Source organism: Macaca nemestrina, chromosome 7 (genome assembly GCF_043159975.1).
Source record: "Macaca nemestrina isolate mMacNem1 chromosome 7, mMacNem.hap1, whole genome shotgun sequence".
NCBI lineage: Eukaryota > Metazoa > Chordata > Mammalia > Primates > Cercopithecidae > Macaca > Macaca nemestrina.
In genome coordinates, this window is record NC_092131.1 from 61,735,674 (window position 1) to 61,807,762 (window position 72,089).

The 72,089-nt window shown below is 34.9% G+C and overlaps 1 long non-coding RNA gene across 1 annotated transcript; it reads right to left on the bottom strand.

Moving 5' to 3' along the window:
- Positions 1-24,721: 24,721 nt before the first annotated feature.
- Positions 24,722-59,699, bottom strand: LOC105481884 (uncharacterized). The gene is made up of 3 exons (XR_987241.2): positions 59,626-59,699; positions 37,311-37,410; positions 24,722-24,817 (listed from the first exon to the last, which is right to left on the bottom strand). It is a non-coding gene; the product is annotated as an uncharacterized lncRNA (long non-coding RNA).
- Positions 59,700-72,089: the final 12,390 nt, after the last annotated feature.

The window sequence follows — 72,089 nt, forward strand, 5'->3', positions numbered from 1 at the left end:
ATGTCAAGAGAAAAAAGTGAAACAAATAATAAAAATATATTATTTTGTATTTTTTAAAAAGGAATAATAAAAATATTTTAGAATAAAATATGTTTAATATTATTAAAATAACCCTAAAAATTGGAAATGAAGGAAAACTGAATACATAATAAACTTAAATAAAACTTTAGCAAAAAACAACATAAAGCCTAGCAACATTATGGAATCCCTGGAATAAACACAAAATTTTATGTTGAACTAGCCAGCAAAAACAGTCCATTTATAGACGTTCCAAATCCAAAAATCCTAGTGGCCTTAACCTTTTTTACGTTAGTAGATATCATGTGTTAATATGATTGTCCGTATCTGAAGTTAAAAGTAAGGAATTCCAAAGTTCACAATCTCAAAAAATGTATCAAAACCTTCTGAAGATGTTATTCAACTAAAATTATTTTGGTTAAGAAAAATGAAGATTTTGTCAATGAGAAAGGAGGTCTTGATTTAAAAGTTCTTGCAATGAGCATTGATTGAAGTGAAACATAGTTAAATAGAAATAATTGTCCCTCTTTCTAAGCTCTTTAATATGTATATTGACTTAGCTTTTTGGTCTCCTCTGCCTTTCTTCATCATTGCCTATTACTTCTAGACTGCATGGAGCAGACCCTGTGATAGGTCCCCCTTTTTAGTAGAAGTTGAGTTGGGTACATACATGGTAAAAGAAGAGTAGATTTTTGAATGTCAACATTAATAATTTTATCCCTATTAGCCTTATGACCATTTATTTAACATGTTACAGGAAGGCATTTTCATTTTAACAGGAGATTGATTACTGACCATGACTATTTCAGCTCTAGAATTACCCAAATACCGAAATACTGAGGAACACCATTGTGAATGACCCACCTGTGGAAATAACCCTCTTTGTAGATGTAGACACAAAAGTGATCCTAGGAAAATATAGATTTCCTTTAAAAAATGCTTTCCAAATTTTAAGTTGTTAGCTGCTGTCTGTCATTGTGGTGTATATGTCTGTATATGTGCATTTTCTGAAAAACACACTACCAACTGTTGGATGCTTTCCCTTCCTCAACACAGTAATTATATTTGTACTTAATTTTTAGCTTGTTACATATAATATTTTGCCAAATATGATCATTTAGAGTCATTTTGACACAAGCTTAGCATCATAAATATTGACTGTGTAAGAACATTGACCATATTTGCCTAAAATATGAGGATTTTGATCCAAGTACATGACAATTTAAAATTGAAAATATGCAAAAGTCTCTTTCAGTCCAGAATCTTCAGAGGCAGTTGATGGGTGTGATTTGTCATCATTGCCAATGCACTCAGTTTAGGCTTTGATTTCAATAATTACTCTTTACGTTGTATCAAAGGCCAGTCACTGCTGTAGGCAATCAAATAATAATAATCAATCTATAACCAAAACCAAAACGATGATACTCCTACACCATCAAATCCTCTTTCTGCCTCATGGGATTTGTTTTCTGGAAACAAACAAACAAAAAACAAAACCAAAATAATCAAATATAGCCAAACTCTGACAATACAAATTCTCTGAAATCTTTTTCACACTCCTGTCGGTATTTATCTACTTATCTTCCAAGAATCCTGTATTTATAAAGATGAAAATGGCCTAGGAGATATTTGAGCAGATGGAAAGCCTTTTGCTTCACATACTTTATACTTTATTATAAAACCACGACCTTTTTGGCGTGATTATGGTTTTCAGCAACGATCAGTTAAATTTTGCTGTTGAAGAGCCGATATACTGAACACTCCCAATTGTATATGGGAAAGTGTCCTCACTCACACCTGTAAGACAAAAACTGGTATTCTCTGATCTTTTAAATAATGGTATAGCTCCCTTACTCTTTGCTTTCTCTCTTCCTTCCTGTATTTCTTTTATCCTCCTTCTTTCCTCCCTCCCACTCTTCTTCCTTCTTTCCTAGTACTCAGCCTAAACACTATTACATGGCTTGAGTAAATTAAGAGTCTATGGGGGAATGAGACTGCAGCACATTTCTGATTGTTGAAACCCAAATGGAGTGAAGGGCATCTGGAAGGAAGTGCATCAGAAACTTTGTATGTGTTATCAGAATCCCAGTGTGTGAGGAGAGCATAGGCAACAGCCCAGTATGGGATCTTAAAACTTGGGAAGAGTGAGCAAGTTTCCAAGGGGGGAGGAGGGAAGTGGTAAAAGAACATTCTGGTGGGTTATTGGAGCCCAAGTAGGGTAAAGAAGCAGCTGTGCAGAGAGAATTGTAGCAATGAAAATGGGAGACAGTATAAACAAAGAGGGCATCAATCCAATAGCAAATAGATTGTGGGTAAATGGGGGCTACATGTTACTTTTTACTTGAGGAAGGAGTTCCAAATAGAGAAAAGAAGATAGAAATACACCTTGTGGCGTTGGATTGGAAGAGAAATTTGATGTATTGGTGTGAACAGGAGGCACTAGTGGAAATTTGTGATTAGTAAAATACAGAGAAAGCTACTAGAGTAGAAATTTTGGTAAGTAGAGAGAACTATTATTCACGTGAAATAATAGTTTTCAATATATCAGGATATAGAAATCAACGTGGACATAAAAGGGTATGTGAGTGTGAGTATATGTGTGTGTGTGTGTGTGTGTGTATGTGCGTGCATTTCCTAGCTTTATTAACTGACTGATATGGCCTGAGAAAATCAACAGCTCAATTGAAATGACCATACCAAGATCACAGATCTGGTTCCTAAATAGCATTCTCCAGGAAAAGAAATTGGAACACTTTGCACAAATGGCTGACTCTTAAGACTGGAGCGGGAAAAGAACAAGAACATCTCACTCTGCCAGAAACTAACGCAGTGCTCAAAGAATGATGGGGGTGTATCAATAAATAAATAAATAAATAAATAAATAAAAACAAAATTAACTGGGAAGCCAGCATAAGGGGTTCAAACTGACCAAACAGGATATCTGAGCAACGAAATAAAGAAATTATAACTCATTGAAGAAAATAAAAACCTCATTAGTCCATACTAGTATAAATGAATAATTAAAGAAAAAAGCTCTTAATTACGGAAAAACGTCAATTAACATAGAAAAAACATTTAGAAATTCACCATTTGACAATTATCATAGCTAAAATAATTTCACTAAAAAACATCAATATATACTAAAACTACTTAGTGAAATGGGGAGAGGAAATAGAGTATTTACATCCTCTCAAAATACCTTCAAACAAAATACATACTAAAAAGGGGAAGCGAAAGAATTTCAAGTAGAAAAATCTTGCAATTACCACTTTAAACAAGTCATCTAGGTCATCATCATCAGTAATGAAAAACAAAATCACTTGCCACCTGATAGGACTAAATGAACAGAACACTGAATCAGGTCTGTGACACTTCCGCCAAAGATGCAGAACCTGAATCTAATTATGAGAATGTATCAGACAAACTCACACTGAGGGACATTCTTGAAAATAATTAACCTCTAGTCTTCAAAAGTTCCAAAGTCACGAAAATCAAGAGAAGACCAGAAAACCGTTCCGGATTGCAGGAGGCTAAAAGGAATCACAGCAAAATGCAATTCATGATCCTCGACTGGATTATTTGACCATGAAGGGCATTTTTGGGACAATTGGCAAAAGCTAACTGGGTCTGTGGTTGATACAGTAGAAATGTGCCAATATACATTTTCTGATTTTGATGGTTATATTGTGATAATTGGAAAATATCCCTCTTTTTGTAGAAAATACTAACCCAAGTACTGAAAGGTGATGAAGCATTATGTTGGCAATTTGCTGCAAAATGGTTAAGAAGAAAAAGTTCTTTGCAACAGTCTTGCAACTTTTTCTGTAAGTTTGAAATTTTTCCAAACTAAAAAGACAAAAATGATGTAACCCACACACTCCTCACTGTATTTTTCTCTTTCCCTTTGCAGGCCACAGAGTAGGTGGCCCCAATCCTGGATATCAAAGTACAGAGGTTATGTGTAGTTATTTTGCCAGTAGAATGTCAGGCACATATACATGCCTTGGTGGAGTTTTTTTTCATATCACTTTTAAAAACAGTTGATTAATGTAGATTAATAATCAGTTACCAATCCTGAGTTGTTTGGACTAGTTTACTTGTTGCTCATTTGTGAAATTTTGGTAAGTACAGAGAATTCCTCATTTCCAGCCAGTGGTCCCTCATAATCATATGGCATATGCACATTTGGCAAAAGGTTGGGAGGCCACTTTTTTTTTTAACCCATAAGGAATAATAAAGAGAGAATATCACATTAACTCAGAATAGATCCACTGTTTCCACAGTCCTAAGCATAATTTATTGAAAGGTTTTTAATTTAATTGACTGTATATATGCATAATTCAGAGGAGATGATAACCATAGGATAACAGAATTAGAGATGAAAAATCTCAACATGTTGCCAACCAGAGAGGACATCATTTATCTCATTGCATTTGAGTGTTCCTTACTAAGTTGGATGTGAAAATCCCCTACAAAAATAATTCAGAAGCAAAAGATATATGTTTTAAAATTATTCAAGCAGAAATACATTTTCAGGGAAGGCTGTCATGAAGATTTTATACTGATGACCTCTAAATTCTAAAAGAGGTTGTAACAGGTCTCATTAAATATTTAACTTTTTAGCTTCCTCTTTGCATAAGCTTTTGTCTAAATTGCATAATAGAACATTTTAGAATCTTCTATTTCTCTATTCAGTGCCCTCCTGAGTTATGCCTCTGTATCCTAAAATCTTGGAAGTCAGGTCAAGTCCCAAGTCCCTTTTATCATTAAAGTAGGTTTTGAATTAACCCTTTAATACAAAGAAATTGCAGATTAAAATGCATTACCCTTTCAGTAATATTTGTATTTTAGCAGTCACATGTGTGATGATTTCCTTGGTAGGGTGGAAATCCTCAAAAGCACAAATTAAGTATCTGGAATGGTCATTTTCAATCTCCATCAATTATTTCACGTGGATAAAATACTAAAATTTAACATAAATATGAAGATAATGTTTAACAGAATACAATGTACAGAACATGATAAATATTTGCGATCAATATGGCAAACTGTCTATGTTTTTTACAACCTGGACAAATTATTTATTTCGTTTTAATTATCCTGGTCTTAATTGCATAGTTGTTCCAATAACTTTTGTCAATATCTTTGTGCCTCAATATGTTATCAGTAGAAGCCAAAAAATTGAGAAATCGGACATTTTAGTACTTTTAAAAACATTCCAATTAGAATATCAATAATCTGTTAAAGCGCTTGGTTAATATTTTGTCATCAATTTAACATTTTTCATCAATTTAACTATAATAATGACATTGATTTAAACTGAATAATGTTAATATCTCCCCCCCCAAAAAAATGAATTAATTTGAAGAGACTTGTGGCAGATATTCTTGATGTGCTGGCCTTCTGTTTTCCTTAACAACCTTCCCCGAACTAGATCTGGTCAGACGACCCAGCTCTGCCAATAAGACATAAACAGAAATTAAGACATAGAGCTTCTAAATATAGTGTTTCTCTTCTTTCTTCAAGTTTAAATTTTTATAATGTTCTTTATGCTATGAGTATATATATTCCAATTTTTTAAAATTATACTTTAGGTTCTGGGATACCTGTACAGAACGTGCAGGTTTGTTACATAGGTATACGCGTGCCATGGTGGTTTGCTGCACCCATCAACCATCATCTACATTAGGTGTTTCTCCTAATGCTATCCCTCCCTTAGCCCCCCACCCCCTGACAGGCCCCAGTGTGTGATGTTCCCCTCCCTGTGTCCATGTGTTCTCATTGTTCAGCTCCCACTTACGAATAAGAACATGCAGTGTTTGGTTTTTTGTTCCTGTGTTAGTTTGCTGAGAATGATGGTTTCCAGCTTCATCCATGTCCCTTCAAACATGAAGGGTGACATGAGCTCACCCTTTTTTATGGCTGCATAGTATTCCATGGTGTATATGTGCCACATTTTCTTTATCCAGTCTATCATTGATGGGCATTTGAGTTGGTTCCAAGTCTTTGCTATTGTGAACAGTGCCACAATAAACATACATGTGCATGTGTCTTTACAGTAAAATAATATATAATCATTTGGGTATATAGCCAGTACTGGGATTTCTGGGTCAAATGGTATTTCTTGTTTTAGATCTTTGAGGAATTGCCACACTGTCTTCCACAATGGTTGAACTAATTTACACTCTCACCAACAGTATAAGCATTCCTATTTCTCTACATCCTCTCCAGTATCTGTTGTTTCCTGACTTTTTAATGATTGCCAACCTAACTGGTGTCAGATGGTATCTAATTGTGGTTTTGATTTGCATTTCTCTAATGACCAGTGATGATGAGCTTTTTTTCATATATTTGTTGGCTGCATTATGTCTCCTTTTGAGAAGTGTCGGTTCATATCCTTGCCCACTTTTGATGGGGTTGTTTTTTTCTTGCAAATTTGTTTAAGTTCCTTGTAGATTCTGGATATTAGCCCTTTGTCAGATTGATAGATTGCAAAATTTTTCTCCCATTCTCTCCCATTCTGTAGGTTGCCTGTTCACTCTGATGACAGTGTTTTTTTTTTTTTTTTTTTTTTTTTTTTTTTTTTTTTGCTGTGCAGAGGCTCTTTAGTTTAATTAGGTGCCATTTATCAATTTTGGCTTTTGTTGCCATTGCTTTTCCTGTTTTAGTCATGAAGTCTTTGCCCATGCATATGTCCTGAATTGTATTGCCTATGTTCTCTTTGAGGGTTGTTATGGTCTTAGGTCTTACATTTAAGTCTTTCATCCATCTTGAGTTAATTTTTGTATAAGGTGTAAGGTAGGGGTCCAGTTTCAGTTTTCTGCATATGGCTAGCCAGTTTCCCCTAACCATTTATTAAATAGGGAATCCTGTACCAATTGCTTGTTTTTGTCAGGTTTGTCAAAGATCAGATGGTTATAGATGTGTGGTGTTATTTCTGAGGCCTCTGTTCTGTTCCATTGCTCTATATATCTGTTTTGGTAACAGTACCATGCTGTTTTGGTTACTGTATCCTTGTAATATAGTTTGAAGTTAGGTAGCGTGATGCCTCCAGCTTTGTTCTTTTTGCTTAGGATTGTCTTGGCTATATGGGCTCTTTTTTGGTTCCATATGAAATTTAAAGTCTTTTTTTTCTAATTCTGTGAAGAAAGTCCATGGTAGCTTGATGGGGATAGCATTGAATGTATAAATTACTTTGGGCAGTGTGGACATTTTCATATTTGTTCTTCCTATCCATGAACATGGAATGTTTTTCCATTTGTTTGTGTCCTCTCTTATTTCCTTGAGCAGTGTTTTGTAGTTCTCCTTGTAGAGGTCCTTCACATCTCTTGTAAGTTGTATTCCTAGGTATTTTATTCTATTTGTCGCAGTTGTGAATGTGAGTTCACTCATGATTTGACTCTCTGTTTGTCTACTATTGGTGTATAGGAATGCTTGTGACTTTCGCACATTGATTTTGTATCCTGAAACTTTGCTGAAGTTGCTTATCAGCTTAAGGAGATTTTGGGCTGAGACGATGGGGTTTTCTAAACATACAATCATGTCATCTGCAAACAGAGACAATTTGACTTCCTCTCTTCCTATGTGAATACTCTTTATCTTTTTATCTTGCTTGATTGCCAGAACTTCCGATACTATGTTTAATAGGAGTGCTGAGAGAGGGCATCCTTGTCTTGTGCTGGTTTTCAAAGGGACTGCTTCCAGCTTTTGCTCATTCAGTATGATATTGGCTGTGGGTTTGTCATAAATAGCTCTTATTATTTTGAGATATGTTCCATGAATACCTAGTTTATTAAGAGTTTTTAGCATGAAGTGCTGTTGAATTTTATCAAAGGTCTTTTCTGCATCTATTGTGATAATCATATGGTTTTTGTCATTGGTTCTGTTTATGTGATGTATTACCTGTACTGATTTGTGTATGTTAAATTAGCCTTGCATCATAGAGATGAAGCCGACTTGATCATGGTGGATAAGCTTTTTGATTTGCTAGGGATTCGGTTTGGCCAGTATTTTATTGAGGATTTTTGCATCAGTGTTCATCAGGGATACTGGCCTGAAATTTCTTTTTTTGTTGTGTCTCTGCCAGGTTTTGGTATCAGGAGGATGCTGGCCTCATAAAATGAGTTAGAGAGGATTCCCTCTTTTTCTGTTGTTTGGAATAGTTTCAGAAGGAATGGTCCCAGTTCTTCTTTGTATCCCTGGTAGAATTCAGCTGTGAATCCTTCTGGTAGAGACCTACAAAGAGACTTAGACTCCCACACAATAACAGTGGGAGACTTCAACACCCCACTGTCAATATTAGACAGATCAAAAAGACAGAAAATTAACAAGGATATTCAGGACTTGAACTCAGCTCTGGACTAAGGGGCCCTAATAGACATGTACAGAACTCTCCACCACAAATCAACAGAATATACATTCTTCTCAGCACCACATCGCACTTATTCTAAAAATAAGCACATAATTGGAAGTAAAATACTTCTCAGCAAATGCAAAATAACCTAAATCATCAGAAACAGTCTCTCAGGCCACAGTGCAATCAAATTAGAACTCAGAATTAAGAAACTCACTCAAAAGCGCACAACTACATGGAAACTAAACAACCTGCTCCTGAATGACTACTGGGTAAATAATGAAATTAAGGCAGAAATAAATAAGTTCTTTGAAACCAATGAGAAAAAAGACACAACATACCAAATCTCTGGGACACAGCTAAAGCAGTGCTGAGAAGGAAATTTATAAGAGTAAATGCCCACATCAGAAAGCGGGGAAGATGTAAAATCAACACCCTAACATCACCATTAAAAGAACTAGAGAAGCAAGGGCAAACAAATTCAAAAGTTAGCAGAAAAAAAGAAATAACTAACATCAGGGCACAACTGAAGGAGATATTCGAGACATGAAAAACTCTAAAAAATTAATGAATCTAGGAGCTGTGTTTTTTTAAAAAAGATTAACAAAACAGATAGACCGCCAGCCAGATTAATAAAGAAGAAAAGAAAGAAGAATCAAATAGACATAATAAAAAATGATAAATGGGATCTCAGCACTGATCCCACAGAAATACAAACTACCATCAGAGAATACTATAAACACCTCTACACAAAGAAACTGGAAAATCTAGAAGAAATGGATAGAATCCTGGACACATACACTCGCCCAGTTGAATCACTGAATAGACCGATAACAAGTTCCGAAATTGAGGCAGTAATTAATAGCCTACCAACTAAATATAGCTTTTTAGAAGGTGATAAGCTTGGCTGCTGGCAAGTCTGTTTCCTCCTCCCCACCCACACCCCCCACCAGCATGTGGGCCTGATGCTTACAGGACTGGCAGCCATTTTGCAGTAGTGCTAACAAACATTAGAATAAGGACTACATGCCAAAGCTGGGATTGTGGGAAAGGAGTATGTGTCTGGGTTCCCTGATGATGTTTTTTGAGAGAGAGTTTGCTTTTCAAACTTCATATTGTTCTCTATATTGTTATATTGCTATAAGGTAAATAATTTTCTTGTTGAAAAATAGTTCCTTGGGTTTTATATTATTTATATCTAATCAGTGTAATCAATCTTAACTGTTGCAACAGCGAATGAGCTATTTTTATTACACAATCTAATATAAAATACGTAATCATCAGCAGCAGGAAAATAATGATAAAGATAATGAAGGTTCAACTCAGGATAACCAAAATTGCCACAGGGACCTCCATACCTCTCAGACATTGAAGGAAACTTAGAATTGCTCTATTGCCTCATAATTTTTGGTTCTTTAGATTTTATTTTTAATTAAAAACATTTAGGTATTCTGATGAGAATTTATATTCCATAGTATAAAATATTCTGACATTTCTTCTTTACCCTTCTCTTCTGCTTATTCACTACCCTTTGGATTCTCCTCTGGAGCTTCAGATTCTCTTTCAATTAATCAGAGTGACTTTCTTCTTGCTTTATAAAATTATTTCAAGCCAATAAACAGGCTCTGAGAACTCAGTTTCTGTAACAAGGAGTAAGCCTACTTTTCCAATACAAATGGCTCTTTACCTCAGATAATTTCTGTGTAAATGAAATGCATCCCGTATAAATGTTTATGCATCAGCAATGAGCTATTGGAATGTTCTTACCCTGCTACTATTCCTTCACATAGAAGGGGTTAGAGTAAATAGTTATTTTGGGAGATTGTTCTACCATATGCTTTTTATTTTTTATTTATTTATTTATTTTTTGAGACCGAGTCTCGCTCTGTCGCCCAGGCTGGAGTGCAGTGGCACTATCTCGGCTCACTGCAAGCTCCGCCTCCCGGGTTCACGCCATTCTCCTGCCTCAGCCTCCGAGTAGCTGGGACTATAGGCGCCTGCCACCTCGCCCGGCTGATTTTTTGTATTTTTAGTAGAGACAGGGTTTCACCGTTTTAGCCAGGATGGTCTCGATCTCCTGAACTCGTGATCCGCCCGCCTCGGCCTCCCAAAGTGCTGGGATTACAGGCGTGAGCCACCGCGCCCGGGCCATATGCTTTTTAAAAATTCCCTGCATGTCATCATCATTTTTGTGAAAGCACAAAAGCAAAGAAAATAAAATGTGTACATCACTGCCAAACCACAATGTCTTCTGAGGGAAGCAAAATGGCCATGCACTCTTAGGAAATATATGTATGCATCTCTTTTACTCATGAAAGCTCGAAATGATAATTACAATCCCAGTTTAATTAGATACAAGTAGATAAATAATTAATAGAAAAAAAATTATTCTTTCCCAACTTGAATAGTCTGCTATAGTCATGTGGCATAATCACTCAGTCCCCACCTTCTTCATGTGATTCAAATTGTGAAAGCATATTTGGCTTTCACTAGACATTTCAATAGACCAAATGATGGTTACTCTTTTCCATGTCCGTCTATGCATTAAATCAATTAATCAATGAGAGTATATGTAATGTTTTTATCAGAGGGAAGTACTTATATCTGCAGATATATATATATAGAATATGACTAAAATAAACTATGAACTAGATTATCAGATTTCTTTGCCTATACTCTGCACTAGATTTACAGTGTATTAGTTTATGAATTTCACAGACAAGTAAACATTTCAAAGGTTTTGGGGAGGAACATAATTTCAAAAGCTTTATTTTTGATATCTAAGAATAAAAATCTGTTCTTTAAATTGAGTGTTATTTCAGGAAAATATGTATAATCCTTATTTTTCTCAATTTGCAGCAAATTGATTAAAAAAAAAAATCTTTGCAAACAAGCACTGGCCTTAGCTTAGCACTGAGGCTTGGTATGCTAGATTCATAAACGTACATATTCATCATGCATCTAGAATGTATATTTTGATTAATAATATTAATAGGGTTGCTTTCTCATAAAGTTTAATTTATGGTTCTGAAGTTTACCCGTAGCCCATAATTTGTTTCTACCACTTACTCAATGCTTGGACTTGTCCCTTCTGGTAGTTATAGGCAATTAGGTTTCTCCTTATCATTCCATACAAAGTTACGTTTTTCCAAGGAGGAAGTGGTATGTATTGGTATTATTTACTCATCAAAGATATGAATAATATTTCCAACTTTAGTTTCAGATAGTGCTTACAGTCAAGATTTCCAAATTATATATTAAAATGTAAGAAAGGCAAAAGAAATGATAGAACCCCAAATTCCTAAAATGCATTTATAGTGTTATAAAATGCCTTTGTAAAGAGAATCTTGCTAGCACACTTAGGAATGAGACACACCTGCTTTACTTTCTGGTTCCGTTATTTTATGTACAATTTTGAGTTTTCTAGTGATCACATTTTAAGGAAAAAAAAAAGAGAGAGAGAGAAATAGTACATAATAGTGCTTGATAAAGTTGCTTTGCCTTGTCGTGTTTTGAATATCCCCACCATTCCTTCTGGAGGATGCCTGGCTTGCCCAGCTATGTATAAAAGCTGTTTAGGAAAACTAATTAAGCTTTTCATGTGTTGAAAAACAGCACCTAAATCCCATAAGATAAAATTGCAGTGGTTATCAACCTTCATGGATAAACTAATCTGGAGCTAGGAGCAAGGAAGGGTATTTGGCAGCACTTGGCAATTTTTGTGGAAATAATAATAATAAAAAAAGTTTTCATCTAAATTCTAAACATGCAGCTCCTATGGTCACAAAAGTAATCTGAAACTCTTCTAAAACTCCCTGAGCCATTTAGAAATAAAAGATGATAGACAGAATAATGAACCTCCACTCTAAAGATGCTCATGTCTTAATCTGAAAAACTGTGAATGTTACCATATACGGCAAAAAAGACTTTGCAGGTGTGATTGAAATAAGGCTGTTGAAATATGAAGATTGTCCTGGACTATCTGGGCGGGCTCAATGTAATCACAAGGTCCTCATAAGCAGGAGACAGAAGTGTCAGAGCCAGAGAGATGTGACATGGGAAGCAGAGGTTGGAGTGATGTACTGTGAAGATAGAGGAGGAGCCAAAAACCAAAGAATAAAGGCTGCCTCGGCAAGCTGGGAAAATAAAAAAGAAATGAATTCTCCTCTCGAGCCTCCAAAAGAAACACTGTTTTACTGGCATGTGGGTTTAGCCTGTAAGATTATTTTGGACTTCTGACCTCCAGAACCAAAAGATAGTATGTGTGTGTCATTTTAAGCCAATAAGTTTGTGGTAATTTGTTACAGCAACAATAGGAAACTAATGTTAGTGATATAATAAAGTAAATCATTGCACGAAAGGGCTACTATTTTCCAAAGAAAGAAAAGTCATTTCATTTAAAAATCATTAGCACCTGTAATAGAATTCTCAGTTGAACAAATGATTATGACCAAACCTTCTTTAATCCAAATCATTTTAACTGTCTTTGAAACATGTATTCATATTTACTGTGCTGTGTATCTTAATTTCAATGAATAAGTACATATAAGAATCCATCTAGGAATTCATCTAGGTAATATGAAAACCCCTTAGCATAATACAGGAATACACAATAAGTACTTAGTAAATGCTTGCGAATGTTGTCATTTTTATTATAACATTGTTAGCTTAAATTATGTCAGGTTTTATTTTCTCACAAGACCACATTTCTTATCAAGAACTCCTATTTAATTTTAAAAAGAAATAATTAGATATGTCATAGGCTAAAAAATATATGTTTGCCTGCTAATTTTTGAAGTTTATATGTTGCTAAAGCAGAAAAACACAAAACCCAGATCACATGCAACTTAGTATAATGTTATAACTATTTAATAATTATTTTCTTTTGACATATTAGTTTTATCAAAAGATAGTCTGGAGTACATTTTCACAAGCATCTTTTGGTCATCTGTGGGCATGCATATGATAAACTGAATTCTTTTTACCTATCTCCAGTGCCCCTCCCTGAAGGAGGCACTGCATGTCACCTCTTTTGTCCGGAGCTGCACGCCCCGGCCATAGCGAATAATAATTAAAGATTAAACGCCTGAGCTATATTCACTTCCACCCCACACCTTCTCCCTATCTTTGCCTTTTTTCCCTGTACTAATACCTCATTAAAGATGGCGCTCTTCCTGCTTCTTCTTCACTCACTTTTCCCGCGCCCGGGAAAATTGTTACTTAATAGTGCAAGCGCAACACGACCTCCGACCGGAGAAACCGAAACTAACCTGGCCACGCCCTCGGCAATGAGATCATTTCCGCCTTAGCCCAACCCCTTCCCTTCCAAGTATATATAAGGCAGTGCATTACCGCCATTAAACGAGACTTGATCAGAGCACTGTCTTGTCTCCATTTCTCGTGTCTCTTGTTCCCCAAATTCCCACCCCCTCCTCCAGGGCCTACACTGACTATCCCGCGGGCCGGGATACTCTTTGAAGTAGTTGCTCTGGCTAATGAAGTGTGAAACCAGTGAGGTGACTTCCCAGCAGAACCTTTTAGAACTAGCCCATGTGTCACTGTGATCCTTTTGCTCTTCTGCAGTGACTGGCAAGACCCAGACAGTGGCTGCTCAGGCAGCCTGTGTCACTGAGTGGGGGCACCATGGAGTAAAAACCCCAGCTGATCCACATGAAATGCAGTGAGAGCAAGATGCAAACAAACCTTTGTTGTAATAAGTCTCTAAGACTTAGGTGGTGTTTGTTGTAAACTATTGAGGGACTCTAGGATAGGCTTGCTCAGAAGTTCCCAAAGAGTGGTCTGAGAACCTCTTTGGTGTCTCCAAAACTTTTTTGGAAGCTCCATAAAATTTTCCCTTTACAAGTATAAATCTGTGTGAATTTGGATTTTCTTCTTGTTCATCAGCCAAAACAAAATGTTGCAGAAGATTGAAGGCAAAAGTAAAGGTAAGAGTCTAGTTGCCATCTATTAAGCCAGACATTAAAGATATTGCCCCCAAATTTTTTTCAATGCCATTCTTTTAAATATTTTTTGTTTTAGAAAATATGGTAATTGTCACTTAAACAGCTTATTTATGTTAACATAATGGATTTGTAACTGTTAATTTTAAGTAAACAAACACCTTAAAAATGTGTTTCAGTTTCTAACATGATAAATATCATGATGAAACACACACAAGCAACAGCTTTTTGAAGTCATTAATAAATTTCCAGAGTGTAAAAGTGTTCCGAAACCAAAAAGTTTGAGTTTCTGACGAAGGCTATCCTAAGAGATATGGAAGAAGTCTGCTGAGCTGCCTTCTTTTCTTATTGCAGCTTTCCCTGAAGTATCAGAATAGACATTAAAAACCAAACTTGCTTGTTCTGTTACACATGAAGCAGAAAGTTTTCCTCTCTTGAGCTTGGGCTATGAAATTTTTGATCTTGGGTATCAATGAAGTAGCTTTACTTACACTGTCAAAAAGCCTTAATGCATTGGTTTCTCTTATTTGTTTTTCCTTTTTTGGTCTTTATTCCTCGTTGATTTTCTTTTTTCTTATTTTCCTATTTTCATTTTACCTTAACACTACACTTTCTAACTTGAAAAAGAATTGGGGTAGATGGAATTCAAGGCTGAAATAAACCTTCTGTAACACTTCTGCTAAACATGATAAGATTGCATTTAACTAGGAAGCTTTGCCTAAAAAATAAATATTAATAGATTACCTGTATTTGAGCCTTACTGAGTTTGAACTAGAGAGTGGAAAATAAAAGTTGATTTAGAGTAAGTGTTATGAACTCATTCAATCAGATCCCCTTTCAAGGCTGAGGGAGTTATTCCCCCAGGAGTGGGGTTAGTTGTTGGAGGGTTGACAGCTGATCAGCTGATAGCTAACAGGTGTGTAGAAGCCTGACACCCTGACACCCTCACCTCAACTCAGCACAACTCTCAAGGTCCCACTGACCTTGTGACGGTAACATAGTCTCTCTCTTCTTCCCAATCTGGCACCCTTCCTTTCTCCTATAGCTGTTGATCCTAACAGCCTGCCTGAATAAACTTTCTGAGAAGAGAATTATGGTGACACATATTAAGTGAAGTAACTACAGAGATACATAAGGGAGCATCAGCCATGTCTTAGAGCTACGGGAAGGCTTCCTAATGGAAATGAGTTCTAAAGCTGAAAGCTAAAGCATGCATCAGGCTTAGCCAGCCAAATTGTGGGTGGGAGGAGGAGAATTTCAAGAAAAAAACATAAACAAAGGCCCAGAGGAGAAAGAAAGATTCATTTGTGCTACCATTTCTTAAAATGTTTTGGTAACTACCTCAGAAAAAAATCACTAGAGTCACAAAATAACCAATATCATTATTTATATTCAAAATTTGATCCAAACCTTTCTTGCCTCTTGTGCTTATAACATGATTTTCTCCCTTGTCATTGCTTAGCTCTGTTCTCTCTCACTGTCCCTTTCTCCTCCTCCCAAATCTGCTATGTGTGCTAACAGAGAACTCAAATCATAAGACAAGAGTCTTTTGCGGGCAAAAGCGGGGTCTAGCTGGCCATTCTTCAGCTGGGAAACAGAGAGTCCTTCTGCTTCTCGACTCTTGCCTGGCTTTAAAAATGGATTCCTTCACTATTACTTTTATCTTTTGTTTGACAGGCTAGACATCTCCCCACTTTGTCTGTATCTCTGTATTGTTGTAATTGAAATCTAGATTGGCAAACTACAGGCAGCTGGTAAAGATAAATCAGGAGCTGCTATCTCTTAACTAGTTCTTTGTATCCTCCTACATTCACCCGTGGCCACCATTTCTACATTAGGTAATAGATATTTTTAAACCAACTGAAAGTATGTAATAAATAAGTATTAGTTTTGTAGCGGTACTTTTATCCATTTACTATTGGTGTCTTAGAATAAAGATGTACAACAACATTTTTGTAATATATATAGTAATAATACTTTGGTATGAGTTGAGTGCTTTGATTCTCTCAGAATGTTCTTTCCCATGAACGGGCATAAAAGCAAAATCCCAGCACACATGGATTATTTGTAGCTCCAAACTGCACTTTGAATAACACATTTTCCACATCAAGGTATTTATATAAGTTTTAAACCTGCTATATTTCTAACTGAGCCATTTTTGATCTAAATGTAGCACTTATCCTAATAACTCATGTGTATATGGATACCCTAATTTCAAAATACATCCTCTTTTTTAACTGTCATTTAACCTCCCTCTTAAAATGTCCTCACTGGCTAATCAGTAGTAGGCTTTAAGCCAACCTCATTAGTTTCCAAATCATGACGTAGTAATTGATTACTCTTTTAATTTTATTTTTGAATACTTCTTCTGATGTAGACTGATTATTCTCAAATTGTCAAGACGTGTATAATGTTACATTCTTGTTCTCTAAATTTTTGCATGATTTTAATGTGTTCATTGTAGAATGTATCAATATATAATGCTGAGGGGAAAATAAAGAGGAAAAGTGATACTTCATATCACTATTCTAATGATATAAAAAACACCACCAATTATTGCCATATATGGAGTGCTAACTATGCCTTAGGTATTAAAAGAAAAGTTGCACTGGGACAGATAAGCAAATAGAAGTTGATATTATTCTAATACTATTGTTAGCAATAGGAGGGAGAGCACAGATGACGCCAGGAAACTCAGCTCTGCTGAAATAAAGGGGAAGGAGAGTTTTTAAGAGCAGGAGTGGGAAATCATAGACCATCTGTGTTATCTTGATCTGTGATGATCAAGACCATCATAGTTGGCGTGACCAAAAAAGAAAGTAAACTTTATCTTATCTTCATGACAGGGAAATAGTTTTACAACTACAAGATACACACTGAAGTAAGGCTACTACTTCCAACAGAAACTGGGAGATCTGAAGGCTATATTCCTTGGTGACTACATTTCAAAGGGGTTGGGTCTGGGTGGGGGTCTCTGAGAAACATAAGGGTTATATAACTGACAAGAGACATTTTTTAAAAAATTACATCACACAGGGGCAAATAAAGACATTAAAATTACAAGTTTTCTAAAGTAAATGCTCTAAGAAATGGTAAGTAAGGGGCCTAGAGTCAGGAAGAAGCCTGTCTATAGTTTAGTCAAGCTGAGGGCAATGTTAAAGTTGTTTCAGTCATAGGCAGTAGATTAAATAATTTTAACAATATAATAATAGCAATAGCTAACATTATTAAGAGATAATTGAATGCCAGGAATTACATTAAAGATGTTATATGTGTTTTTTCATCGAATCATATCAATACTATGCAATAAAGATCTCCCATTTAGAAATAATGAAACTATGGTTCAGGAGGACTAAAGGAATTTTCCAAGATCACTTGTCTTTTAAATGGCAGAGCTCAGAGTTTGTCACTGTTTGCTCTGATTCCAAAGATTGTGCCACATGCTTCTTGGTTATCAGCGACATTTCATCTGAGTCTATGTTGCTGTTAAAAAATTACATCATTTGCATAAAGACTTTTGATTTAGGGGAGTTGATGAGAAAAAATGTGGCTAATTAGAAAATAAATTTTCTTTGAGAAAAACATTAATGGGCCTTTATTACTAGAAAATTGTACCTGGATGCTAAAAGCAAATGTTATAAATACTATCTTCCCTTGGGAATGTTTGAGAAAGAGTTCTCATCAAACATTATTGCATGGTAGCAGGAAATATAAATAGGGATAAAATATATAAAATGAATTAGCATGTAAGAATAGGAAATTCATTTATTTCTGGTAAGGAAATGTAAAAATTCAATCTATGCATATTATACTTTACATATATTTTCTGGTGTTTTCTACTAGTATTGTCTGAGACTTCTTATCCAATCCTAGGTATTGGCATGTTTTCCTCTTACATAGGTAACATCACCCATATGCTAACATTTAATCCACAGATGTCAATACACATATGTTATGATTATATAATTGTTTTGTCTTCTAACTGACTAATCAGCAGTAGGCATTAATACAGTTTATGATATTTATATTTTCAATATCTTTTAATATATCCCCTTTTCTCTCATTTAAAAAAGGTAAAATGCTTTTTAAAATATTACCTTTGTTGGTGGTGCAGTTATTATTATTACTGTTAACATGTTGGTCTTTCTTAACAAAGATACTTTATAAAATATCAACACATAGTACACTATGAATCTTCAGTACCAGGAATAAAATACAGAAAGTTATAGGCTACACAAAAGACACACTTTTAAGAAAAGTTTCTATATGGAAAACTACATGCCTGGATTTTTTTCTTATGCTTATAATATGAATCTCTCATTTGACCAAAAATTCATTATAAATAAAAATTGATGAATGGGACTTGCTTAAACGTTTATGCATTCAGAATTGTACTTAATTATTAAAGCATAAAATTTTTCAGTTTTGTTAATAAACTCTTTTAGTCATTCTCAATACCTAATTGAGCCAAAATCTGCTATTCGTTACAAGTAATTTTTTTCTAGGTGATATGGTTTGGCTGTGTCCCCACCCAAATCTCATCTTGAATTGTAACTCCCACAACTCCCATGTGTTGTGGAAGGAGCCCGGTGGGAGGTGATTGAATTATGGGGGCAGGTCTTTCTTGTGCTGTTCTCATGAGTGAATGAGTCTCACAAGATCTGATGGTTTTAACAACGAGAGTTTCCCTGCACAAGCTCTCTTTTTGCCTGCCATCCATGTAAAATGTGAGTTGCCCCTCTTTGCCTTCTGCCATGATTGTGAGGCCTCCCCAGGCATGTGGAACTGTAAGTCCCATTAAACCTCTTTCTTTTTAAAATGGTCAGTCTTAGGTATGTCTTTATCAGCAACATGAAAATGGATTAATACACTAGATTTCTGTTTTTCTACCTGTCTAAGCTTGGAGCCATTCTCAGATGCTTTACAGTCCTTAGACTCAAGTAAAATGACATTTTTTTTTTTTTTTTGAGACGGAGTCTCACGCTGTTGCCCAGGCTGGAGTGCAGTGGCGCGATCTCGGCTCACTGCAAGCTCCGCCTCCTGGGTTCACGCCATTCTCCTGCCTCAGCCTCCTGAGTAGCTAGGACTACAGGCGCCCGCCACCGCGCCCGGCTAATTTTTTGTATTTTTAGTAGAGACGGGGTTTCACTGTGGTCTCGATCTCCTGACCTTGTGATCCGCCCGCCTCGGCCTCCCAAAGTGCTGGGATTACAGGCTTGAGCCACCGCGCCCGGCGTAAAATGACATTGAGCTAAGGCTAAATAAGGATTACATAACCAGGATAATATTGTCAATTTTTTTTTCCCTAAGAAGATAGACTGCCCCAAATACCAAAAGGTAAGCAGCATTTTAGTGCCCTGAATATTCTGGGTACCTGGACTCCTTTGTATAGCCAGTTGGTTGTAGAACATGTGTAATCATATTCTGCTTGTTCATCTTTCATTTCTACTTCTTTCCACTTGAAGAAAAACATGGTACTTTTTTTTCCTTTCACATACTTTTCCTCGTTTAGTAGTTTTAAACCACTGAAGTCTTGACACAAGCAGTTGAAACTTCACAAACTGAATTTAATTAATCCTTTTTTGCTGAAACAGAGTAGTGTTTAAACTTTGTTCATACCTTTTCAATTGGTCTTATCAAACCTATGGGGTTTTAAAAGACTTGGGTAGCAGATAGCTTAACAGGAAAGAAAAAATAAAAGCTACCACCACATCTTTAGGAAATATAACCTCAATATAATCCCTTCCACAATCACTTCGGTCACCATTTAGTAAGTGAAGTCTATTTTTGTCAAATAATGTAAGGTGCCATTTATTAATTAGTATCTATAATTTTTCTTCAGTGAAACAATATGTATGCAATATCTGAACAACTTGTGTTTAGAAAATATTTTTTTTCGCTCCTATTTTTAGAAATCTTCCAGCTACTGGTTAAAGAAAAAAGTCTGGTATGAATCCATAATAATCAGTTCTCGTTAGATTAGAATTTATATCTTCATAGGGCCTCATCAAATTTTGCCTGTAAACATGGTTGTGGTACAATTCTAAGCAGCAAGTAAAATGTCTAGTAATCATTCCCTTCCAAATAGCTGAGGCCAGCATGTTTAACCACCAGTGATTTGTAAACCTGTCACCCATTTTCTTCTTTATAATCAATAAGTACATATCTACTCAAGAGTTTGCTTTGGATTTATCTGAATTGACCAAGCACTCATCTTGTTAGTCAACAAGTATTGAGAATAATTTTGAGCATATTTATGATCTTCAGACTAGCACATAAACTCTGACATAGGGAATTTTAACCACATCCTTATAGCTTTTACTTTTACCAATAAATATCCACATGCACACAATAAAGTTACAATAAGTAGCTAAAGAATTACATTAATGTAAGTGATATGAAATGAAATACCCCTAAGCTAACTGATCCAAAATAATATTGAAAAGTGTTTTTACTCATCAATACCTGATGCAGAGAAAGACCAAAACACTGAGACCTAGAAATTATTAGAAAAAAAATAAATTCAAGATGTGGTTAAAGTTTTTAAATTTTAGCTAATATTAACAACGAGAGTCAATAATCTGAGGAGCTATGTAATAACTATCACAGTTACTTTTTTAAATTTTAAATGCTTACCCAACAAATAGTGTTTTCAGTCTCCAAATAATATACAACCACATGAATACCATTGAATTTAGTCCCTTTCTATGATAGAACAGTTATGGAAGATCTGGCTACCCATTTCTGATCAACCTCAGAAGTACCAAGTATTCTAAGCAGTGGTACTCAGAACTGGCTACTTCAGAATTATCAGAATTGCCTGTGAATGCCCAGATGTCTGTATGCATACACACACACACACACACACACACACACACACACACACACATTCCAGAGGGCCATTCTCAGTGATTCTGATCAGTACAGGTAGGGTGATGGAAAACTAAATATTTTTTATAAGGTCTCCAGATATGTTAGATATACATCCAAATCTAGAAATTACTAATCTGGAGCACATCGTATTTCTCAGACAATTTTGTATATTTTTATATTATATTACTCAGTGCAGAATTTACAATTTCAGTTCCAAAAGTAAGAAACAGAAGACATGGTATTTAGATATGTAATCACAGATGTTAGAATTAAAGTCTAGATGTGTTATGTTCAGAATAGTCTCATGTAATTAATTACCATTGATTAAGCACTTTTCATGTAGACACCTATATATTACTTAAATGCAATTATTCACAACAAGAAGAAATAGGCCCCATTTACCATAATTTCATACAGACACACAAAAAAATGATGCTACAAAATGATATACCACTTGGTGCTGGACCTACATATAGCAACCAGGACACATTCCAAAATAAATAGATATTTAAAAACAGAAAGAGAATGAGATTTATAGGATAAAGCCATTTATACTTATATTAAACAGAAACATGGAATAGCGATATATATTTTCAGTTCTGCACTTAAATGTACATATATTTGATAGATATTGACTAAATCCATACGAGTAGAAAAGGCATGAACAAAGGGATAGGAAACAAAGTAAAAATAAGAATTAAAAATGAATGTAAAAGGGTACTTATACAAATCAATATAATAGCATTTCATGAAATAGAGTAGAATAATTTAATTCTGTGAACCTGAGTTTAAAATGTTAGAAAACAGTATCCATGATATGAAAATGTGAAGGCTTTATTTCTCATACCATAAGACTTGTAGACACTGGGTCTACTGGTTTTATTGCTTTAGTGCAATAAGTACCATAGCATACACTATGTGAATTTAAAAAAGAATGGAATGTAACTTTTAAGCTGTCATCAAGAGTTCCAGTCAGAGTAGGAACCATCTTTATTTAGAAAATATCTTGATAGGCCACATTAAGTGAGAACTGTGTATCTCAACAACCTGATATGGAAACAGACAGTGAATCTAAAGATAGCTAATTGACTCTACCTAACAGCAAGAAATGTATAATTCTCCTAAGAGAATAAGAACCAAGGTTGGAAGTCTGAGATAGGAGCAGAGAAGTGAGAGAGGGAGAGTGGAACATGGCCAGATACAAAGGAATCTGCAGGGCTCCTGTGGTAAATGTGGTCAGGGAGAAATTGTCAGTGGTGGGGTACCCAAAAAACAATAAGGAACTTTAATATTTTAAGTTTGAGGTGCTTCACTATAAACTCTACCTCAGGAAAATTCTGTGGCAAATGAAACCTAATGGTGGTATTTCTAAAATAAAGAAATTTGGCTGACTTTTAGCACAGGGCAGAAAAGTTCTGCAAATGGAACTAATTCCAAAAGAGAAGGGCTAGGGAAAAAGGTAGTTAGGAGAAATATTAATATGTCCCCTGTCCTTCACTTCCTCACACATGCCTAATCCCCCACATCCAACAATCCCTGGAGAGATTCCAGGACTGTTCATGTGAAAATTACAAGAAGGGACAAAACTTTCTAAATCCATAATAATGTAAAATTTATAAAACTTTTAAATATATATTATCACATGTGATCCTTATGCAGTTACAGATTGGAATATTAAAATTCAGATGGGATAAATCGCCATGCAATTTATGGCATAACTCGGAAGGTAGAAATGACATCTAAACTATGTAACTAAAACAAGTTTTCTAGCTTTCAGACCAGTGTGCTTTTAGCTAATTTTCTCCAAATATTATTGGTGAAGAAATGTATACCAACTTCAAAATATAAGTTGAGATATCCCATTTTAAATGCAAGCATGCAAACTAGCTCTTTAAAATATTATTTTGGATACAAGCTAGATTTTTTTCTCTCATTTGTGAACATGTTTTATGCGTTTTTTGTTCCTTCTTATTTCAGTAATAATATTCTTAAGTAGAGTCCAAAATAGCCCTGCTTCTAAAATAGGCTCTGCTAAAGTCACAACACAGCACAGACCCAATAAGCATTGACTTTCTATGACACTAATATAAAAATACTCCTAAGAAGCCAAGTTGAATAAATACATGGAACGACAAGGACTATATCTGTGTGTTAAATCTATATTCAGTGGCAAAATTAGTGAAAACGCCTGGCAAGTATTTGTCAAAGCCATAAAACAGACTTATCACATTAATTAAATCTAAGTTTGGCTATATCACAGGCCAGTTTGATCAAAATAGTTGCTTAGTTCTCTAATAGATACAATCTTAGTGGTAGTTAGTCATGTCAAATGCTAACGTACCTAATATACCTCAATACCTTATTACCTATGTCCATCAAGAGCCTGAAATTTAAATTCTGAAAGACATCGTATTCTTCAACAAAATATACAGACTTTTTGTTAGGAGACAGCATGAGAACTGGATGACATCTAGTGGCAGCTTTTGAAACAACAGCTGTGAGTCCCAAAGAGTCAATTACTGCCTTGTTTTAAATGCAATTCTCTATAGGTGAGTTTGGGCTGCTTATTTACAACTCCTCCTCTTTTTTAAAAAATAACTATTACTTCAATTATAGATTTATGATATATGAGAGTCAAATTCTGTTTTTCTACAACTTTGGCCATATGGAAGGTCAGTTCCATATCTCAATATGTGTAGTTTGTTGTTTTTCCAAACACTTTCCTTTTGATCACTGTCTTTAAATACATCCCTTCTTTATACACAGCACAGAAAAATCGTATTTCTCATCTAGTAAAATCAGTTTTTTTAACATTCAAATGTGTTGAAAATTATTTTAAAGGTACAATATTAAAACAAATCTTTTGTTTCACTTTAGTACAAGCCATTGTATTTAAACAAAAAAGAATCTCACCTTTATTATTTTAGCTCTCATTAAGTCAGTCAACACATTTGTGAACAAAGTGAGATGCATGAAGAAAGACTAAGTGATAAACATAAAAAATAAGAAATATAAACAACAGCTGATGTTTATTGTGATCATGTCATTTATCAGGCAAGTGTGACAGGTGATTTACCTATATAATTTCATTTAATCCACACAGAATCTCTGTACTGTCCATATCTGCATCTCCTGATGAGAAAACTGAGGCTTAGAAAGTTAGGCACTTGTCTAGGGTTAGATGGCTCAGAAAAGGTAAAGAATTGTCTGACTCTAAAGCCTAATTTGTGACTACTATGTTATAACAGTGAACATGTAGTTTCAAATCCAATTTAACTCACTCATTATTTCCTTAATATAGTCAACAATATTTATCAAGTGCTTAGTATGTGACAATAACCCTTCTATACGCACAGATATCCTTTCATATGCTCATGTGATTTAAGTACCTTGCGACCAGTGACAAAATGACATATATTTTTTCAGAGCGACCTTGACACTATTTATTAAAAACCCTAATAAGTACTCCAAAAGTACTCCTACAATTCTAAAAATACTCGCTTTCACTTACCTGGTTCTTCTATGCAATATCTTCACAAGTGTCCATCATGCATTTGGTGTTTTGGCACTGCATATTTTTTTTTTCCACGGAGCTCTGTTCAAAGTAGGTTTTCTACAAGGAAAAGTTAATGATAATTCAAGTCAATGCATATGTATGTGTTTGAGCTGATGAAGATTAAAAGACAATCAGCAATCATAGAAGACAGACTTTTTAAACAAACTGATGACATCTTTATCATTCTTTGACAGTATATCTCATTACTTATTAGAAAAGGGGGTTTACAAGATTAATACATGCAAGAAAAAGACATATTGAAACTACTTTTTATGGGCACTTATTTCAACAACTAATTAGGTCTTGAATGAAAGTTATTTCTTTTAACTTGCTAAATATTTTTCCTTACTGGGGTTAAGAATTCCAGTTAACAACTCTATTTATAGCTGATAGAAAGTGTTCAAAGGGCTGTATCAGCTTGCCCCACACTCTATGTTATTCTGTGGGATAAATCACCATGAGTAAAGTCGTGCAATCTTAAAATGATCTATCACAACTGAAAATCAATATATCAAGCAGATAAAATAGTCTAGGATAATTCACTTGCCAAGCAATAAATTACACATGCATATCAATGCCACATGTAATGCAATGCCTCATAAAAAATAAGCTTAAAATTCTTAAAATATATGATTAATGAAACTAGCATAGCCTGAAAAATATATATTACACTGCTTACACTAACCAATATATTATACTCAGAGTTTTATGCTTCTGAGAAATGGCATTTACATACACAGTATCAACAGTGAAGATAAATCGGGATTTCTTGCACTGAAGTCCAATTATTTGGGTGGTGATTCATGTTTCACTTTTTTAAATGGTGATTTATACTAATGTATTTCTCATAAAATATTTAATACTGCCTACGATTGTTGCCAAAACTATGTTCTAACCACTTCTATCAGGATACCCACAGTAATGCTTCCCAATGCAATAGTAAATTTGTGAACGTGCATATTTTACAAAAAGGTGACAAAATTTCAAATATAGAAAATATTTGTGCTACAAATATTAACCTCCTCCTCGGCCTACCCATCTGCTGCAGATATCCACAATTCATTATGTATGGAATGCAGAGAATTCACTGGTTTAATGTTATCTGAGCTATGTTCCACTTGACAGTCTCAACTGATCACTGTATTCATGAATGTAACCAAAAACATTTTTTGGAAGAATTATTTTCATTAGAGAGTACAGACAACGTTGACCGTCACCTGAGGCCCATCCTCCTAGAAAACATATACGGTTAATAAATCCCCCAACTTGTTTGTGTTCCAGAGATCAGTTTTCTGCAAAGAATCAACCTTCCCCAGATGAGTTAGATAAAAGTCAAGCATGCCCCCTTGTTTACCTACACCAAGGCCAGATACAGACTCTCCAAGTTCTCATTATCTGTCTCATAAACAAACTGCTTGTCCTCACTCACCACTATGGACAAATGCTTGCTAATTTGAATTGACCAAACGTTAGTCACGCTTCTCTGCTTCCCTGAAATCCCTAAACTTTTATCTGTCCTTGAGTTTAAGCAAGCACTGGAGTGCCGAACAACCTCCTTTTAATGGCCCCTTTGGGGAATTAGCTACTGCCAAAGAAGACATTTATTTCTTTTGCTCCACTGTCCTATCATGCCACTTACTCACCCCACTTCCAACATCTGGTTATTTCCAGCCTTGTTTGTTTTTCCCTGTAAAAGAAGAGCCCCTTCTACCTGAACTTTGAAACACTTATAGATCTTTTGGAAAGAAGTGTTCTCCTCATGGCAATAGTCGCTTCCCACTATCTCAATAATCTTTTAGAAGAAAGTGTCTCCTTGCCTAAGTCTGAATTTTTTTTTATTTGATAGCATCAAAAATATTGAGAATAAACTATTGCGAGTTAGTGCTGAATATGTTTCTCTTTAAGCTCCGTTCCATGAGGACATTGCATTTTTAATAACAGTTCTATTGAGATACATTTCACATACTATAAAGTTCACCCTTTTAAAGTATACAATTCAAAGGTTTTTAGTATGTTCACAGCTTTATGCAACTATCACCACTAGGATATTGCATTTTGAACAATGAACCAGTACGGTAGTTAGTATTTTATTTGTCCTTAAAAATATTGAATGAAAAAATGTGTGTAAATACAATCTCTACATTTTCACTTTTCTTGACATTGAAATATATACCACAGACATATTTATGAATATAATATCAATGCTTCCTTTTTATTATTTTTGAACTTGCATTTAAGAAATAGTTTAATTTTATTAATTCACTGATATGGTTTGGCTATGTCCCCACCCAAATCTCATCTTGAATTGTAGTTCCCATAATCCCCACATGTCACAGGAGGGACCTGGTGGGAGGTAATTGAATCATGGAGGAAATTATCCCCATGCTGCTGTTCCTATGATAATGAGTGAGTTCTCACAAGATCTGATGATTTTATGAGGTGTTTTCTGCCTTTTGCTTGGCACTTCTCCTTCCTGCCATTATGTGAAAAAGGATGTGTTTGCTTCCCCTCCTGCCATGATTCTAAGTTTCCTGAGGCCCCTCCAGCCATGCAGAACCATGAGTCAATTAAACCTCTTCCCTTCATAAATTACTCAGTCTTGGGTAGTGCTTTATAGCTGCATAAGAATGGAGTAATACATTCATCATCCTACAAATATTAATTAAAATATCTTACACTTCAGGTACTTTGCAAAACTATTCTATCTTTTTTAAAGGAAAATATACTATGCTGTGACATTCTATAAGCAGGTCAACCTGATCTAGTGGAGGTATGGGTAGGGGTGGGAAACTGGTTAGATAAGGCTTACCCAAAAAATAATTTAATCAACCCAAGTTAACTTAGTAAGTCCCAGGGTAAATTGGTGAGTGATGTGGTAATATAAGTAATGGTCTGTTTTCTTGTATAGGAAATGGCAAATGTCCATGGGCTAGAATTTCATGGATGATAGGTCTGAGTCAGAGACAGCTACTCCATACTCAGACTAAAGATAGGTGGGGTCCTATCAGGCAGGCCTGCAGCATGTCATGTATTTGGGGATACATCTCAAGAACAAAGGGAAACCATGGATCAGTTTCATTCAGGGCTGAGACAAGATGAGATTTGCATTTTAAACAAATCACTCTGGTTTTAGTGCTGAGAAGAGATCGGAGGGGGGCAAAAATGGTGACAAGAAGTATACACATGGCTAAAATTTCAGTCTGGTGATCTGGATCACAAATAGTTTTTATCCTAACTGTATAGTGTTCTGGTTATTTAAGAATCTCATCAGTGGTATGCAGTATCACAATATGACATTCCCAGATTTTGGTTTTGGCAATCCAAATTTGAAAGGCACTATATTCGCCTGTTGGAAGAAAAGCCTTTCCCAGAGCTCCTGTGGGTTGGCAGAATTTGGCAAGTTCTGTGGCAGACCATCTGTGCAAAAATTCTCCGATTTCTCTAGCACATTTTGCTCTGTAGCTCTGTTCAGAATAGCCTCAAAATGTTTTCTTTATTTCATTCAGTTTCAAGCAGAAGAAAAATATTTAAGAGCTTCTTTAAATGGCTTATGCTCAGTTAATTTTTATTTTTGCTCTTTTATGCTTATCAGTTTGATACCTGAAATTGGTGGTACTACTTATCGATATCTGTCAAGCATATAATTTTAAAACTTCAACTTCTTCCCAGGTTTCTCTCATAAACAATTAAATACATAATTATATGTTAGGCCTTCTCTATTTCTTTCTTGCCCTTTCTATAGGCCTCTTTTTGTTTGAAATACAGCAAGCCAGGTATATTTTATATTTACTCAGCATAAATACTTATCTGAATTTTTACAATGCATCATCATAGACAGATATTCAACATAGTTTCCTAAAAATAATGTAGTGAAGATATTGTGAATAAGAAGGTAGAGCTGCAAAGCTATGTTTCTCAGTGTAAAGAAATAACAGATAAGAATTTCTAAATGGATGCCAAGTTCAAGATTTTTTTTTACGAAACAAGTATTTGTTATTCAGCTCAAGATTTTCCAAAGTAAAAGTAAAAACTATGTTTTGTATGTTCTTTTCAAATTTGGAATTCATAATTTAGGACTTAAATTATAAATACAATTCAGTTTTCAAATTTAGAATATAACTATATTTCTAGTTGTTTCAAGAATAAATTATATTTATAAATATCTAAAAATGTTCATAAAGTAAGTTTAATTGCTACCATGTAAATACTGTCTCAAAATTTCAATGAAAGAAAACAAAGATGGCAGATTGGATCTTAAAGAAAATCAGTTTAATGGTTAAGCCTTTTGGTTGATACATTGCAAACAGAAGAGTAGAAAAAAAGGAGAGGATAGAACCTTCCAGAAAGTTGTGGTTGTGTGAGGAAAAGACATACACTGTCATAGCTATAACTAGGAAGGGAAGGAGAGAGCAAATTTAGAAACAAGGGTTTGGAAGGAAAAGATAAGGCGAGAACAACAACAACAAAAATGGCTGCAGCAGCTATGGTATAAAGAAATTTTGGTGGAAGTTTGTCATTTAAAGAATTTTTTTTACAAAGTCCTGCACTGTGTTCTTGTTCGAATTTATTTATGTCTGTTCTTTTGAGAGAAAGAGAAAGAGTGTGTGTTGGGGACAAGGGGAAGGTATTACATAAAGTCTTAAGACTGACTCTTAGGAAAGCCAAGTTGTTCTTGGGCTACATTTCTATTACAGAAGGCTAAATTTAAGAAATGTGAAAATTAGCAGAGGTAAGTTTTTTAAAAATACACCCTTAAGGTTTGAATTGCGAAGAAATAAATAAGTCGTTATCAAGATAAACCTAGGGAGTGGTTTGAGTCAAAGCCTGTGCACTCAAGCAGACCACAGTTAGAAACATTGCTCTCCCAATTAGGGTGCAGTGATCTTGATCAACGATCAGATGATGAGTTTTGGCATCTACAAAATGGGAATGATAAAATAATAAAACCAGATTCATAAGGACTAAACTGAATAATAGGTATAAAATTCCCACTACAGTAGTTAGAAGATAGTAATTTCTCAATAAATAGTGGTTCTTATTATTTTCATTAACTTTCCAAAAAAGAATCAAAATGTTAATGAAACATATGCTGTTTTGGGGACATTATATCATCTGGTAACATAATTTTGTCAAAAGTAACAAAGTTTATGTACTCAAGTATTTATGCCAAGAAATAGGTATCAGTCAATGCATTCGTACAGTTTTAAGAGCCAAGACACTTCATATTATAAAAATAGATATATTTCTATAGGACTATGTAAAATATATATTTTTAGATGTGAGTTTATATATAGGTCAAGGTCCATACACAAAGACATACACACAGACACACATACATACACAGAGTTTAATAAATAGGCATATGCTATTTAAAAACAGCCATGATACATAAATCACCACTCAATCCCCCTATTCCACCCCACACGTTTATTCCTTCACTTTGAATAATATTGTCTACTTCTTTACAATGAGATATAACTATCTTTAAATCTTTCCATGTTCTTCACAACTCATTTCTGATCAGAACCCTTCCTTCGTTTCAGTTTAGGGGCAAATTTTGCAAAGTCAGTCCTTTATTTTATAGTAGTTCTCTCCTTATTCTTAATTCCCCATTCTGCCACTTGCAGGGAAATTTGCTCAATTTACTTTCTCACTCTTCACATATTTCATCTCATGAGTGGTGGGAGGACAATTAGTTTTGCATTTCTTTCCTGAAGTAATTTAAATTAAAAACATTTTCTAATTTGAAAAATATACTCTTGATTCTCTTGTTCACATGAAAACATCCTGTTGAACAAGTGCTACTTAATCTGTGAAGATTCTGTGATTCCATTTGAAGAAGTTAGAAGCTATGTCCTCTGTGCTTCCAAAATATTGTGTGCATACATTCACTATGATCTCTCTCTGCACACCAAATTCAGGTATTTTATTAATAGACTGTGTCCTGAAGCATTTCATATCATCTACCATCCTCCATCTACCTTATGTCTACCCTGGCCTCATGCTCCATCCCAAGTGTATGGGGTCTCAACCTCCCCTTCATTTGAGATTAGATGATATTTCCACAGAAACGATCTATTCTTCCTTGTGTAATTGTTCTTGGATGTCTGTGTGTGTTTTCTCCCATTCCACTGACCAGAATTCCTTGGCAATTCGAGCCCTATATTTTATCCTCGACCACATAGAAGAAAATTAGACAATTATGGCCATTAACAAAGTGTATTTTAATGCTGAGTATTTGTGTGGGTGCATTTTTTTTTCTTTCCAAGATATGAGCTCTTTGAGGCCATTACAATTTTTAGCAAATTTAGACTCAGTTCCAAATCCTATTGCTTTTCTTGTCTTTCTATTCTCTCTTCTGAGATAATATCGTCTATGTTTATGGCTTTAATTATCTTCTATATACAGATGACTCACAAATTATATTTCTAACTCAGGCTTCCTTTGTAAACACTATACACACATATCTAACCAAGAAGTAAACCTCTTCTCTGGGATGTTTCTAGATATCACCTCTGAGATACATCTTAAACCTAACTTCACCAAAACTGAACTTATGAACATTCTCCATATATATCTAAATACTTTCTTATACCTATTTCTCTCTTAGTATCTACTATTTTAATTCATGGCATTGTGATTCTGCTAGCTAGGTAAACCAGACCCTTCAAGGTCATACTTTACCCCCATATGCGTCCATGACCAAGTTCTATTGACTTTACTTCCTAAAGATATCTCAAATATGTTCTCTTGTCTACCTGCTACACAAGTATCTTAAAGAAATGACAATTTTCTTTCCTTGGGATTTCTTTCTAACTTTTGTGACCACATCTACTCTAGCCTCCTATTAATAACTTCTCCAGAATTATCTTGCTGCCAAGATTATCTTTTCAAAGCAAAAATCTAATTCATCTTTTTGCTTAAAACATTTCAATGACTGTTACTTTTATTTGAAAAAAATTAAATCATGGGTTGTACATCCATATTTATTCCTGTGCAGTTCACAATTGCCAAGATATGGAATCAGCCTAAGTGCTCATCTACAGATGGATAAATAAAGAAGATGCATCACATACACACACACACACACACACACACACACACACACACACACACAGTGGAATACTATTTATCTATAAAAGAGAATGAGTCCTGTCATTTGCATAACATGCATAAGCTTGCAGAACATTATTTTAAGTGAAATTATTCAGGCACAGAAAGACAAACACTGCACTATCTCACCCATATGTGATACCTAAGAGTTGATTTAGTGGAAATAGAGAGTAGAATATTGGTTACCAGATACTGGGGAGGAGTGAGTGGTGGAGAAGGGGGTTGCTGGTAGATCTTGGTCAATGAGTGGAAATTACAGTCAGACAGGAAGCATAAGTTTTGGTGTTCCATTACACAGTAGGGTGATTATGGCTAATAACAATGTAGTGTGTATTTCAGGCTAGCTAGAAGATTTTTGAATGTTGTCACCACAAATAAGTGATCAATATTTAAAGTGATAGATATGATAATTAACCCCATTTGACCATTATAATATGTATAATGCATTGAAATGGCACACTGTACCTCATAAATAAATATAATTATTATGCATCAATTACAAAAATTGAGTCAAAACTTCATTTTTGTCCTATAGTTTTAGAATGGTCTACCTCATTCCTCTCCAGGCACACTGGCCTTCTTTCTCTCATCTTACTTGCTCTGTGCCTAAAAGTCTTCACCTTTGCACATGATGTTCCCCTTGCCTGGAGCACTCCACCTTGTTCCTAACACAGCTGGTTTTCCTAGTCTATTATTAGTTATCCTTTGTAGTTTTGCTTTTGTATCATATGCTCTGAAAACATCCTGACGTCTTTGATGAGGTCAGATCCGTCTTTTATATTCTCTTATTGTCCTATGTATCTCTTCTCTGTAGCACTTTTTGCAATTGTCTAGTTACATTTTCCGTAACTTTTCCCCTTGCCATTATTTTTCCAAGCACAATTTCATACACATAGTAGGTGCTTAATATATGTTTTTCAATGGACGAATGACGAGGGAATCAACATATCTAATTCGTATTTGTAGTCCCAATGCTTTCTAGATTGCTGTGGATATGGTAGGTTCAAACACTACTTAGAGAGAGGGATAAAAATAAAAAGAAGCATTTCTCTCACAAAAATACTCACTCTTAAAAAGCTTAATTATGACATATTTGACTTGCTGAACTGAAAATTAATAAAACAGACATATTAAAAACAATTTTAACTTGTCCTAAAATAGTAGAATTTAAAATCTTAGAATAATAAGATTTTGTGTTTCCCACCCAGTACTTTTTTTAAATCTGAAAGTTAAAATCTAGATCAACTATCAACTCATTTATGAAATCTACTGATTCCTTTAGAGAGACCTGGATGCTATTTCCTCTGTGCTTCTGCTTATGTCATTAAATCACCTACATTCAACATCATAAAGCTATATTTAACAGTTGCAGAAAGACAGGATGAACCAAGAAGTACACTGATTAATCTTTATTAACCAAAAAACCAAAGAACAAAAGTAAGATGCCATCAGAAATCAAAGACTCTAAACAGTTTCAGCTACTCCGCTGTGGATTCATTTATTCAATTGCTACACAAAAGATTTTATCCTCATCTGTTACATAAGATCTCTAATATTTCTGAGCTACCAATATTAAGCATTCTTCATTGTTTTATAAAAAAAGAGAACATAGGATCAGAAAAAAATAGAACGGTGTCTATTAATTTACTATTACATGGAGGTTTGCCACATGGGCAATTTTATGTATTATGATATTCTATATGATGAAGACATTTATTCAAAATTCTCAGCTGAGTAACTGATAAACTTTAACCATCCTGTACAAAAATACACACCTACATACTAATATACTCTGTTGTTAAAGAGATGGTACTAAATTAAGCTTTATTAATTAACTGCTAGGCATGACCTCAAGATCTTTTTTCAGGTTTATTGAAAAGTAATTTAATTCATTAAAAACTCATATATCTTATAGTCATGAATTGTGTTGATTTGGGTTAGTTAACTTAGTCTATTTTTGAAAATACATAGTAAGACATCAGTGGCATTTACTTTGCCTCACCTGGAAATTGACTTAAGGCACAACCTACTGGTTTTCAGTGAATCAGAAGTAATTGCTTGCTAAATGAGCTTTAGAGCAATGCTATGTCTTGATTAACCATTCTTTTTCATCTTTTGTAAAATTGCTCATTAATCAATATGCTCCTAAAGAATTTTGCATTCAATACAATGCAATCATACTTGTTTTAATACAATCATCTGAATTTTAATTCAGTAATTTACTTGAAGTAGTCTTAAATTATTTACAGTAAAGAACTATAAACATGTTTTCTAGAAAGTTCCTAAAGTTCTCTAGAAGAAAATGTGATATTATCAGCATATTTCCTAATACAGGTATTACTTTGCAAACAGAATGTAGGTTTCAAAAATGCAGTGTGAAGAAAATACTCTTTGAGAGTAAACTCTCAAGCATATCTTGTAGCTGTGATTTTGTTCAGGTCTATATAAAGAATTTATCAGATGGTTTTTGTCTTTAAAAAATTTACTTATCTCGGGCCCAGCGCGGTGGCTCAAGCCTGTAATCCCAGCACTTTGGGAGGCCTAGACGGGCGGATCACGAGGTCAGCAGATCGAGACCATCCTGGCTAACACGGTGAAACCCCGTCTCCACTAAAAAATACAAAAACTAGCTGGGCGAGGTGGCGGGCGCCTGTAGTCCCAGCTACTCGGGAGGCTGAGGCGGGAGAGTGGCGTAAACCCGGGAGGCGGAGTTTGCAGTGAGCTGAGATCCGGCCACTGCACTCCAGCCTGGGCGACAGAGCAAGACTCCGTCTCAAAAAAAAAAAAAAAAAAAAAAAAAAAAAAAAAAAAAAAATTACTTATCTCTTGAGGGTAATTAAAACCCAGAGTTATGTTCTACTTTCTCAGAAAGAACAATATAACTATTGGTTGACTATAATGGATGTAAAGCAAAGGTATAAAAATAACCACCAAGACTATTAGCAAAATTCATAGCAAAAAATTCTTAATCAACATTATGAGTTGACTGGCAAATTTTACATGTAGTTTTATCAGGAATATTTGAAATTTTAATTCTTCTAATATGTGATGACATTCTATTCTGGAGTGGAATTATATTTACATATAGGTAAAACTTCTTAAAATTTCTGAAAATATGAGTTTTAAATAATTTTCAAGCATCTTTTGTTTTTTTACATTTACATTTATGTAAAATTAGGCGTGTGCTCAGAAAAAGAGTTCCCTAACCACAGAATTGAAACATTTGGGGAAGAAATGTAAGATGTAGCCAGTTTTCTATGTGCTAGTCATTATGCCAACAGTGATATGGCTAATAGTTGCTTTCACTCTCCTTTTCTGGTGTACTTTCTTTTAGGATTTTGCAAATTTTTCTTTACTCAGTCTTAGTCACTCTTCTGTTCATGCCAGAGAGTCAGAAATTTTCACCTTGTTTTCAAATCCCCAGAATATATTCTTAACATTTATAAAATTATTTTTGTTATAACCTCCTTTTGTCAAGTATTATAGTGTCAAATACAGTTGGCTGAGGTTTCATACATTACTGTTAGAAGTCCCATGTCACAAAAATTCACACCAAATATCCTAAAATATGGAAAAGACTCACATTTTAATTTAATAATTTTTCCCTTATGTAAGTTAAAAGGACTTAGTTTAGTGCAATCATCCAATGGTAAATTGCATTTTTTTATTTTTACAACAACTATTTTGTCTAATAAAATAAACATCTATATTTTAAGTATATATAATGCAGTATACTAATATTATAAAATAAAAGTTTGATTTAAATTATATGGTCTGACTTTTAAATTATTATCAGTCAAGTGACTTACAAAAACACTCATTTGGAAATATATAAAATATACAATTAATTTACAAAGTAGTATTGAAGATATTTAAAAATCTATCCCTTGGAAACAATCTCATATACACAAACATACCCTAGTACTATAAATCACAGTGTTATCAAATTAGAATAATACAAGCAAGTTTCTTTTCCAGACTTTTTCTTTTTTGATTTAGGAGATTTGTATTTTTCCCTCTCTTTGGGGGTGTCTAGCTATAGCTTTTAGGTAAAAATAGAGTCCTGGTGACCATGGGTTTTTGGCATACAGCAATTACTCAATGAATGTTTTTTAACTTAATAACTGAACATACTAATGGATGAATAATCTTGCTTAAATGATTTTTACATAGTCTCCTTGCTTTTAGGCTTTCCTCACCTCCAAGCCATTATGTGAACACTGCTAAATCAATCACCCTTGTGAGATTTCATATGAAGTTTTCTCAGAAAAACTTTCTTAGTTCTATAAACCCATAATTTATGGATTCTGATATGACTTTCTGTGTTCTCAATAAAATGAACTCAGGTTTTCATTCCATATGTATCTTTTGCCTTTCTCCTACAATAACCTTTGAGCCACACAAACTTATCTACTCACGACCTCTCAAACTTTTTCAGATTGTTTTCTTCTCTATCTCCATGCTTTTACACATAACCTTCCATACCCTAATCATCGTTTAAAGAACTGTTGAGATTCTTAATCCTCAGTAAAAGTTCTGACAACTACAGCCAAGGCTGTATTCAGAAGCATTGATTAGAAATTGTTGCCTGTGTCTTGTGATTTGGAAGTCATCAGTAGAAGGACCTACATCTACACAAACCACCCAACCACCAAGCCCTCATCATAAAGGGTAGAGCTGGACTGTTACATATTCAGCTATCCCCCTCCAATAACAACATTGTTACCCAATTTATCAGAAGTCTTGCCTGCTCTGACTCCAAAATACATTCCTTCCATCCATGTCTCCACCTTTACTGCTGCTTCTTATGATTGTTTGCCACCATTTCTTGCATGGACAACTGCAACAAGTCTCCTTACTTCCACTCTGGTGCTCATATATTCCCCATTCCTCACTCCTACGCCCCCAACTCCACAAATCCATTCTCCACATGTCAGACCTATGATTTAAATAGATACAAATCTCTTAGGTTTAAATATAAACTCCCCAACCTCTAGAGCCATTTAGACTCCAAAGATTTCCCAACATATTTAGAATAAAAAATGAGACACCATGGATATAAATGTCTACATGAACTGTACCCTGACTATCCTCTAATCTCATTTTCCATCTTTCTCTTCTTGTTTCCTATGTTGTTAGATGAGCTGCTTACTGTTCATAGAATATGACAACTCAGATCCACCTTGAGGAATTTGCATTTTATTTTATTTGCCCTGTAAATTTAAATTTACATCCTCAGATCATCATGTGGCTGATTCACTTCTGTCTTTCAGATACCAGTTCTGATATTAGTTTCTCAAAGAATCCTTCCTCATGCAATATCCATTAACACAGTCACCACAGTCATTCTCTTACATTCTCTATTTTGGAGCATTTATTACTACTGAAATAATACTATGTTGTTCATTCATGTACTACTTTTTTTTTTCCTACTTACCTTGACTAGAATGCGAGCTCAAAGAGAACCAAAACACTGTTGACATCTCCAGTATCCAGGATCTTGTTCATTTCTGCATCTCCAATATCTAGAACAGTGCCTGTCAGAAAACAGTGGGCAATCAAAAAATGCTTTTTGAGAAAATAAAGGAAAATAAAATAATAAATAAAAGAATTAAAATTACTCATGTGCAACCACTCTGGACACTCTTAAAGTTATGTTAATATTACAACCATCTATTTGAAACTCAGCTAAATACTGCCTTGTACTTGTTAAAATATTATTTTATTTTAAATTCCTTCATTCATTCGTCTGGTTAAAATTATTAAGTAGGCACTATGTACCCTAAAGGACACAACAGAAGACTCCACGAATTCATGACAAACATCCCGGAAATGAGATGGAGGAGACTCCAGCCCAGGTTGAGGTGGCGAGAGCAGCTAGGAAAGGATTCCCTGAGGACAAAATATTCAAATGGAGACCTTAAAGGATGATCAGGAAGCAACAAATCAGGAATCAGAGTGAGGGAGGTAGAAGACTATGTTCATTAAATTCTTTATCTTCCTAATTACCCAGGAATGTTCTTCAAACCAGAACTAGAATTTAAATAAAGTAAAAACATCACACAGGCAGTGAACAGTGGCTATTATATTTCGTCTTCTACCTCTTACAGGGCCAGAGTGCCGAGGGGTAATGCAGAGGGAGAGAACAGGAAAATAATATTTATTAATGCCTATTAAGTGCCAATTTAAGCCAACAGTTTTTACATGAATAACATTATTTTGCTGTCTCAACAGCCCTGTTGCAAAGGTTCCTAAATAATTGAACATCCTAAATTGTACATATGGCTGAGGTTCTAAGTAGGTCTAATTTTGACTCCCTCAAATCCATGTTCTTTTCTAATATATTGTCTGACTAGGTCAGTGGCTCTCAATCCTGGCTGCATATTAGAATCAGGAAGCTGAGCCCCTCCGGACTAATAACGTCAAAATGTCTGGGCATGGAACCCAGGCTTCAGTAGTAGTTAAAGTTCCTCAGGTGATTCTGACATGCAGCCAAGTTTGGGAATCACTGGTGAAAACAAGGACAGAGCACCAGCCAGTTTAATTGATTTATTTTGGTTATCTCATCCATATTTCTGCTTTCAAGCAGGATATCACTTAAACCACAATAGGCAAAAAAGAAACCTTTTGGCATGGCCTCTTTAAGGCATTAATCCTGAAAAGTCAACTGTGAAGGTTGAAACAGCATAACTAAATAATTAAGCTACTTTTTTCTCTCAACACACCAGGTTCAGTGTCTGTTTTAATAATTCCTAGCTCCACCAGCATATGCTATCAGATTTAATTCTCTGTGGTCTGGCACTACATATTTTTAGTAACCTTAGCTTTAGAAAGAACAGAAGGAAGTTAACACCATTTACATAACTACAGGAACATGATTTATTTAAGTTTGCAAAAAAAATCACAAGAGAATTCATGAAACTTAAAAATTCATTTTCTTTTAACTGCTACAACAAACATCAGTTGGCACTTAACAGAAATGCTGTTGTATATATTATTATTAGATAAGTCATTCACAGCTTAATATAAAAGGAATTTACACTGCTTGTAGCCATTATTCTCAAATGAGACAATATCTTCCCATTGCCCTAGGCTATAAAACATTTTTCTATCTCAAAGATAACATTGTGATCTTTGTCTTACACTTGTCATGAAATTCATCACTGTAAGCATTAGACTTTGTAAATAAGTGCCTAATTTGAATGTCCTTTTAGATCCTTGAGGTAAAGCAATGAGTCATATCTTAGAAAAGTATTTTATACCAATCAATAGATATCTTGATCTTTGGTTCATCATATTAGTTCATATGACTAATAACTACTTAGCGAAAGATCACTGAAAATTAAAACCATATGATGTCATTACGTGACCCTCTAACCCAATGATTCCTCTTTCCGCTGTATTATACACATATTCATTAATCACAAACTTGATTCATTATTGGGAATAATTAGAATACAGATAGACTAGAGTTTACTTTTTTCTTCAAAAAAATTGGTTTCTTTGGAAGTCACTATTGCATATCAGATTGTGGAGTGAACAGTACAGACAGAGAAACAAGATAAAAAAATGTAATTGTAATTTTATTAAGCTAATGACATGGTTATTTTATTTTAGGAATAAAATAACACAGTAATGACAAAGAGTTGATTTAATCTCTTCATTAGGAAAGTCCTGATATTTACTGGAAATACCTTATTGGCTACTAGCTTAATTTATATGTAGCAAAATGTAACAAAAGTATATTTGTTTTAAAAAGGATTATCCCAATGTAGACTTTTTTTCCAAATATTAACTATATTTTACCCTTCATAACTTAATCTGAATCTATGTTTTTAAAAATATTTATTTTATAAATAATTTAGCAGTATAAAACAAATATAATAATATCTTCAAGGTTAATCTCAAATCATATTTTTGAGATCATCAAAATTACACTGACTTTAGCCATTTTATATCACACTATCAGATGTTGGCAAAAGAAAATTCTCCTGACTTGTCCCTTAATATTTTAAGTTATCTGTGGTTAACCAAGATTTGTCCAAGAAGTGACAGGTCAAATTTTCTCATGATATGTTGAAAATGGGGAGCTGCTACATTTGATCTGTACACTGTGACACCAACTCAAACATGAGGTAGGGCCAAATTGATGCCTTCTGTCTCACCCTACAAAGAGAGTCAGCATGTGGTCTAGAATTTATTTTATGCTGATGACAAACAGTCTACATTTACTTTTTGTAGTCAATTTCATAATATAATAGGATTAACTGTGCACATCCCTTGTTATTCAGCAATATTTGCTCATTCACTTCTATAACACCATTGTTATGTTGGTGTTTTCAAGCTTTTTTTTCTTATCTTTTCCTATTACATTTATTGGCATATAGCCAGTAATATTTGTTATATTTGCGTGTGTGCTCCTTACATGAAGTTTTCTCTGAATTATATTACCTACTTTAATATGGGCTTCCTTTTTAAGTAGTTTACTATTTTCAATTTCTTCTGAATTTAGAATATATTCTCAAATAATATGAAATAGAATATATTTGAAATAAGAATTTCTTCTTGATTATACTGTTCTTTATGTTTGCATTTGTGACATAATAAGAAATATATATTTGGTCTGCCTCTCACCCCATTTCCTGGCACACAGTGTCTAAAATTCTTGAAATGCTCAAATGTAAAAAGTATATTTTTGTATCCTAATGAGATACCCAGTGGCGCTGAGCTATTGGATAGCTTTCAGATGAGAGCAGGTTGCCAAGGAAACGAACCTCGTGATTAGAGGGTAAGAACTTTCATTTTTGCTTATTTATTTTCTTTGAGACAGAGTTTCACTCTGTACCTTAGGCTGGAGTGCAATGGTGTGATCTCAACCCACTGCAACCTCCGCTTCCCAGGTTCAAGTGATTCTCCTGCCTCAGCCTCCCAAGTAGCTGGGATTACAGATGCCCACCACCACACCCAGCTAATTTTTGTATTTGTAGTAGAAACGGGGTTTTGCTAAGTTGGCCAGGCTGGTCTTGAACTCCTGACCTCAGGTGATCCACCGGCCTCAGCCTCCCAAAGTGCTGGGACTACAGGAGTGAGCCACCATGCCCAGCCGAGGGTAAGAACTTACAACCCTAATCCTGGACCTTCTCTGGAGGGGTCTGAAGGTTGACTAGGTTACCAGCAGTCAATGATTTTATTAATCATGCCTACATAAGGAAACCTCTTAGAAACCCAGAAGAGTAGCATTTGGAGAGCTTCCAGTTTACTGAACACCTGGAGGTGCTGGGATGATAGTAGACCAGTTAAGGACAGGGAAGCTCCCTGCCCATTTCCACATACCTTGCCCTATGTATATCTTTATCTGGTTATTGATCTGTACCCTTTATATTGTTTTTTATAATAAGCCAGTACATGCTTTTACCTGATTTCTGTGAGCCATTCTAGCAAATAATCAAACCCAAGAAGATGGTTTGATTTATAGCCAGTTGATCAGAAGCACAGGTTGCAACTTAGACTTGCAATTGGCATCTGAAGTAAAGATCATCTTTTGAGACTGAGTTATTAACCTGTAGGATCTGACACTGTCTCTAGGATATTATTAGGATTGAGTTAAACTGCTGAACACCTAGTTGGTATCCACTGAGAACTGGAGAATTGCTTGGCGTGGGAAAAAACCCACATATTTGGTGACCAGAAGTGAAGTGGTGGTGTGAGTGTTGACTGAGACTATAGAGAAAAATGGTTTTTCCTCATGCACACAAAGATGTTTCACCTTCTGCTGTAGAGAATCACAAAACATTGAAGCATCTGAGCAGAGAAATAATACAACCAGCTCTTTCTGGCAGCAATGCAGAAGGAACATTGGATTAGAGTAGGGTTCTAATGAAATGATACAGATGAAAGAACTAAACATAAAGCTGTGAGATGAAGAGAAGACGATGGAAATTATAGATATCCAGGAAATAGAATTTTCAAGATTTAATTATCAAGGGAGATGGGGATAGGATTCTTGGGGAAGTGAGAAAGTCTATCATGCCACCCAAGTTTTTAGCTTGAGTGATTGACTGATATTTCCAAAACTTGAGATAGGAAATGAGAAAGGTGGATTAGGCTAGAGGGAAAGATGATGAGTTTTTCAACACAGTGAAAAAAAGATATTATTGTATGTCCAGGTGAGCTGCTTCCATGGTTTGGCAACTTATGAAGCTAATTTAATGAAGGACATGGTTGATGGTGTCAAATGTTTCAAGAAAGCCAAATAAGATGAGACCTCAAAAGACATACACAGATTTCGCAGTTAAGTGGTCATCAATAACTTTGTTGGCGTCTTTTTGGTGAGGCCAGAAGCGTTACCATGCTAGTTTAAGAAGGAATCAAAGATGCTAAAATTAATATAATTACAGGACACTTATATTTTGATATTGTGCTTTTAAAGGGAAGGAATCTAAAGCACATTCAAAAGCAGGGAGAAAGCTGATAGAGAGTTCTTTATGTTTATTTTTAATAGGAGAAAGTTGAACACATTTCAGTCTAGAAGAAGTAAATCAGGATGGTGGAAATATTAAAGATAAAGTAGAGTGATAAAAATTGTTTTGCTAAGACTCAGCAGATTTTGGAGGATCAAACATAGAAATTTTCAGTAACACCGTTATCTAAGAATGCAGGAAAGGATGTGAGGATAAATGCAGATAATAGTACTTGGAGGAGTAAAAGGAGTTTGTACTAGCTAGTCTTAAAATTCTTAAAGACTTTAGTCAATTATTTTGTCTTGGTTTTATTTTATGAAGCATTTTGTTTATACAACATGGTATCTAATTACACACATTAAAAAATTAATGTAACTAAAAATATTTATATTTGTACAAATGTGCTGTAATGTGTATTAGTTTTCCACAGTTAGCATTCGAGACAGTTACATTTCAAGTATATTCTTCAAACTATCTAATTTACATAGGACATTTAGTAACCGTTACATGGTCACTGGCTCAAGAAAAGATGCAAATCTTATTGAATTAAAGGTCAATTTTACATTTGTTTATTTGTTTTTTACCATTAGTCTTTTTTGGAGTGACAAATTGTAAAATAAATGCTGATGTATACATGAAGATAGTTCCTACTTTAGCAGACTCATGACTGTATGTGTGTGTGTGTGTATGTGTGTGTGTGTGTGTGTGTGTGTATACAGCCATGAGTCACTTAATGACAGGGATTCAATCTGCAAAATGCATCATTAGGTGATTTCACCATTTTATGAATGTCATAGTGGGTACTCACACAAACCTAGAAGGACTAGGCTACCACAAACCGAGGATGTGTGGTATAGCATATTGTTTGTAGGCTACAAACCTATATAGCATATTACTGTACTAAATACTGTAGGCAATTGTAGGAATAGGTGTATCTAAGCATATCCAAACATAGAAAAGGTACAATAAAAATAGGATATAAAATATTAAAAATGGTATACTTTTATAGGGCATTTACCATGAATAGAGTTTGCAAGACTAGACATTGCTCTGTCTGAGTCAGTGAGTAAGAGAGGTAAGTGAATGTAAAGGCGCGGGACATTACTGTACACCACATAGACTTTATAAATGCTATACACTTAGGCAATACTCAATTTACACAAATGTTTTTGGCTATAAAATATTAACCTTAGCTTACTGTAACTTTTTTACTTCATAAACTTAAAAAATTTTTCTCAACTATTTGGCTCCTTTGTAATAACAGTTTAAAATCCAAACACATGTACAGCAGTATAAAATATTTTTTCTTTATATTTTTATTCTATAAGATTTTATCCATTGATTTATTTATTTACATTTTCAATGACTGGCAGTGGAGTAGGTTTGTTTACACCAGCATCGCCACAGACAGGTGAGTAATGTTTTGTACTATGACATTATGACAGCTACAATGTCATAACATTATGATTTTCTAACTCTATTATCATCTTTTGGGATCACCTTCCTGTATGCAGTCCATTGTTGACTAAAATGTGTTTATGCAGGGCATGACTGTGTGTGTGTGTGTGTATATACATACTATATAATATGTATTATTACAATGTTTATTTTATATACTACATATTACTAATGCTAACTATTAATATTGCTACTAATATATTATCAATAATATATAATATATAACATACTATATACTATATAATAACATAGTACATGTAATATATGATATAATGTAACTAAAAATATGTATGTTTGTACAAATGTGCTGTAATGTGTATTAGTTTTCCTAATATTTTCTAACTCCATTATTATGACAGATATCAAAACAGAACCATCATAAAACTCTCCACAGATTTAGCATGTAAAAGAGATTAGGAATATGAGAGAATTATTTTGAGATTTTGTCCCTCTAAGAAAAAGCAAACTACTATCATCTTGCCTCCCCCTACCCCTCTCTATGTTCGAGTCAGCCAGGGCCAACTTATCCAGCAGGCACAAAAAGTACAATATCTAGACCCAGAATATTTTAGAGGCCTATAAAAATGTTTTAATATCTTTAAAAATCAAGAGAAAAAACTAAACTTTTAGATTAAAAAATGTTTTAATACATAATATCAATGAATTTGTCTTTATACCAATGCAGTTGTAAAATATAATTTCTAACATTTCCTTATGGAAGGAGGGGCCCATGAAGCCAAAGTGGTTATACTTCATGAAAGTCATAATGTGGCCCTTAAGTCATGGGAGAGCAGTGTTTTAGTTTAGGTTCTTCTGAAAAAAAGTTATATGGTAATCTTATGAGGTCGTACAGACTATACCTCTCAGAAGGCACTTGAAGGACAGGTGACTATATGAAGATTATAATTTCTACTTGAGCAGACTCCTTTGGTTGGCTGTGTCATTTCTTCTTGACCCAGCTATGAGTTTATCTGTAACAATGATGGACAGTTTTGTGCCATATCACAGAGACACTAGCAAATATTTCATCTCAGGCAGATGCCATATTTCATACTTTTTCTCTTTCTGACTCAGCATTCTCAAGCACAGTACCTGCTTAGTGCAAGTATACTCATTGTTTAAAGGTACAGAAAGTTAGTTATAGTTGTTTAATAAATGTGCTTTTTGCTGCTGTTGTTTAGAGTGCTCTATAAATATCAATTAGATAAGGTTAGTAATAGTACCATTCAAATCTATATATGTACAGATATACAGTGTACTCGATTTGTCAATTATTAGAATAGGAGTGGTAAAATCTTCAACTGGCCAAAAATTATTTACAAAGGCTAATGTCAAGAAGAATATTTTCTAGGTTGCCCCCAGGATTTTTATAGTTTGAGATCTCACATTTAAATCTTCAATCTGTTTTGAGTTAATCTTTATATATAGTGAAATGTAGGGGTCAGTCCAGCTTGTCTTCTGCTTATGGCTAGCCAGTTATCCCAGCACCACTTACTGAGTAGGAAGTCCTTTCCCCATTTCTCCTTTTTTGACAGCCCTGTGGACTATCAGATGCTTGTAGGTGTGCAGCTTTATTTTTGAGTTTTCTATCCTGTTCTATTGGTCTATACGTCTGTTTTGTACCAGTACCAAGCTGTTCTGGTAACTGTGGCTTTATAGTATAGTTTGCATTCAGGTAGTGTGATGCCTCTGAATTTGTTCCTTTTGTTTAGGATTGTTTTAGCTGTTCCTGCTCTTTTGGGGTTCCATATGAATTTTAGACTAGGCCTTTTTCTTTTTTTTTTTTTTTTTTTTTTTTTTTTTGAGACAGAGTCTCGCTGTGTCGCCCAGGCTGGAGTGCAGTGGCCGGATCTCAGCTCACTGCAAGCTCTGCCTCCCGGGTTTTTACGCCATTCTCCTGCCTCAGCCTCCCGAGTAGCCGGGACTACAGGCGCCCGCCACCTCGCCCGGCTAGTTTTTTGTATTTTTTAGTAGAGACGGGGTTTCACCGTGTTAGCCAGGATGGTCTCGAACTCCTGACCTCGTGATCCGCCCGTCTCGGCCTCCCAAAGTGCTGGGATTACAGGCTTGAGCCACCGCGCCCGGCCGACTAGGCCTTTTTCTAATACCATGAAGAATAATGTCAACAGTTCGATGGGAATAGCACTGAATTTGTAAATTGCTTTGAAGAGTATGGTCATTTTTATAATATTGATTCTTTCATTCCATGAGCGTGGAATGTTTTTCCATTTATTTTTTTCATATCTGACTTCTTTCAGCAGTGTTTTGTAGTTCTCCTTGTAGAGATCTTTCACCTCCTTGCTTAGCTGTATTCCTAGGTATTTAATTTTCTTTGTGGTTATTGTAAGTGGGATTGTGTTATTGATTTCATGCTCAACTCAGATGTTGTTGCTGTATAGAAATGCTATTGATTTTTGTGCATTGACTTTGGTATCCTGAAACTTTATTAAAGTTGTTTATCAATTATAGGAGCCTTCTGACAGTCTTTAGGATTTTCTAAGCATAGAATCGTATCAGGAGTGAGGAGATACGTTTGACTTCTTTTTTGGCTGCCTTTTCTTTCTATTTCTTGCCTGACTGCTCTGGCTAGGAATTCCAGTACTATGTTGAATAGGAGTGGTTGCAGTGAGCATCCTTGTTCCAATTCTCAAGGGAAATGAATCGTTCCAGCTTTTGCTTCTTCGGTATGATGTTGGATGTGGGTTTGTCATTGATAGCTGTCATTATTTTGAGGTATATTCTTTCAATGCCTAATTTGTGGAGGATTTTATCATGAAAATCATGTTGGAGCTTACTGAAAGCTTTCTCTGCATTTATTGAAGTGATCATATAGTTTTTGCTTTGGATTCTGTTTATGTGGTGAATCATATTTATTGATTTTTGTATGTTGAACCAACCTTGCATCCCAGGATTAAAGCTTACTTGATCGTGGTGCATATATATTTTTTATGTACTGCTGGATTTGATTTGCTAGTATTTTGCTGAAGATTTTTGTATCTATGTTCATGAGGGGTATTTGTCTGAAGTTTTCTTTTTTCATTGTGTCTCTGCCAGATTTGGTATCAGGCTGATGCTGGCTCCATAGAATGAGTTACAGAAGAGCCCTTCCTCCCCTGTTTTTAGGAATATTTTTAGTAGAATTGGTAACAGTTATTTGTATGTCTGATATAATTCATCTGTGAATCCATCTGCTTTAGGGATTTTTTTGGTTAGCAGTGTATTACAGATTCAATTTCAGAAATTGATATTGATGTATTCAGGGTTTCAATCTCTTCCTCATTCAATCTTTGGATATTGCATGCTTACAGGAATTTATTCATTTAATCTATATTTGCTAATTTCTGTGCATACAGTTGTTCATCATAGTCTCAGGATCTTTTGTATTTCTGTGGGTTCAATTATAATATTACCTTTGTCATTTCTGATATTGCTTATTTGGACATTCTCTTTTTTTTCCATGTTAATCTAGCTAGGAGTCTATCAATCTTATTTATTTTTTCAAATAACAAACTCTTGGTTTCATTGATCTTTTTATGGATTTTTGTATCTCAATTTATTCTAAGTCCCCAAAAGCAATTGCAACAACACCAAAAATAGACAAGTGGGACATAATTAAACTAAAGAACTATTGCAGAGCAAAAGAAACTATCAAAAGAGCAGACAGACAACCTACAGAATGGGATAATATATTCAAACTGTCCATCTGACAAACACCTAATATCTAGAATCTATACAGAACTTAAACAAATCAACAGACAAAACCAAAATAACCTCATTTAAAAATGGGCAAAGGACAGGAACAGATTCTTCTCAGAAGATAACATACAAGTGGTCAACAAACATATTAAAAATGCTCAGCATCACCAATCATCACAGAAATGCAAATCAAAACCATGATGATACCATCTCACACCAGTCAGAATGATTATTATTAAAAATTCAAAACAACAACAGATGCTGGCGAGGCTGTAGAGAAAGGAAATGTTTATAAACTGTTAGTGGAAATGTAAATTAGTCCAGCCACTGTGAAGAGTTGTCTGGAGATTTCTGAAGGAATTTAAATCAGAGCTATCATTTGACTCAACAATCCCATTACTAGGTGTATACCCAAAGGAAAATAAAGCATTCTACCAAAAAGATATATGCAGTTGTCTGTTCATTGCTGTACTATTCACAACAGCAAAGACATAAAATCAACCCAGGTGCTCATCAGCTGTAGATTGGATAAAGAAAATGTGGTGCATATATACCACGAAATACCACACAGTCATAAAAAAGAATAAAATCACATCCTTTGCAGCAACATGGATGGAACTGGAGGCCACAATACTAAACAAATTAAGGCAGGAACAGAGAAGCAAATACTACATGTTCTCATTTATAAGTGGGAGCTAAGTATTGGGCACATAGGGACATAAATATGGAAACAATAGACACTGGACTACTAGGCAGGGGAAGGGTGAGTTAGAAAGCTACCTACTGAGTACTATGCTGACCACTAGGGTGATGACATTCGTACACTGTATAACATCCAGCATCAGCCAATAATTTCTTGTAACAAATCTGCTCATATATACCCTTGAGTAAAATAAAAGTTGAAATTTTAAAAATAAAATGAAATACAACATTCAACTATAATTTTGGATATTTCATGTTCATTTTCCAGTTCTATCAGATTATGTGCATGTATTTTACATTCTGAAGCCCTCTTTGGCTGATATTTATATAATCACCCCCATTTTTTGTATAGTGTGTATTATATATTCTTTATATCATTTTGCTTTTAACTTTTCTGTATCTTTATATTTAAAATGAGTTTCTTATAGATATCATACAGTTGAGTCTTTTTATCTAATCTTAGATTCTCTTTAACTGGAGTTTTTACATATTTTGTATTTAATGCAGTTATTAATATAGTGGGGTTTAAATCTACCATCTTATTTTCTACTCGATCCATCTGTTCTTGTTTTATATTTTCTTTTTCTGTCTTCTTCCAGATTAATCAATTATTTTTTAAAGTTTAATTTAATCATTTATATTGATTATTATATTTTGTTGTGTTTACATTCCTTGTTTTTCTAAGGCAATGGTTCTCAATTAGTGATTTTGCTCTCAGAGGACACTTGACAATGCCTAAAGACACTTTCGCCTCTCAGTACTGGAGGGGATGCTATCGGTATCTAGTGGGTGGAGGTCAGGGATATTGCTAAACATATTGCAACATATAAGCCCTCCACAACAAAGAATTATCCCACCCAAAATGTTAATAATGCTAAAGTTTAAAACACTGATATAATTTATAGAAAACACAGAATTAAGTTATGGCAATCTACTTTCATATAATATTATACTACTTTACATGCAGTTAAAGAGCCTCATGCTTCCATTTCATAGTCCCACCAGTTATAATATTATTATCATATATTCTAATTCTGTGATTGTTATAAACGCTATAATATATTGTAATTGTTATTGTTTTTGTTCTAAACCATCCATTAACTTTTTTAATATATGATAAGAACACAACATAAATTAACTCTCTTAGCAAACTTTTAAGTCTACAACAGTATTGTTAACTATTGGCACTACAATGTATAGCAAATTTCTGGGATTTATTCATCTTGCATAACTAAAACATTGTTCCCTTTGACTAATACCTCCCTGTTTGCCCCTTCTCCAGCCCCTGGAAATCACCACTCTATTCTGCTTTTTTATGGGTTTGACTATTTTAGATTCCTCATATAAGTGGTATCGTGTAATATTTGTCTTTCTGTGACTGGCTTATTTCACTTAGCATAATGCCCACCAGGTTCATCTATGTTGTTGCAAATAGCAGAGTTTTCTTCTTTGTAAAGGCTGAACAATATTCCATTGTATGCGTATATCATATTTTATTTACCCATTGATTGATCAATGAACATTTAGGTCGCTTCCACATCTTGACTATTGTGAATAATGTTGCAATGCAAGTGGAAGTGCAGATATATTTTTGAGACCCTGATTTCAACTGCTTTAAGCCCAAATTGGGATTGCTGCAACATGTGATAGTGTCCATTAACTTTTTAAAAGTTATTTTGTAGAGGATGTGGAGAAATAGGAACACTTTTACACTGTTGGTGGGATTGTAAACTAGTTCAACCATTATGGAAAACAGTATGGCAATTCCTCAAGGATCTAGAACTAGATGTACCAAATGACCCAGCCATCCCATTACTGGGTACATACCCAAAGGATTCTAAATCATGCTGCTATAAAGACACATGCACACGTATGTTTATTGCAGCACTATTCACAATAGCAAAGACTTGGAATCAACCCAAATGTCCATCAGTGACAGACTGGATTAAGAAAATGTGGCACATATACACCATGGAATACTATGCAGCCATCAAAAAGGATGAGTTTGTGTCCTTTGTAGGGACATGGATGCAGCTGGAAACCATCATTCTTAGCAAACTATCACAAGAACAGAAAACCAAACACCGCATGTTCTCACTCATAGGTGGGAACTGAACAATGAGATCACTTGGACTCAGGAAGGGGAACATCACACACCGGGGCCTATCATGGGGAGGGGGAAGGGGGGAGGGATTGCATTGGGAGTTATACCTGATGTAAATGATGAGTTGATGGGTGCAGCACAGCAACATGGCACAAGTATACATATGTAACAAACCTGCACGTTATGCACATGTACCCTAGAACTTAAAGTATAATAATAATAAATGAATTAAAAAAAAAAAAGAGTTATTTTGTAGCAGGACGAGCGGCAGACAAAACTCCTCAGACACCAAGTTACAGAAGGAAGGGGTTTATTCGGCCGGGGGCATCGGCAAGACTTCAGTCTCAAGAGTCGAACTCCCCAAGTAACCAATTCCTGTCCCTTTTAAGGGCTCACAACTCTAAGGGGGTGCATGTGAGGGGGTCCTGATTCATTGAGCAAGCAGGGGGTACGTGACTGGGGGCTGTTTGCATGGGTAATTAGATCAGAACAAAACAAGATAGGGGTTTTCACAGTGCATTTCTATACAATGTCTGTAATCTATAAGATAACAGAACCAATTAGGTCAGGGGTCGACCTTTAACTACCAGGCCCAGGGTGCGGTGCTGGGCTGTCTGCCTGTGGATTTCATTTCTGCCTTTTAGTTTTTACTTCTTCTTTCTTTGGAGGCAGAAATTGGGCATAAGACAATATGAGGGGTGGTCTCCTCCCTTAATTTTATCTTTGCCTCTAGAGTACACATTGTAAGTCATGCATGGTGGCTAAAGTACACATTGTTTAAAATATGTAGTCACAAAGATAAATTTTTAATAACCTCACAGATATATTTAAAAAATTGAACCCTAGACAGCACACTGATTTCTGCTGTTTTCACTGTGGTTACTATTCAGCAAACCATCATATTGGTGATCTGCACCTATCATTACTATAGCCAAATAAATGGATCAGATACCTTGTAATCCAGGTATTTCATCTTTTAAATATAACGTGAGTTTTCCTACAATTCTCTCTATGAATAAGAATTTTCTAGCTTATGCATCCTTTAAGCTGTGACATTTTCTTTGGAACATATAATGTCCCACTAAGTTAAATATTGAGTCGGTTTAATATTTTTAACCTTATGTGTCTGGTTTTAAAAGATTCATATGTTGAAAGTTAAAAATGAAATTATATTTTTACTATTGAGAATGTGCATTTTCATTGTTTCAGAGTTTTCATGTAAATTCTCTTGCTGATTTTAGTTTACTACTAAACACATTTCTTTAACTGAATTTATATTTGCAAGCATGAGGAAGGTCAACATGTAGAAGAGAAAAAACTGGCAACTCTATTGGAATAAGTGAAAATATAGTCTTGGAATTAAGCATTTTTGAAGCATGTTGTTTTCTTTTCTAAGGAGTAAATGTTCAAAACAGTAAGAGAACACTGTTAGAACTTAATAGCCTAATCCATCGAAAAATAAAGAAAAAAAAAGGACCATTTAATTTCCCTTTAACACAGGAACTAAATCTTATTGAAACCTTGTGCATGTCAGGCTCTCTTTGCATTATAATTCCAGCAAGGTGATCTTGCTAAGAATCTGTTGCAAACAGCTTTGGTCCTTAATGTCACAACCTCCCTCCTGCATGACTGAGATAGTAAGCACTTAAAAAATCAAGGCTGTCGTATGTTCATTGCGGCACTATTCACAATAGCAAAGACTTGGAATCAACCCAAATGTCCATCAGTGACAGACTGGATTAAGAAAATGTGGCACATATACACCATGGAATACTATGCAGCCATTAAAAAGGATGAGTTTCTGTCCTTTGTAGGGACATGGATGCAGCTGGAAACCATCATTCTCAGCAAACTATCGCAAGAACAGAAAACCAAACACCGCATGTTCTCACTCATAGGTGGGAACTGAACAATGAGATCACTTGGACTCAGGAAGGGGAACATCACACACCGGGGCCTATTATGGGGAAGGGGGAGGGGGGAAGGATTGCATTGGGAGTTATACCTGATGTAAAGGACAAGTCGATGGGTGCAGCACACCAACATGGCACAAGTATACATATGTAACAAACCTGCACGTTATGCACATGTATCCTAGAACCTAGAAGTATAATAATAATAATAAAAAAAAATCAAGGCTGGGAATGACTATCCTTTGTGTATTCTTTCATTGATTTATTTTTAAAAATAGTTTTCTCTATTTCAATTTCCTTTGCTTTTATATGGTTTTTATCTTTCTTATAGTCTCTGACCTAAAAAGCAGGAAGTAAAAATGTTCAAAAGATCTGGAATAAGTACAAGTTCAGAACAAAAATAATTTTTGCTCTTTAGCTGACTATGAACCAAATAGTTTGAATTTTAGAATTTTAATTTAATGCTCTTCCACCTCCATATATTTATTCACTAAAAATATTAAATTACTCATATTCAAGTGGACTTGATTATTTTTGGTGTCCATTTATAGTTATTTGAACCAAATCACATTTTCATTTTTTCTTACTTCTCAATCATTTTCTCTTGGCACAATATTATAATTCCTTCTGAGTACATGATGTTGTGTTATATCCATATTATCCACTTTTAATGTAATTTCAATGAACAAGTCACCTACATCAATACTTAGAAATATTGATGATGAAGATTCTTAAAGAAACAACAGGGTATATTTTCACACTTGCCACATTAATAAGATAAATTATCAAAGATAAAACAATCAAGTATTAAAAACTAGACAGATTCTTCTACAGTTTTGTATAAAACAAATTAAGTAACTATAGGGGAATTCTATAATATCTTCCCATAGAAGTCCTACCTGCCATTGAAGTATAATCTATGCCCAGATATGACAGTTCTGGTCCAGAAAACGGCTGTTTCCAAAGTTATACTGAATATCAAATGTGGTTTCATGAGTGTTAGAATTATTTTGTTTATAAGTAACAGAAAACTACATTAAACTATTTTAAGAAATAAAAGAAATTAACTGGTTCAGATAACTGAAAAGTATATCCATTTGTTAAACGCAGAATAGCTTGCCCAGAGGGTCATCAGGTTAGGAAAGGTGGGCTGCTGGAAAACTAAACTTTCCCTAATGACTGAACATTTCTGACTCCAGACTTCCCAGTTTTTCTAAGCAAGCACAGAATACTTTATCATTGGCATTGTATTTACATATTTTTTTCTCAGAAGATGAAAATATATTGTGTTTTGTGGCCTTTAAATGAGAAGACTCCAGTAATTCTCCTCTTATTGCTACCAACATATAATTTTTAAAAGTTAAAAACATAATTATATTTTACATGACTAGATATAAAGCATCCATGTGTTAGATTTACTTAACCTATTAATGACAGAGTAATCAGGGAGGTACAGCTAATTCAAAAAAATTAAGAGGCCAAGTATTCATAGAATACAAAAGATACAATGTAGAGAAAGATCAAAGATAGCTAAAAAGTCTAGATCTGGGGGCGGTTACATATATAGAGAAAGCCAGTACAGGTCTATTCCAAGAGCTCACCAGGAAAATATACAAAGGGATCTTACAAGACTAAAGGTAAAGGTTTTAGCAGAAAACATTTATTTATCCATCTGAATATATTTTATCTAAATGCTCCTCCAGTTCTCCTTCATAAAGTGCTGTGTTGGAAAATGGCAGAGAAAGAGAAAACCAGAAGACTCTATTTTATAAAATCACTTTTATTTAAAGTATGCATCAATAAATAAATAAATAAAATGAGGTATGCATCAGTTTCTATATAACATGGAAAATGCTATTTAAACAGTAGAAAACTCCTAAATAAAAATGTTAAGAACCTTACATTTATTTTCATGTATACTCTGAAATCTAGGGGCTGTAATGGTTTATTTTATGTGTCAACTTGACTGGGCTATAGGATGCCTGGGTGTGTCTGTGATGGTGTTTCTGAAAGGGATTGGCATTTGAGTTGGTAGACTGAGTGAAGATCTGCCCTAACCAATACAGGTGCCTCATCCAATCCATTGAAAGCCTAAATAGAAGAAAAAATGGAGGGAGGGGAAATTTGCTCTGTTTGCTTGAGCTGGGACCTCCATTTTTACCTTCCCTCAGGCTTCAGTACTCCTGGTTCTCAGGTCTTGAAACTGGACTGGGACTTATAACACTGATTATCCTGGGTTATAGGCCTCTGGTTTGGTCCAGAACTACACTGCTAGTTTTCCCAAACCTCCAGCTCACAGATGGCAGCTCAAGGGATTTATCAGCCTCCATAATCACATAAGCCAACCCATCAAAATAAATCTCTTTCTAGACTACATGTTAATATATCCTACTGGTTCTGTTTCTCTTGAGAACTAGGGCTAATACAGGGGCCACAATTACGAGAGGATTTATTCTTATATTAAACAAATCATTTGTCTTTTAAAATTTAGATTTAATTTAAATATTGTAAAATATACAGATCTTAAGTATACAGTGGCATGAGTTTTGACAAATGTCTACACTCATGCAACCAATACTCCATTTGAGACATACCACATTTCTATTAACCTATAAATTTCTCATTCCCTTTTCCAATCAAACTCTGACCTTTAAGAAAACCACTAATCTGATTTATATCACCATAGAGTAATTTTACCTATTTTAAAATTTTATGTAAATTGAATCACTTTTTCATTTAACATGTTTTTTAAAATTCACCCATTTTGTCATGTGTCAGTAGTTCATTTTATATTGTTATATATTCCATTGAATGCATATCCCAAAATGTATCCACTTCCCTATTGATAGATATTTCAGCTATTTCCAGTATTGAGCTATCATTAGTAAAGTTGGTATAAATAGTCATATGTAAATTTTCTGTGTCATAGTTTTCATTATTCTTGGTTAAATACCAATATACAGAATAATAGGATTACAGGGTAGTTTTATAAGACATTGCCAAATCATTTTGCAAAATGGCTTTACTATTTCACACTTCCACTAGCAATATATGACAGTTATGTTTGCTCTATGTTTATCAAAATGTTGTATTCAGTATTTTTTCTTTTAGTCAACAAATGAATGTTTAGCAATATTTCATTGCATTTTTAATTTGTATTTCCCTATTATGAACTTATTTATAGGATTATTGAGTATTTTTAAAAAATTTACCTAACTATACAATGTTCTGTAAGCCTCATGTTAACCACAACACAAAAATGTATAGTAGATAACACAAGACATAAAAAGCAAGGAATCAAAGTATATTACTAGGGGAAATAATCACAAAGAAAAACATCAACAGAAAAAGAAACAAAAGAGCTACAAAAATTAACAAAATAGCAATAATAAATCAATACTTATCAAAAATTACCTTGAAAGCAAATGTACTAAGTTTTCCAGTCAATACACATACAGTAGCTGAATGTATATATATCAATATATGCTGCTTATAAGAGATTCATGTCACCTATCAGACACACACAAGATGAAAGTGATGGGATGGAAGAAGATATTTCATGCAAATGGAAACCAAAAGAGAGCAGAAATACCTACACTAACATCAGCTAAAATAGGCTTTGAGTCAGAAACTGTAAAATGAGACAAAGAAAGACATTAAATAATGATAATGGTCAATTTAGCAAGAGGATATAACAATTATAAACATATATGCACTCAATATGGGAATATCTAAATATATAAATACTTTTATACCTCGAGAGAGATAGACTAATTCAGTCATCCTATGGAACTTCAATACTACAGTTTCTTGAGACTTAAACTTCACTTTAGACCAAATAGACCTAATAGACATATACAGAACACTCTATCCAACAGCAACAGAATACACATTCTTCTTAAGTGCGCATTCTCCAAGAAAGATTACATGTTAGGCTATAAAACTAGTCTTAGTAAATGTAAACAGATTTAAATCACACAAAGTAACTTTTCTGAGCACAATGATATTGAACTAGAAATCAAAAACATGAAGAACTTGGGAAAATTTAAAAATACATGAAAATTAACATGTTTCTGAGAAAAACAGTAGGTCAAAGAAGTTAAAAGATGAATTTAAAAAGATATTGAGACAAACATAAATGGAAAAACAACATACCAAAACTTATGTGATGCAGCAAAAGCAGGTCTAAGAGAGAAGTTTATAGCAATGAACACCTACCTTAAAAAACAAGATCTCAAACAATATAATGTTATATCATAAATAACTAGAAAAAATCCACTAAGCACAGAGTTAATAGAAGAAAAAATAAAACAGATAAGAGTGGAAATAAATGAAATAGAGACTAGAAAAACAATCAAAAGATCAACAAAACCAAACTGATTTTACGAAGAGATTAAACAAAATTGACAAGCCTTCGGCTAAACTAAAAAGAGAGAAGAGAAATAAATAAAATTGTAAATGAAAGAGGAGGCATTACAACTGATGCCACAACAAGACAATGAATTATAAGACACTACTTTGAATAATTATACACTAACAAATCGTATAACCTAGAAGAAATGGATAAATTCCTAGACACATAAAACCTACCAACACTGAGTAATGAATAAATAAAAAAAAAATCTGAACAGATTAATAATGAATAAAAAGATTGAATCACTAATACAAGTCTATCAAAGAAAAGCCCACGACTGATGGCTTCCCTGCAGAATACCACAAAACATTTAAAGAAGATCTAATACCATTCCTTCTCAAACTCTTCCAAAATATTAAAGAATAAATACTTGCTAACTGATCTTATGATACCAGAATTATCCTGGGACCAACGACAGAAGAGGCTACTACAAGAAAAGAAAATTACAGGACCAGGCACAGTGGCTCATGCCTGTAATCTTAGCACTTTGGGAGGCCAAGGCAGGAGAATTGTTTGAGTCCAGGAGTTTGAAACCAATCTAGGCAACATAGCAAGACCCTAGCTCTATAAAAAATTTAATAACATTAGCCAGACATGGTGGCACATGCCTATAGTCCCCGTTATTTGGGAGGTTGAGGTGGAGAGATCGCTTGAGCCCAGGAGTTCAAGGTTGCAGTGAGCCATGATCAGTCCACTGTACTCCAGCCTGGGCAACAGAGTGAGACCATGGAAAGAAAGAAGAAAGAAAAGAAAGAAAAGAAAAAAAAAGAAAAGCAAAGAAAAGAAAGGAAAGGAAAGAAAGGAAAGAAGGAAGAGAAAAGAAAGAAAGAAAAGAAGGAAAGAAAGAGAGAGAAAAAGAAGGAAAGAAAGAGAGAAAAAGAAAGAAGGAAAGAAAGAAAAAGAAAGAAAGAAAAAGAAAGAAAGAGAAAAGAAAAGAAAGGTAGGCAAAAATAAAGAATTATAGATCTATATTCCTGATGAATATAAAGAATATAGATGCAAAATTTCTTAATGAAATACCAGCAAACTGAATTCAAGAATATGTTAAGTGGAACATAAAGGATCATTCACCATAATCAAGTGGATTTATTCTTTGGACACATGATGGTTCAACATATAAAAATCTATAAATGAGATACTTCACATAAATAGAATAAAGGACGAAAACCATATCATCAATTAAATTGATGCAGAAAATGCATCTGATAAAATTCAGCATTCTGTTATGATAAATATTCTCAAAAAATTATGTATAAACGTAATGAATTGCAACACAATAAAGGACATATATAACAGGTCCACAACTAACATCATACTCAATGAAGAAAAGTTAAAATCTTTTTCTCTAAGATCCCTTCTACTGAACATAGTACTAAAAGTCTTAGCCAGATCAATTAGGCGAGGCAAAGAAATGAAAGTCATTCAAGCTTGGAAAAAAGAAGTTAAACTGTCTGTGTTTTTTATATAGAAAACTCTAAATACCCCACTTAAAAACTATTAGAAGTAATAAACAAATTCAGTTATCTTGCAGGATATAAAATCAACACACAAAATCAATAGTGTTTCTACAACAACAAGTTGTTCGAAAAAAGAAAAAACATTCACAATGTCTACAAAAAATAAAATAAAATATTTCAGAATAAATTTAACAAAGGACAAATACCTATACTAAAACTAAAAAATGCTGATGAAATAAATTGAAGACACAAATAAATGAAAAGATATTCTGTGTTCATGGAATAGAATTCATATTGTTAAAATGTTATACCACCCAAAGCAATCTACAGATCCAACATAATCTTTATCAAAATTATACTAACATCTTTCACAAAAATAGAAAAAAATCTCAAAATGAATATGGAATCATGAAAAACCTAGGGTAAGCAAAGCAGTCTTAAGTAAAAAGAAGAAAATTAGAGGTGTCACACTCCAAGACTTCAATATATACCACAAAACCATAGCAATCAAAACAGCATGGTACTGGCAAAAGAAAAAAAAAGGAAGTAGACACATAAACCAATGAAACAAAATAGAGAGCTCAGAAATAAATTTATGCATTTATAGTCAGTTAAATGTGTATTAGGCCCTTCTCACATTGCTATAAAGACATACGTGGGACTGAGTAATTTATTTAAAAAAAAAAAGAGGTTTAATCAACTCACACTTCTGATGACTGTACAGGCTTATGCTTCTGGGAAGGCCTCAAAAAACTTAAAATCATTGCAGAGGACAAAGGGGAAGCAAGCACATCTTAACCTGGCTGGCAGGAGAGAGAGAGAGAAGGGGGTGGTGCTACATACTTCCAAACAACTAGATCTCATGAGAACTCTGTTACAAGAACAGCAAGGGGGAAGTCCACACCCATGATTCAGTCACCTCCCACCAGGCCCCTCCTGCAACACTGGGAATTACAATTTGACATGAGATTTGGGTGGGGACACAGAGCCAAACCATGTTAAGTGGTTACTATATACTGGGTGTATCGTGGTGAAGGTGTGGGAGATATTGGATACAAAATTTCAGTTAGATAGGAAGAATAAGTTCAAGAGATCTATTATAAAACATGGTGACTTATAGTTAACAGCAATGTATTTTATCCTTAAAAATTGCTAAGAAAATAGTTTTAAGTGTTCTCATCACAAAAAAAGTCTGCATATGTTAATTAGCCCAACTTAGCCATTCCACAATATATGCATATTTTAAAACATATACATGATAAATATATACTTTATTTGATAATCAAAAATAAATATGTGAAACAAGAAAAATTTTCTTTTAATAGGGTTTGTTCAAATATTGTGTCTTTTAAAGGATTGTTTATAATATTCTTATTGACTTGTAGGGTGCCCTTAGCTGAATGTTTGTATCTCTCCCAAATTTATATGTTTAAATCTTATCTGCCAAGGTGATAGTATTAGGCAGTGGGGCTTTTTAGGTCATGAGGGCAGAACCCTCATGAATGAAATTAGTGCCCTTATAAAAGAGGCCCAAGGGACACCCCTTACCTTTTTCACCATGTGAGGACATGGATAGAAGCTGTCATCTACACACCAGAAAGCTGCCCCCTTACTAGACACTCTGATCTTTTACTTCCCAACATCAAGACCTGTGGGAAACAAATGTGTTTTTATAAGTTTCCTAGTTCATGGTATTTGTGTTATAGCAGCCCAAACAGACTAAGACATAGAGTTTTTTTTTTTTTTTTTCCAATATTCTGGATGTAAGCCTCCTGTTAGATGTTTACAAATATTCCCACCCTTTCTGTGATTTTTTTTATTGATTTTATTAATTACATATTTTGCTGAAGTGTTAAGCCATAGGATATCCTTATGATAAATTTAGAAACAGGGAATTTTAAAAGTATGAATACATCTGCATATTCAAAACCCAATGAAGTGAAAAAAATGGTTTAGTTATGGTAGTCTAAAAATAAAAGAATGAGGGGCAGGTTTGAAAGAAAGTATTTAAAGTATTTGAGAATGAAATGCAGGTAGATGTAAGAAAGGAAGACCATAAATGAGAGGTACTGCAACTTGAGTTTCAATGTGAGGTGGAGATGGTAATAATGTTTGGAGCAGACACAAGATAGCCAGAAGATAATGCTATAAATGAGGAATATTTTATTGTGCAATAAGAAGAATAGAGGGAAAACACCTGGTGAAACATTTTCTCCAGATGGAAAGTGAGAACCATAAGGCCAGCAAAGATAACTCTCTCTAGCTCCCTGCTTCCTTTTCTACTGCCTGCACTAAAAGGAATGGATAAAGTTCTATCTCAAAATAATTTGAAGTAGCAAGTCATTAAAAGTCTAAAGCAGTCAGATATATTTGCAGTTTAATTCAGTAGTGTCATGCAAATAGAGACCAAAAGAGGTGGCTTTACACTCCAATGAAACATGGATAATAAAAGTTAAAATTCAGGGCCGGGCGTGGTGACTCATGCCTGTAATCCCAACACTTTGGGAGGCCGAGGCAGGCGGATCATGAGGTCAGGAGATCGAGACCATCCTGGCTAACACGGTGAAATCCCATCTCTACTAAAAAGAAAAAAAAAGTACGAAAAATTAGCTTGGTGTGGTGGCGGGTGCCTGTGGTCCCAGCTACTAGGAAGGCTGAGGCAGGAGAATGGCATGAACCTGGGAGGCGGAGCTTGCAGTGAGCAGAGATGGTGCCACTGCACTCCAGCCCAGGCACAGAGCGAGACTCCATCTATAAATAAATAAATAAATAAATAAATAAATAAATAAATAAATAATAAAAAAAAGTTAAAACTCAGATATAAATTAAAAATACCAATTGGATGTGTATTCTTTTAGCACCTTTAGGTATTCATCACTGTACTAATCATGGTGAACTTATACAAAAGAAATATAACAGCTAGAAAATTTATACAAAAACTAACAATTTCATTGGAGAGAAAAGACCTAATATACGAAATAATAAAACAGTAGTGTGAGATCAGCTACAGTTAAGGGGCAAAACCACATTCAAGTACAATAACTGTTTCCAAAGAAGGGAATTATTGGCTGACTTGGACAAGCTATCATAAGCTTTTGGAAAGATGGGCGATTGGTATGCCTGTGGTTGGTCTGACTTTGGATGGGAGGAAGTAAGGCAAAAGGAGAAAGACTTTAGGGCAAAGTATTCTCTTGGGATCTGTTCCTCATCAATAAAAGTGCTATTTTGCACATCACTTTTCTGAGGTAATTGTTGAGTTAAACATAAACATGAGGTAATGTTTTGCCCACAGGAACATTCTCAAGCAATTTCTTCTTATCCAAGACTAATCCTTTTTCTGTATTTCAATACTGAATGCTCTCTTATAGTCTAAATATCTGTCTTGAAACCTTGACTCTTTTCTTGCTGGCTGTACAGCTTTATTGCTTTCCATTGTGAGGTGTATAATTAAATCATGTGTTGTAAAGCACTATACCATTAAATAAAATAGGGTGTCTTTCTTTCCAAAGTGACTTTGACCTTTTTACTCTTGGTCAATTGAGATGCATTTTGGAAAGAATAAAAGCAAATGGTTTGTCTTTCACTAAATTTAGGCTAAAGACTGTGCTTTGTATCTGTTTTTTAAACACATGCTATTTACCTCTTTTTCTTAAGTTACAATTTTTTGAGCAACAACTATGTGCTTGGCACTGTGAAATGTAATTTTCATATAGTTTCTCATTTAATTCTAACAATACCTTTGCAAGTTTAAGTACAGAGAAGTTAGAAAACATCCCTAGCAGTATATAACTGCAAGTTAAAATTCAAGAATTTAAGTAATGTCTCCCTGTGCCACGTCTGTCTAGGCAGTAGATGACAATTAAATGCAATGTATTATCCTACATTGCACCACAGATCAGAGAAATAATATTTCTATAAAATACATGTATTAGGATGACTGGCAAAAGTTAAGTTTATATGTTATATTTCTTTCTTAAGTTTGTACTGTGGTTTAGAAGAAAACATCTTTATTCTTGAAAAAGGCATTCAAAACTATTTACATGTAAGGAGGTTTGATGCCTGCAACCTACATGCATGTTGTTCAGAAAAACATAATTTTAATAATATACAAGTGTGTGTATTCACTTTCAAAATATTAGCAACTGGTAAATTAATGCATTTACATGAAAAGCATATAGAAATTATTTGTATTATTTCAGCAAATCTGTAAATTTGAAATTCTTTCACAATTAAAACTTCAAAAATCTTTCAAAAATAGTAAAAGATACCAGTGGAAAATATTGCCATGCATTTCTTTTCTTATACAGCTTTATTGAAGTATACTTGATCTACAAAGAACTGTACATATTTAATATATACAATTTGATGAATTTGGACATATGCAAACACCCCTGATACCATCACTATAATCAGGGTGATAGATGTATCCAAAACCTCCAAAAGTTTCCTTGTGTTCTTTTGTTTTCATTTTTTCTTTGTTCTTATTTTTTCTTAAGAACACTTAAAATGACATTTTTCCTGTTTACAGATTTTATTTATTTATTTATTTATTTATTTATATTTATTTATTTTGAGACAGAGTCTCGCTCAGTCGCCCAGACTGGAGTGCAGTGACACCACCCCGGCACACTGCAACCTCCGCCTCCTAGGTTCAAATGATTCCCCTGCCTCAGCCACTGTGCCTGTGCCTCCTCTTTACAAATTTTGACGTGCACAACACTGTCTTAACTATAGGCACTATGTTTCATAACAGATCTCGAGAACTCATTCATCTAGCATTACTCAAACTTTATATCCATTGAACAACTCCCTATTTGCTCCATGCCAGCCTCTGACAACCACTACTATATTTGTTGTTTTTATAAGTTTTACTAGTATAGATTCCTCATATATGTGGAATCATGCAGTATTTGTCCTTCTGTGACTGAATTATTTTATTCAGTATAATGTACTCCAGGTTCAGCAATGTCGTTGCAAATGGCAAGATTTCTGTTTTAATGCTGAATAATATTCTATTTTATGTATACAACATATTTTCCTTATCCATTGATGGACGCTATTCATTGTCTTGGCTATTGTGAGTAATGCTGCCATAGAAATGGGGGTGCAGGTATCTCTTTAAGAGCCTGACTTCAATTGCTGGATCCAGATTGCTGGATCATATAGTAATTCTATTTATTTATTGTTGGGAACAGGCCCCCCAAAATCTGGCCATAAACTGGCCCCAAAACTGGCCATAAACAAAATCTCTGCAGCACTGTGACGTGTTCATGATGGCCATAATGCCCACACTGGAAGGTTGTGGGTTTACCGGAATGAGGGCAAGGAACACCTGGCCCTCCCAGGGTGGAAAACTGCTTACAGGCGTTCTTAAACCACAAACAATAGCATGAGTGATCTGTGCCTTAAGGACATGCTCCTGCTGCAGATAACTAGCCCAATCCATCCCTTTATTTTGGCCCATCCCTTCGTTTCCCATAAGGGATACTTTTAGCTAATCTAATATCTATAGAAACAATGCTAATGACTGGCTTGCTGTTAATGAATACATGGGTAAATCTCTGTTCGGGGCTTTCAGCTCTGAAGGCTGTGAGACCCCTGATTTCCCAATTCACACCTCTATATTTCTGTGTGTGTGTCTTTAATTCCTCTAGTGCTGCTGGATTAGGGTCTCCCTGACTGAGCTGGTCTTGGCAAGTGGCACCCATACATGGGGCCTTGAATCCAGGTCGAAGGGTCACTGGAGTGACGGTTGGAGAACGGGGAACTAAGCTGGAGGACACCTGAGTACTCTTAAAGCAATCCCCATGGTGAGTAAGAAAGGGAGCTCAGAAGCATCAGAGTAACAATGGGACAAGTGTGGGCTCTGGTTTGTTCTGCCTTGGAACTTTTTCACACTGATGATGAGGAGGAAGGTGAATATAACGGAGTAACATAAGAGGTTATAGAGCAGGTTTATTTGCCAGCTAAAGCTAAAGCAGCAAAGGAGGGAGTGGTGCATCCCTACCCTTCTGCACCCCCTCCTTATTATTTTGAAGAAGAAGACTCTCCACATCTTTCTTTTCTGGAGGACACTAGGCAAAAAGTAGTTGCCCCAGTGACTGTTCGAGCAGCCCCTCAAGCGACCCCTCTTAGTTCTAGTCAGGCAGGAATTCAGCAAGCTAGATGAGAGGGTGATTTGGAGGCTTGGCAGTTCCCCATTAGAATACACCCCCCAGATCAACAGGGAAATATTATAGCTACATTTGAGCCTTTTCCTTTTAAATTACTCAAAGAATTTAAACAAGCTATAAATCAGTAGGGACCAGGTTCTCCTTTTGTAATGGGACTGTTAAAGAATGTTGCTGTTTCCAGTCGGATGATTCCTACTGACTGGGACACTCTTACTCGAGCTTGTCTAACTCCTGTTCAGTTCTTACAATTTAAAACTTGGTGGGCAGATGAAGCTTCCATTCAGGCTGCTCACAACGCCCAGGCCCAACTTCAAATTAATATAACTGCAGACCAACTTTTGGGGGTTGGTGGCTGGGCTGGTTTAGACGCACAAGTGGTCACACAGGATGATGCCATAGAACAGCTTAGAGGAGTGTGCATTAGAGCTTGGGGAAAAAAAATCACTTCATGTGGAGAATAATACCCTTCCTTTAGTGCTATAAAACAGGGAACAAAAGAACCATACATGGATTTTATAGCTTGGTTACGGGAGTATAATCCGATTCAGGTGCTCAGGATATAGTGCTGCAGTTATTAGTTTGCGACAATGCTAATCCCGATTGCCAGGCTGCTCTGTGACCTATCAGAGGGAAAGCACATTTAGTTGATTATATCAAGGCCGGTGATGGTATCAAAGGTAATCGGCATAAAGCTAAACTTTGTTGGCACAGGCAATGGCAGGACTGAGAGTGGATAAAGGAAATACTCCATTTCCTGCAGCTTGTTTTTAACTGTGGGAAGCATGGTTATACTAAAAAAGAATGTAGAAAAAATCAGTGACACAGGCCACCAGATGGGGGAAAAGAAAACTGCTGAGCCCAAAATATGTCCAAAATGTAAAAAAGGAAAACACTGGGCTAATCAGTGTCACTCTAAGTTTGATAGAGACGGGAACCCGATTTCGGGAAACACCACGAGGGGCCCATCCCGGGCCCCATTCCAAACTGGGGCATTTCTGGCTCAGGCCATTCCCTCACCCCTGTATAATGTCTGTCCCCCACCACAGCCTGTAGTTCCACAATAGATTTACACTGCACAAAAGCTGTGAGCCTTCTGCCTGGGGAACCTCCACAAAAGGTCTCAACAGGAGTCTGTGGACCCTTGCCAATGGGGAAAATAGGATTACTTTTAGGAAGGTCTAGTTTAAGTTTAAAAGGGGTACAAATACATACAGGACTCATTGATTCCTATTACAACGGGGAAGTTCAAATTGTTATATCTACTTCTGTTCCCTGGAAAGCAGAGCCAGGAGAGTGCATAGCACAGCTCCTGATTGTGCCGTTTATGGGAATGGGAAAAAGTGAAATTAAACGAACAGGAGGATTTGAAAGCACAAATAAACAAGGCAAAGCAGCTTATTGGGTAAATCAAATTACTGATAAACATCCTACCTGTGAAATAACTATTCAGGGAAAGAAATTTAAAGGTTTGGTAGATACAGGAGCGGACATTACAGTCATTTCTCTATAGCACTGGCCATCCGCATGGCCAATTCAACCTGCTCAATTTAACATAGTTGGAGTTGGTAAAGCCCCTGAAGTATATCAAAGTAGTTATATTTTCCATTGTGAAGGGCCCGATGGACAACCTGTGACTATTCAACCAATTATAACTTCTGTACCTATAAATTTATGGGGGAGAGATTTATTACAACAATGGGGAGCACAAGTCCTAATTCCAGAACAATTATATAGCCTGCAAAGTCAACATACAATGCATGAAATGGGGCATGTCCCTGGTATGGGACTAGAAAAAAATTTGCAAGGTTTGAAAAAACTGCTTCAAGTGGAAAAACAAAGTTCCCGCCAAAGATTAGGATATCATTTTTGATGGCGACCATTGTTAAGCCTCCAGAATCTATACCTTTAAAATGGTTAACAGATAAGCCAATTTGGATAGAACAATGGCCGCTGAGTAAAGAGAAATTGGAAGCTTTAGAGGACTTAAAATTGCCCTTTAATAGTTATAGATTTAAAAGACTGTTTCCTTACTATCCCTCAGCTGAGCAAGACCGTGAACTGTTTGCATTTACAATTCCTGCGGTAAACAACCTGCAGCCTGCTAAGCATTTTCATTGTTTCACAGATGGGTCTAGAAACGGTAAAGCTTCTTATTCTAGCTCAAAAAAATAAAGTTTTTCTGATGCCCTATACTTCATCTCAAAAAGTGGAACTTGTAGCTGTAATTGAGGTATTGGCTGCTTTTGATATGCCTATTAATGTGATTTCTGATTCTTCATACAAGGTTCATTCTACACAGTTAATTGAAAATGCTCATTTACGATTTCATACAGATGAACAACTGATGACAAAAACAAAAAAGGGGAGAAAACAGGGATAATGGGATGGCCAGATGTTATCAGCAGCTAAACAGCATCTACAAAAACCAGCTGCAAAGACAGAAGCAGAACAACTGCTTTGGTGGAGAGATACGATAACAAAAAGTTGGAAAATAGGTAAAATAATAACTTGGGGTAGAGGTTATGCTTGTTTTTTCTCCAGGCCAAAATCAACAGCTGATTTGGATACCATCAAGATGCCTGAAACCTTATCATGAGCCAGATGCTGAGGAAGAGATTCTGGCAGGATCCTGAGGACTCCCTGCCGGCTTGCAGCCATGTTGAGACTGATGCTAAGGAGGACCCCAATTGTCACGAGCAACACTCATTGAACACAGCCACCCACCTGGGGACAGATCAAGAAGCTGTCACAGATGGTGGAAGAAAACCTGAGGAAAGCAGGACGGCCAGTCACAATGAGTAATTTAATGGTAGCTATGATAGCAATGATCACCATTGCCATGAGTATTCCTTCAACAAAGGGTGACACAGGGAACAATTATATTTATTGGGCATATTTATCAATCTTGGCTGGCAGTAATGCCTGGACATAATCACTCTATGACACAGTTACACATGCTTTCTGATCTCAGTATTTACTATAATAAACCAGGTCCTATAATTGAGGCATACTGCCCTCAAAAACCTATTTGTAAACAAAATTGAACCTGGCCAGAAAAAAGTGAACATACTTGTTTAGGAAGATTGCATTGCAAAACAGGCAGAGGTGCTGCACAACAATTTCTATGGAATCATTATTAATTGGACCCCTAAGGGAATGTTTAGCTTAAATCGCACACCTCAGTCTGTGAGCCACAGCCACACTATGTTCAGCTGATCTGAACAAAATGGTCAGATGGTAGATATCATAAGAAGTACGGCAAGAGTTCCTATTATCTGGAACCATCGCGGTATAGTGGCACCTCAACCTCAAATGATATGGCTCGTTGTAGGAGCTAAACATAAGGATTTGTAGAAACTATTAATGACTCTTAATAAGATCAAAATTTGGGAACAAATATTTAAAATATTTGTTTATTTAAAGCATCCCAGGCATACCTGACCTTAATGCCAAGAACTGGAGTGCTTAAAGGAGCTGCAGTCAGATTAGCAGCTAGTAACCCATTAAAATGGATAAAAACACTTGGAAGCTCTATAATTTCAATGATGACTGTGCTTTTAATCTGTGTTGTTTGTCTTTGTATAGTCTACAGATGTGGATCCTGACTCCTGCAAGAAGTAGCTCACCATGACACAGCTGTCTTTGCTTTTATTGATTTGCAAATCAAAGAAAGGGGACATGTTGGGAACATGCCCCCCTAAAATCTGGCCATAAACTGGCCCCAAAACTGGCCATAAACAAAATCTCTGCAGCACTGTGACGTGTTCATGATGGCCATAATGCCCACACTGGAAGGTTGTGGGTTTACCGGAATGAGGGCAAGGAACACCTGGCCCTCCCAGGGTGGAAAACCGCTTACAGGCGTTCTTAAACCACAAACAATAGCACGAGCGATCTGTGCCTTAAGGACATGCTCCTGCTGCAGATAACTAGCCCAATCCATCCCTTTATTTTGGCCCATCCCTTCGTTTCCCATAAGGGATACTTTTAGTTAATCTAATATCTATAGAAATAATGCTAATGACTGGCTTGCTGTTAATGAATACATGGGTAAATCTCTGTCGGGGCTCTCAGCTCTGAAGGCTATGAGACCCCTGATTTCTCACTTCACACCTCTATATTTCTGTGTGTGTGTCTTTAATTCTTCTAGCGCCACTGGGTTAGGGTCTCTCCAACTGAGCTGGTCTCAGCAATTAATTTTTTTGAAAAACCTCCTCACTGTTTTCTATAGTGCCTGCACCATTTTGCATTCCCACCAACAGCGTACAAGGGTTCAAATTTCACCATATCCTTGCCAACACTTGTATTTTTTGTTAATACCTATCCTAACAGGTGTAAGGTGATAACACATTGTAGGTTTGACTTTTGATTTGCATTTTCCTGATAAATAATGATGCTGAGTATCTTTTTAATACCAGTTAGCCACTTTTACGTCTTCTTTGGGGAAATGTCTATTCAAATCCTTTGCTCCTTTTTAAAATCAGATTGCTTCTATGCTATTGTGTTGTCAGAATTACTCACATAATTTTGAAATATACCCCTTATCAGATATATAGTTTGCAAATATTTTGTGAATTCTGTAAGTTGTCTTTTCATTCTGTTGATTGTTTCCTTTGCTGTGCAGAAGCTTTTCAGTTTGATACAATCAAATTTGCCTAATTTGCTGTTTTTCCCATCTTTGTAGGGTCATACCCAAATAATCATTGCCAAAACCAATGTCAAGAAAACCTTCTCAGCTAGGCGTAGTGGCTCACGCCTGTAATCCCAACACTCTGGGAGGCTGAGGCAGGCAGACCACCTGGGGTCAGGAGTTTGAGACCAGCATGGCCAACATGGCAAAAACCCACCTCTACTAAAAATACAAAATTAGCTGGGTGGTGGCACATGCCTGTAATCCTAGCTACTCAGGAGACTGAGGCAGGAGAATCACTTGAACCCAGGAGCCGGAGGTTGCAGTGAGCCGAGATCGCTGCCACTGCACTCTAGCCTGGGCAACAAGAGAGAAACTCTGTTAAAAAAAAAAAAAAGAACTCCTATGTTTCCTTCTAGGATATTTACAGCTTTACAGTTTCAAGTCTTAGTTAAGACTTTAATGGAATTTTGAATTGATAATTGTGTGTCCTATAAGAGGTTTCAATTTCATTCTTCTGCATGTGGATATCAAGTTTTCTCAACACCAATTTTAAGGAAATTACTTTCCTCAATGTGTATTCTTGGCACTTTTTTTGACAATAAGTTGACCACCTACGTGCAACTTTATTTCTGGGTTCTCTATTCTCTTCTATTGGTCTGCATGCCTGTCTTTATGCCTATACCATAATGTTTTAATTACTGTAGCTTTGTAATGTATTTTGAGATCAGGAAGTGCAATATCTCCAGCTTGGTTTTTCTGTCTCAATATGCTTTGGCTATTCTGGGTGTTTTGTGGTTACATATGAATTTTAGGATTTTTTTTCTATTTCTGTAAAACACTTACTGGGATATTGATGTGGATACAATTTAATCTGTAGATCACTTGGGGTTATATAAATATGTTAATAAATATTCTAATTCATAACAATGGATATTTTATTTACTTGTCTCTCCTTATCTCTTTCATGAATATTTCATAGTTTTCCATGTACAAGTTTTTCATCTCCTTGGTTAAGTTTATTTATTCATACATATTTAGACCAATAGAGATTGCACTGTACTACACATTTTGTTTTAGCATTTAAAAAGGCTGTGTTCATTGCTGACTACTGCATAATGTTTGAACAAGATTTGTGATATTACATTTATATTCAAATTAATGGAAATATTTTGCATTGTAAATAATATTCTCAGCCAAAATATTTATAATGTTATTTCTTATTTTTATATTTTCTAGCAAAATATTGAAATGTTCTACAAATAATATCCATTTTATAAGCATTTTAATAGAGAAAACCTCAATATTTTTTAAATGTTCATTAAGTCCTTGTATCTATATAAAATAGATGTACTTTCCATAGCTGTATTTCTTGTTCTCAAATAACAATGAAGGACATAGTACTAATTACACTTCAGATAAATATTTAGTTTATGGTGACAAACATTTACCTTTTTTCCCTGAAGTTATGTTTTCTCAGTTAAAAAATATATAACATTGGTGATGTTATGAAATAATATGCCCACAAAATCATTTCTTCAAATAGTGTAAAAGTTATTATAGATATATTAAAGAAAGGAAAGAAGTATAATTTTGCCCTCAGAAGCTTAATACTCATGAAGACTATATAGAGAATGATGATTCTCCTTTTTAAGGAATGGACTTAATTTCTTCTTCCAAATGCCAGCTAAAAGATGGCAATATTTAGTTTCCTTTGGCTTTAATATCAGCAGTAATTGAACACATACAAAGTTTTATAAATAATATAAATATTTCTGAGTTTAGTATTGTTTTTCATGTGGCAATTATAACTATTTTTATTATAATTCAGTGTCCACATTAACTACTGTATCATTTAACACTTATAAATCATATATAAAGATTTATATGTAAACAAGGTATTAAATAAGCATCAATATTTAGGATTTTGTTGTTGCTGTGACCATACATGGTTGTTTTGAATGGGAGTCAGATTGTTCACAAGTGAAGGAATTCACAGCCATTAGACACCTTTACAGGTGTCTTATACCTACTATAAAAATATGAGAAAATACATTTACAAAGATTTTTAAACCAAAGAGTACATACAACTAACTAGTTTACACTACTTTTATCACTCTTCTAATAGAATACCTTCCAGATATTCTCTTTTCAACCCCTTAGCTTTATTCTTACTCTATGGACAATATCCGGCTCAATCAGGTAGATTAATTACCTGTCACTGTCTAGAATAGAACCATTCTATTTTCCCTCTTATTATTGCTTACTAGTTAATAAACAATGTTTAGCATAAGAAGATTTATGTGTATTTAAGGCCCTATACAAGGTGTGTGACAAGTCAAATTACTTAACCTCTCATATCTTCTGTTTCCTAAAAAATACAATACAAATGACATAGATATTACATAGGATTGTTTTCAATATTGTCTTACGTAAATGGAAACTAAATGAGAAAAAGGATAGGAAACATTTAACACAATGTGTGGTATGTAATAAGTACTCAAATAATTGTTATTTTTCTTTATCTTGAGAAGTGTGCAATTGTGGATAGGATATGAGACTAGGGACATCAACCACAGTGATTTCTTTCCTTTTAATCCTCTTCTTCCCCATGTTTCCTTCAACTGCTGCCCAATATCCCAAGTAAGTATCTATCTTCATGCATTTTTCTATTTCCTTCCAGTTTTGACATTTTTATTGATGCATAATAATTGTACATATTTATGGGGTACATGTGATATTCTGATACATGCATATTGTGTGTAATGATCAAAACAGGGTAATTAGAATATCCATCACTTCTAAAACATTTAATTTATTTGGATCAGGAATATTTCAAATATTCTCCTCTGGTTATTGAATATACAATAAATTATTGTTAACTGCAGTCACCCTATTGAAAAATATAAATTTTTTTCTATTGAAATTCATTTCAGTACCTATTAACCAACTTCTTTATCCCTCTTGCTCCTAAACTTCCAAGCCTATGATAATCATCATTCTACTCTCTTCCTGTATGAGATCAACTTTTATTATTTTTAGCTTCCACCTATAAGTGAGAACATGCAATTTTTGACTTTCTGTGCCTGGCATATTTTACCTAACATAATATCCTCCAGTTTCATCTATGTTGCTGCAAATGACAAGATCTCATTCTTTTCTATGGCAAACTAATACTTCAATGTGAATATATAATCTATTTTATTTAT